The sequence below is a fragment of the Rutidosis leptorrhynchoides genome, chromosome 9, assembly GCF_046630445.1.
Source record: "Rutidosis leptorrhynchoides isolate AG116_Rl617_1_P2 chromosome 9, CSIRO_AGI_Rlap_v1, whole genome shotgun sequence".
Lineage (NCBI taxonomy): Eukaryota > Viridiplantae > Streptophyta > Magnoliopsida > Asterales > Asteraceae > Rutidosis > Rutidosis leptorrhynchoides.
In genome coordinates, this window is record NC_092341.1 from 277,372,770 (window position 1) to 277,444,858 (window position 72,089).

Here is a 72,089-nt window from a genome sequence, read left to right on the forward strand (position 1 = left end):
CACTTGATTTAAGTATGGTATAATATTGTTGCTATTAATGATTGAATCGCCTAAAGCTATTTTTTTTATTCCATCGAACTAATCACTTTTTGCCTTTACTTGATTTAAGTATGGTATAATATTGTTGCTATTAATGATTGAATCGCCTAAAGCTAATTTTTTTTTTTCCATCGAACTAATCACTTTTGCCTACCATATGCTAAAGGGCAGTGACTTATATTATTGTTGGGTCAATTGGGCTGCTACAAAAAACTGGCCTTGGGCCTCCAAGATCTTCTAACACACAGTCCACCATCGCCTAAATCTTTGTGTTTATTCTTCGAGTTACATGCATACCACGAGGGCCAGTCCCGAGTTTTTCGGTGCCCCGAGCGATGCATAAAAAAAAAAAGGCCTCTATCATAAATTGTTTTCACGTATCCATATATAAGCTAATGGTTGAATTGTATATAAAAAAAAAAAAAAAAAAAAATTATCAAAAATCGTTGATGGGTTCGATAAGAAATATAAAAGTGATGATTTATAATCACACATAGATAGTTTTAACTTATATTAAAAGAGAATACATCGTTAGTTTTAACTAATTTCTTTTTGTAATCCCACATCGATTATAAAATATGTATTCTATAAATTGTAAATTCATGATCTACAATCAGTAAGAATTAAAGCCTGCATTTATCCTCTTAGGTTTGATGTGTCTTGGGCTAAGTTAACTTTTGTGTATTAATAAAATAAAATATATTGAGCCACTTAAATTATTGGGCCCTGTGCAAATGAACATGTTGCACTACCTTCGAGCCCGGGCTGGCGCATTATTTCCTTCGAGTCCGGGCTGGCGCATTATTTTCTTAGCCTATTCTTTTTGGAGGTTCGTGAATCCGAGGCCAACCTTGCATTGTTCAGTTCCGTCGTATGCATATTTTTACTACAAAATATCGTATGGTGAGTTCATTTGATTCCCTTTTACTCTTTACATTTTTTTGGGGCTGAGAATACAACATCAATTAAATGGTAAAGAGCTATGTATTGCAGATAGTAGTAACATACACATTATGATCAAATCTAAGAAATATTTCATTGATTTGAAATCATCTGAAAGAATTATAAATACTATATTAGGTCCTGCAAAAAGGAAATGGAAAGATAAAATTCATATTACCAAATGGTACGAATTTTCTTATAAACAATGTCTTGTTTTCTCTCAAATCAAAGAGAAATTTGTTAAGTTTCTCTGATATATATCATAATGGATATGATTATCAGTCAATGATAATCGGAAATGAGAAATATCTATGTAGCACTGAAAAGCGCATATTAATGAAAAAACACATATGATGATTAATGAAAAAGCACATATGGTGATTAATGAAAAACACATATGGTGATTAATGAAAAGCACATATGGTGATTAATGAAAAGCACATATGGTGATTAATGAAAAGAATAGGTTATATATATGGACCAATTCATCCATCAAGTGGACCATTTTGATATTTCATGGTTCTAATAGACGCATCTAGCGGATGGTCTCATGTTTGTGTGTTATTAAGCCGTGATATGGCATTTGCAAAGTTTCTTGCACAAATTATTAAATTGAGAACACATTATTCTGATTACACCATTAAAGGGTGCAAATTGATAATGCTGATGAGTTAACATCTCAAGCATTTAATGATTATTATATTTCTATAGGGATTGTTGTTGAACATCCTATTGCTCATGTACATACAAAATTGATTTAGCTGAATATTTATTGCTTGCAGCTAATATCTAGACAATTGGTAATGAGTACAAAACTCTCAATATTTATATGGGGACATGTAAATTTACATGATGCGACATTGATTCACATTAAACCAAGTGCAAATCATAAATATTCTCCCCTACCAACTTAATTTTCGTCGAGAGCCAAAATAGAACATTTGGTTGTGCAGTGTATTTTTAAATTGCACCACCACAACGCACTAAAATGATTCCTCAAAGAAGGATGAGAATATATGTTGGATATGAAACATCTTCAATCATAAGATATATTGAGCCCATGACGGGTGATGTTTTTACAGCACGTTTTGATGATTGTCATTTTAATGAAACATTGTTCCCTAGATTAGGGGGAGAAATGAAAAATAAAGAAAATGATGTTTCATAGTATGAACATCAATTAAGGTATGTTGATTCTCGCACAAAAGAATGCGAAAAGAAAGTTAAAAAATAATGCATATGCAAGAATTTGCAAATTAATTACTTTATGTATTTAAAGATACAAAAGAGTGACTAAATCATATATAATAGCAGGAAATGCTCCAGCTCGAATTGAAATTCCAAAAGCTGGCAATAATGTCACTCATGAGTCTTTGCCACATCTGAAACGTGGAAGACAAATTGGTTCCAAAGATAAAAATCCTAGAAAAGGAAAATCAGCTGATAATGAGATAAAAGAAAGTGTTCAAGAAGAACCATAAATCAATATTCCTTCTGCAGAGGATATTGATAAATGTAAATACATAAATTGCGATAAATTATGCAATATTATGGAACCGAAATGAAATGAAAAAAAAAAAAAATCTTGATGAGATATTTTCATATAATATTACAATGACATCATGAATAAAGATGATGATCTAGAACCAAAATCTGTCATTGAATATCAAAATAGACATGATTGAGCTCAATGAAAAGGAGAAATACGAGCTGAATTAGAATCGCTCAATAAAAGAAAAGTTTTCGGATTAATCGTTATCACTTTGAAAAATGTGAAACGTATGGGATACAAATGAATTTTTATCCGAAAAAAGAAATGTGCAAATGAAGTTACAAGGCAAAACTAGACTTGTAACTCAAGATTTCCCACAAAGACCGGAAATGAATTATGAGGAAAACTTATCCTCCTGTAATGGATACAATTACTTATTAGATACTTAATCAACCTGATAGTTACTTAAATGCATCTCATGAATGTTGTAACTACTTATCTGTATGGATCACTTGATAGTGATATACATGAATATACCTGAAGGGTTTAAGGTATCATAAGCATCTAATGCAAAACCCAAGGGAATGTATTCTATTAAATCACAAAGATTTTTATATGGGTCTATACAATTAGGACGTATGTTGTATAACTGATTAAGTGATTACTTGATAAGAAAAGTGTATACACATAAACTTATTTGCCATGTTATTTTATTATGAAAAACAATGATCTTAACATCATATGAACAAATAAAGAGATCTATGAAACCATTCAACTTCTAAAGAATTATTTTGAAATGAAAGATCTTGAAAATACCAAGTATTACCTTAGATTGCAAATTGAGCATATGCCTAATGGTTAACTTGTACATCAAACAACTTATACCGAAAAGATTTTAAAACATCTTTTAAAGACAAACTCATTGTTGTTAGATCACTCAATATTGACACTGATCTATTTCATCCCTGCGAAGATCATGAAAATCTTAACAGATCGGAAGTTCCATATTTTAGTGCAATTGAGGTTCTTATGTATCTTATAAATTGTACAAGACCTGACATTTCTCTTGCAGTTAATTTGTTGGCAAGATTCAGCTCAACTTCTACCAAATGACAATGGAACAGGATCAAACACATATTTTGATACCCTTGAGGAACTGCCGATTTAAAATTATTTTATTCTAACGCTTCAAAACAAGATTTGGTTGATTATGTATATGCAGGTCATTCATCAAATCCTCATAAAGATAAATCTCAAACTCGATATGTATTCCTAAATGGAGGTACCACAAAATCATGGCGTTCTAAAAAACAAACACTTGTTGCAACATCATCAAATTATGCCGAAGTGATTGCATTACATGAAGCCACTCGGGAATGTTTTTGGTTAAGATCAATGACACAACTCATTATTGATTCTTGTGGACTAGAACGCGATAAAAGTTCAACAACTATCTATGAAGATAATCCAGCTCGCATAGCACAGATGAAAGAAGGATATATCAAAAGTGACTGAACAAAACACATACCCCCTAGATTCTTCTCAGATACTCAAGATCTTATAAAAGCCAACCAGATTGAAATGAGATACGTTCAATCAACAACTCTGCTGATCTTTATACCAAAGCACTGTCAACTGCTATTTCCAGAACACACGTTCACAATATTGGCATGAGTCAAGTTCAAAAGATGTGACGACTCAATGATGTCTACTTGAGGGGGAGTCAACCTTATACTGCACTCTTTTTCCCTTAGCTAAAGTTTTTATCCCACTGGGTTTTTCTTTAGCAAGGTTTTTAACGAGGCAGTACAAGTTGTTCGCTACTAAAATTGTCATCCAAGGGGGAGTGTTATAATACATCAATTATTGAAGTAGAAGTCAAGAAATGGTGGCTAACAATTTTATATAATTCACAAAAGTCAAATATGTAACACTCTTTGTAGTATAAATATGCATCAATATGTACAAGATAAAAACACCATTCTAATATACTTACATCAAGTATTATACTTCTTTCTCTCCATTATCATCTTTGTTCTTACACTTCATTATTAGTATTCTTAATCAAGAATCAAACCACTAAAGGTAGTTAGAAGCCTACTGAATTATAACAGAAGACAAATAGAAGTCGTTCGACTTCCAGCTTATAACCAAGTTATTATTTAAATTTTCACTTTAGTCCCTATACTTTTAAGCTATTTCAAAACAGCCCCTCCCACTATAATATCTATATTATTAGTTATAATTATAATTATTTATTTTATAGTATAATCTATTACCTTAAAGATATGGGCTGTTACAAATCTCCTCCCGTTATTCTGTTCGTGTCCTCACGAACCACTCTTGGTAAACTGCAGGACAATAAATCATCATCCATTCTTCGGGCTCCCAGGTAAATTCGTCTCCCTTTCTATGTCGTCACTGGACTTTGAGTAGAGATATGGTCTTACGTCTCAGTTGCTTCATTTGTTGGTCTATTATCTTTATTGGCTCTTCCACATATCGCAACTTATCATCAACTTCAATCTCGGGCAATGGAACATAAGTTGCTTCATCAACAAGACACTTTCTTAGTTGGGATACGTGAAATGTGTTGTGTATTGTATTAAGTTCCTCAGGTAAAGATAATTTATAAGCTACTCTGCCAACACATGCCATAATCTCAAATGGTCCAATATATCTTGGACTTAACTTTCCTCGTTTGCGGAAGCGTATAATTCCTTTCCATGGTGATACTTTTAACATCACCTTATCTCCAACTTGAAACTCAATAAGTCTTTTTCTTTTGTCAGCGTATGATTTTTGTCTATCTTGTGCCATTTTCAATCTTTCTCGAATCTGATCAATCTTTTCTGTTGTCAATTGTACAATATCAGTACTGCCCATTTCTCTCTGACCAACTTCACCCCAACAAATAGGAGTTCTACATTTTCTACCATATAACATCTCATACGGTGGCATGCCAATCGATGAATGATAGCTATTATTATATGAAAATTCTGCAAGTGGGAGGTGAGTATCCCAGCTACCTCCGAAGTCTATAGCACATGCTCTCAACATATCTTCCAAAGTCTGAATTGTGCGTTCACTATGGCCATCAGTCTGAGGATGAAAAGCAGTGCTAATATGCAATTGTGTACCCAACTCTTCTTGAAAATTTCTCCAGAAGCGAGAAGTGAAACGGGTATCTCTATCAGAAACAATGGAAATCGGAACTCCATGTCTAGCAACCACTTCTCGAAGATAGATTTTTGACAAAACTTCAGAAGACGATGACTTTTTAATCGGTAAGAATAATCCACTTTTTGTTAATCTATCAACAATCACCCAAATTGCATCATATTGTCGAGAAGTTTTTGGCAATTTCGTGATCAAATCCATGGTGATTTGTTCCCACTTCCATACTGGTATTTCTAAAGGTTGGAGTTTTCCGTATGGCTGTTGATGTTCTGCTTTAACCTGTAAACATGTAACACAATTTTGAACGTACTTCACTATATCTCGTTTCATACCAGGCCACCAGTAATCACGCTTCAGATCTTTGTACATCTTTGTTGCTCCGGGATGAATAGAATATTTTGATTTATGAGCACCTTCCAATAACATTTGCTTGACTCCTCCCGTTTTAGGAATCCAGATTCTTCCATATCGAGTTCTTAAGCCTCGAGTGTCTTCAACTAACTCTTCAACCTGTCCTTTAATTCGTTCAGCCTTAACATTCTGAGGTTCTAATGGCCTTATTTGTGCATTTCGAATCTCATCAATAATTGTAGAAGTAAATACCATGGCTAAACAATTAACTTTCAAAGAAGTATGACTCGTCTTCCTACTAAGATCATCAGCGACAACATTAGCTTTTCCTGGGTGGTATAAGATATCGCAATCATAATCTTTAACCAAATCTAACCATCTTCTTTGTCGGTTATTAAGATCATGCTGGTCAAAGAAATATTTTAAATTACTATGATCAGTGTAGATATCAAATTTAACACCATAAAGATAATGCCGCCATATCTTCAAAGCAAAAACCACGACAGCTAGCTCTAGATCATGTGTTGGATAGTTCTTTTCATACGGTTTCAATTGTCAGGAAGCATATGCAATGACTTTTCCTCTTTGCATAAGAACACATCCTAACCCTCGCTTGGAGGCATCACAATATACTACCATGTCTTCATTGCCCTCTGGTAGTACCAATATAGGAGCTTGAACTAACTTTTCTTTTAATAGTTGAAAACCCGCTTCTTGTTTATCTTCCCATTTCCACTGCACATTCTTTCTTGTCAATTTGGTTAAAGGAGTTGCAATTTTTGAGAAGTCTTGAATAAATCGACGGTAATAACCCACCAAACCCAAGAAACTCCTTACCTCTGTAGGACTTGATGGTGAGTCCCACTTAAGTACAGCTTCAACTTTCGAGGGATCCACTTGAATGCCATCGACATTAATAACGTGACCAAGAAATTGCACCTCTCGAAGCCAAAACTCGCATTTAGACAATTTGGCATAATGTTTCTCTCGTCTCAATGTTTCTAACATTTGCTTTAAATGCCTCGCGTGATCCTCTTTGCTTCTTGAATAAATAAGGATGTCATCAATAAATACAATCACTCATTTATCAAGCATCAGATGACAGACTTTGTTCATCATATCCATGAAAGCTGCAGGTGCATTGGTTAACCCAAACGGCATAACTACGAATTCATAGTGACCATACCTCGTACGAAAGGTTGTCTTCGGTATGTCTTCTTCTCTTACCTTTAACTGATGATACCCTGATCTTAAATCAATCTTAGAAAAGAAATTAGCTCCCTGCAATTGGTCGAACAAATCATCAATCCTAGGTAAAGGATACCTATTCTTGATGGTTACTTTGTTCAACTCTCGATAGTCTATACACATCCTCATTGTACCATACTTTTTATTCCCAAATAGTACAGGAGCTCCCCACGGTGAACTACTTGGGCGAATAAAGCCCTTATCAAGCAGCTCTTGCAATTGATTCATCATTTCTTGCATTTCAGTTGGGGCTAATCTATATGGATTTTTAGCAACAGGAGCTGACCCGGGCATTAAGTAAATTCGAAACTCCACTTGCCTGTCAGGCGGAATACCTGGTAGTTCTTACGAAAATACATCCGAAAATTCATTAACAACTGGTATATCTCTCAAGTCTTTTACAACCTTTGTATTGTCTATCACGTGTGCAAGAAAGGCCTTGCAACCGTGTGACAAATACCGTTTAGCTTTAGCATAAGTACACACCGAAATGACGCACCTTGCCTGCTCTCCATAAACATTGATAATCTTCCCACTTGGTGATTGTACTCGTACCATCTTCTTATAACATAAAATTTCCCCTTTGTTCTTCCCTAACCAATCCATTCCAACAATAACATGAAATTCTCCTATGTGCATAGGAATTAAGTCAATTTTAAACATTTCATCATCAATCTCAAAATTGCATCCTTCATATACATCACTCACAATAACCAATTTATCATCAGCAATCTCTACCTCTAAAGGATTCTCTAATTTAGTAAGAGGAATGTCAAACAACTTGCAAAAACTCAATGATACAAATGATCTAGTAGCTCCGGAGTCAAATAGGACATGTGCAGGTATAGAGTTGACAGGGAAGGTACCTGTGACCACGTCATAAGACTCCTTCGCCTCTTCTGTCGTAATTTGATAAGCTCGGGTCTTCGGTTTTTTCCCACTAGAACCAACCTTCTTTCCTGCAGACTTTCTTTGTTCATTCCTTTTCTGATCCTCCAACCATTTAGGGCAATTAGCCTGTATGTGATCATCCTTGTAGCAATAATAACACAATCTATAAGAGCTCTGACAGTTAGCTGCATAATGCCCGGTCTTCCCACAACGATAGCAAACATTACTACCAAACCTACACTCTCCCAAATGTTTCCTACCACACTTACCACATTGTGGAAATTCTTTCTCATCTCTTCTACTAGTTGGTTGATAAGACGGGCAGTGAAACACTTGCAATCCTGCTCCAAGTTTGGACTTCTTTGATTGAGTTGATTGGGGAGTCGAAAATGCATGTTCAACTTTACGTTTTCCTTCCGCCTCAGTTGCCTTTTTCTGTAACTCTTGTTCTCGTTTCAAGGCCCGATTCATTATTTTAGGAAGGGTATCATGTACTTCTGGGTCTATAAACTCCCGGATTTCCAAATTCAGACATTGAAGGTAGTGATCTTTCAACAATTTAGGATCTCCTGTATACTCTTGAAAGAAACGGGACTTATCGTTGAACACTCCTGTTAATTCAGTAACAGACATTATCCCCTGTTGAAGATCAAGAAACTCTCTCCATAACTTATCAGTCTCAGCTTTAGGCGCGAACTTCTCGGTAAACATCTCCCTGAACGTCTTCCAAGGGAACTTCAACGCTACCTCAAACCCATAAGTTTTCACCTGTATATCCTACCATTCATGTGCTCGTCCCTTCATTTGATGGGCCGCAAACATTACTTTCAATCTTTCTGGACATTCGCAAATCATAAACGTCTCTTCAATTTCGTCAATCCATCTCATACTAGTGAGAGGATTCACTTCTCCATGAAATTCGGGTGGTTTGCAATTAGAAAAGTTTTTATAATCGAACCGCTCCTTTTCTCTATCAAAAGCACGACCGGCTTCTTGTAATTCAGCTCCTCCCAAGGGAGCCTTTAGGATAGGATACCTTTCTTCCAAGGCTTCAAACTTTGCATCAATTAATTTCTCCATTTGTGACAAAAGTGTAGGACCGAACTTTTCAAGAGCCCGCCCTATTTGTCCACCTACAGAATCTTTATCATATTGTCCTGTTTCCTCATTAATATTCTCCTGATGAGGAGGAGAGTGCTCGAGCGATTCTTCTACTGGTTTCTTGCTCGGATCTCCATCTCCCTCTTTAGAAGTTGCAGATTCCATTACTGAAAATTATAGCATATTAGACTTCTATTTTTTTTTTTTTAAATATATCATATCATCTACAACTAACTATTAAGGATAAACCCCACCTTTTCCTTCCTATACTTGATAATCCCGAACCGTCAATATGACTTATTACAATATAATCACGTTGGCCAGGCGTCACTATATTATACCAAGTCCATATGTCTTGTCCGACAATACCAAATACATTCGGGTCTAGGTATGATCTACAACTTAATATCGCATAATCAACAATTAAATTCTACCAAAATACTTAAAATATTTTATCACGTAACATTCATAAAGATTGCCTAAACTTTCATATATGTGTATAAACAACTTCACATATAAAGTCTATTCTAAGCATGCCATGTATAAGGTTTAAGCCTAGATAATCCTATAGTGGATTACCCAAGTCTCTTAAACCACCGATCTGATACCAACTTGAAACGCCCTTAAAACGCCATTTTTTTTTTGAAACTACATACACACTTTAATAACAACCATTAACTAACTTGCTTTCACTTTACATATCAAGTTCAAAATATTATTATCGTATCACTTTTACATTTTCAACACCATACCTAAATATATATATCTTCAAAAGATTACTTCTACATACCCGAAAATATCAGTCGACACTTTCAAAAATCAAACCAAACATAACTTCAAAACATGGGCATCCTTTCAAGCTAGGAATAAGACGGTAATTCAAAAGAGAAACATTGGGTAGCACTTACAATATGCAATCCACTCTAATCTCTAGCTCGTTCTTTTCCTTCTCTATGACCACTTCTTACTTCTTTATCTTTTGTACCTATAAAACATGTCACAACTAACGGATAAGCAAAAGAGCTTAGTGAGTAGTATTAGGAAATCAAATAGGCAACAATTATCATAATCCACATATCATTATAGGCAATCATAGGAATCATAATCCACATATTGATAACATTGGCCAATGTATCCATAATCCATAACATAATCCAAATGATGTCATAAGACATCCATAATTCATACCATAATCCAAATGATCTCATAAGACATCCATAATCCATTTACATATTCCATATGATGCCAAACATAACATAACAACATATCATCATATCAATATGGTTAGTACATGAAAGTAGCTAAACCATCTCGCAATTAGGTGAATATATAAATAATCACCTAACTACGGATCCTATTTAATTCCGCATACAAACTCACCTTCGTTAAACCACTATGGTAGCAATTTGGATATCAACAATAATAAGCATTCAAGTTGAGTTTCTTCCTTCCTTTTTACCTACAATTGCAACATATAGCAACATTTAACATACAAACATAGCCTACACAACATCAAATATAAAAATCAAACATCTATAGTTTAACCTTCTCTACAATTAATTAGCTAGTTACAAACTTCCCAAGCTCTCTTTTACCATTTATCCATATCCTTAATTTAAACAACTAAAGTTATGAATTAGGTTCATATGAAGAACCACAAACTATCCATTACATTACTTATTATTTTCGTCACTAGTTATCATATAAACATACTTAGGTCATTACTACACCTATCTTATTTGTTTTCTCTCAACTTACTCAAATTAGGGTTCATATCAAGAACCCTAACTTGTCGTCAATTTAATAATTTAGGATTCATAAAAACCCTAGCTATTATCTCGATATTTATTTATTTCTTTACTACATGTCATATTTCATATATGTATCATTTTATAGTTACTTTATTCATTTTCCCCAAATTCTTACAATTAGGGTTCATATCAAGAACCCAAATTTGTTTCATTTGCGATAACCATAAATATAGATACATAATTATCTACATACTGATACATATACATACACATATACTTTCATGACCCGTCCTAATCCATCTGGATGAATACATTACATTTGGTTACATCGCGAGGTACTTGACCTCTATATGATACATTTTACAAACATTGCATTCGTTTTTAAAAGACAAACTTTCATTACATCGACAGTTGACGGCATGCATACCATTTCATAATATATCCAACTATAATTGACTTAGTAATAATCTTGATGAACTCGACGACTCGAATGCAACGTCTTTTGAAATATGTCATGAATGACTCCAAGTAATATCTCTAATATGAGCAAATGCACAGCGGAAGATTTCTTTAATACCTGAGAATAAACATGCTTTCAAGTGTCAACCAAAAGGCTGGTGAGTTCATTAGTTTTTCATAATCAATCATTTTCAATAATATAATAGACCACAAGATACTCATAATTAGAACATAATCTGTGCAGGTCTATTCCTGCTGTAAAATCATTCATATGAAGAACACCGGAACCTTTCAAACAACTCACCAACGGTAGCTAATGCGTAGTGCAATGACAAAATCATCTCACCGTGGTAGTTACTACAATATAATTCTTACAACGGGGGCTAATGCGTACGCAATGCAAAATCATCCCTCCGAGGATAGCTGAAACGGGGGCTAATGCGTACGCAATGCAAAATCATCCCTCCGTTACCAACTACAAAGTCGACTATAATACAATACAATACATCGGGGGCTAGTGCGTGCAATGCAAAATCATCCCGCCGATGGTAGTTAAAACGGGAGTTAATGCGTACGCAATACAAAATCATCTCTCCGTTAACTACTAAATCGAACCTCTGAATCCAAATAGTTCTATCATAGAATGTAGTTTTGAATATTTGTGTCTATTTCGTCAATCATTTATAAAGCAGTTCATGTATTCTCAGTTCAAAAATATATCTCAAAAGCATTTAGGAAACAGTTATAAAAACAGCGCATGTATTCTCAGTCCCAAAAATGTAAAAAGTAAAAGGGAATCAAATGAACTCACTATACTGTATTTTGTAGTAAAAATACATATGACGACATTGAACAACTGAACAATGCAGGGTTGGCCTCGGATTCACGAACCTATATCATTTGTATATTTATTAATATACGTAATTGTAATCGAACAAATATATTATTATTAGTAATATAAGTTTTTATATCAATAACTTATATATTTCCTTATATATTCATTTTATATATTTTAATAAATAAGATTTTTACATAGTTAGGTTATGTGTATTAAATATTTATTTATACATAATCTTTATTTTTATGCTTATAACTTTAATAATGCTTTTAAAACTGTTATTTTCATAATCATATTTATTAATAATAATGATATAGATAATACTAACAATAATAATAATGATAATCTTAGTGATAACAAAATAATAATTTTAGTAAAAATGATAATAATGATTATAATTTTTAATAATAACAATGCTAATAGTGATAATCATGATAATATTATTAATAGTATTTATGATAATAATAATAATAATAATTCTAATATATAAAAAAATGATATTAGTACTAATATTTATGAAGATAACAATAAATTGTTTTATTTCCTAATAATAATAATATTAATACTAAAATGGTAAAAGTAATAATAGCAATAATATTAGTAATAACGATAATATTAATAATAATCCTACTTGTAATTATAATTATGATATTATACTTATACACTAAACCTCCTCCCATTTTTGGTCGTTTCAGTTTTAACGAATTATCTTGAGTTTGCGTTCACACTACAAATGGTCCTCCAACTTTCGCACAAATTACACAACAACCCCTCAACTTTACACTTTTTCAGGGGTAAAAAACGCAAATTTATAATTTAATTAAAATAAAAAACCTTACTCCACCCGAATTTATAACGGGCCCTATCTTCTCGCTCGGTGCGAGTTAAATTTTTCTGAGGCCACCGTTCAACTCAAAAAAATCTCACGAACCCAACGGGACTAACTATATGCAAAACGGACATCGTTAAAAAAACACTAAATAACGGGCCCTATATTCACGCTCGGTGCGAGTTAAATTTTCCCGAGACCACCGTTCAACTCGAAATAATTTTACGAACACAACGCGACTAACTATACGCGAAACGGACATCGTTAAAAAAAATAAATATTTCGGGCTATATTACATACATATATATACATATACAACACGACTAACTATACGCGAAACGGACATCGTATATCCAAATTGGACCGCGCGTCGAATACAACCGCAGCAACGCGCGGTCGGATTTTTTCTAGTTAATAATAAAAGGGTAACTACTACTTTTATTAGTAAAAATATTGATACTAATAAGTAATATACTAGTAATAATAACAATCACTAATAATAATAATAATAATAATAATAATAATAATAATAATAATAATAATAATAATAATAATAATAATAATAATGAAAATGGACTACCTCATAGAGTTAAAAAAAAAAATTAACAGCCCTTGCAGAAGCTCGAACCCGCGACCTTCTATTAATCCGACACCCTCAATAACCACTCGACCATTAGTGTTTTACTGAATTAAACCGTATCTTAATATTAATAAGCCATTTACTTTTCTGGTTCCTATCCTTCATCTTCTTCATCAATTACATCGACCAAATATCAAATCAAAATAACAATGAGTTATTTATTAAATTTTAGAACTTAAAATCAATACAAAACAATTTGAGATTGAGTAATTCGATTTAAAACAGATAAAAAAATAAAAGAACTGAAATCAGACCTTAATGAAGCGTAAGAACTCAATTTCAATCTCGAATTTTTAGTACGTTTCAGACAATAACTATAACATGAAAAAGGTTTTAACTCATTCATATAAACTTTTTCGATCGTCAGTTTAACTTAAAACAACAACAGGAGATCGAATTTTATAAAGAATTGAATGTTTGACTTTTTAGAAATATACTTTGACTCGAAAATTCATACTTGTTTGAAAGAATTGAAGGCTGGGTTTTTGCAGGTAGATTGAGGGAATGATTCCAAACAAGACTGCAATAAAGGATTTTGTAATTGAACTCAAATTCAAAGTGTTTGATTTAAGGTCATACGAACAGAGCAGTTTACTGGGTTTCTTCAATGCTTTTGTTTTAATTTGACAATTAAGGGTGGTTTAAAGTAATTGTGATTGTGGATTGATGATGCAGGTCGACTCATATCATTTAACACTGAATTTAGCCAATCCTTCTATCAATTATAGTTGACAGGATTTTTCTTAGTAGGTACAGAAATATTAAAAAAAATTAAAGATGGAAAACGATTGCAAACGGATTTTGTTGGGTTCCTGGGATTGTATTCGATTTGTAAGTTAAATTAGAGACAATGGACAAATTACTAACAGTAAGACAGCTACAAGGAACTTTTTTGATTCCCTTTTTGTAAATTACGTATATAATTAATATTATTAAATAAATAAGTGTAATAATAATAATAATTATTATTATATTATTAATAACAATAATAATACTAATGATCCTAATAATAATATTAGTTAAGATATTAAATTGTGTTATTACATTTTTTTTATAACTTAAATATTGATAATGATAATAATTTATAATAATAATTCTAATTAATAATTATATTAATAATACTGATTAATAATGATATAAATATTAATAATAATAATCAAAATACATATACATATAATAATAATAATATGACGATATAATAATGATAATTTCAATGAATTTAATAAAAATAATGATAATAATAATTTTATCAATAATACTAGTTATAATGATATTAATATTATTAATGATAATAATAATATTAATAATGATACAACAATTTTTATATATCCAATTTCATATAATTAAGTATGTAATATTTAATAACATCTAATATATACATATTGATTATTTAATTATTTATATATTTTATATATAATGCAACATACCTATAATATTAATTAGGTTTAGAACCATATATATATTTTAATAGCAACTTAATTATTTTATATATTATTTCACATTTTTATTTAAATGATCAGATTGTATTTTATTAATTCAAAGTATTATATATATATATATATATATATATATATATATATATATATATATATATATATATATATATTACATACTTATTTACACACAATTGTTCGTGAATCGTCGGGAACATTTAAGGTCAAATGCATACATGAACAATAGTTCCAACATTTTGAGACTCAGTTTAATAGACTTTGCTTATCGTGTCGAAATCATATAAAGATTAAGTTTAAATTTGGTCAGAAATTTCCGGGTCGTCACATATACTCTACTTTTTCAATTTATGAGCTAGGGTTCATAAACTCTAAACTCAAACTATATATTACACAATAAGCAAATACATACCTTTAACTTGAGACTTAACTAATTCCACTTTTAGAGCCAAATATGTTAGATTAAAGCTTCCTCTCCTTAATTCATCATCGTCATCGTTATCTCCCTCTTTTCTCTTATTATTATTTATTTATAAAATAGAAATATGGAAGACAAATAGAAGTCGCTGGACTTCGGGCTTATAACCAAGTTATTATCTAAATTTTTACTTTAGTCCTTATACTTTTAAGCTATTTCAAAACAGCCCCTCCCACTATAATATCTATATTATTAGTTATAATTATTTATTATATAGTATAATACATAAATATAATCTATTACCTTAAATATATGGGCTGTTACATCCAGTGGCTGCTAGCTCAGTGGAAATAATTTGCGATTGTGTTGTTTCGAATCGGCATTTAGGTGGTGTTTAAGCTGTTTAGCCCCTTATGTGAAAGATGGCGATCCTAGCGTTGTATTTGGAAACATGGATAAAGTGGGTGAAAACTCTTCAAATCATACTGTGAGTAAGTTCTAGTCAAAGAACGGCATCTAAAATAAAAAGTAGTCGGTGGTAGAGGACGGGGTGTTGCGTTGTGGGAGCAAGATGAAGAGTATGAAATAAAGATAAATGAACAACGTTTACTTTTGAAGTTTGGTGTCACGTCGATTCTTACCTCCATTGACAATGCGTCTTGTTGGAAATGAGTCGTCCAATGTGATGTCCTGTCCTTCATCTCTTATTAAGAAAATGCGATAACTGTTGATAAGGTTAATGGTGAAAATGTCAAAACCGATTAAAAACGTCGGAAAGCTTCCTCTACAATCGAAAAGATCGGTATTTTCTGATCTTTGTTGGCATATTGTTTGTATTTTTAGTTCATGTTTAGTGATTTAGTTTCATTATGTTTTTTGTAGTACTTTTGGCATATTTGTTAGATTCCGCTTAACCAAGGTTGGTGTCGGCTTTTGAGCTTGTTTTAGGTGGTTGGTTAGGTACTTTGTTCGTTTTCTTTTGTTGCGTCTGGGGTTGTTTTGTAACTCCGGTTATGCGCGAGCTTAGTTAGCGGTAGTGCGTCGAGTTTTGTTTATGTAGGTTTCTTTCTCAAGCCTTCCCATTGTGGTCCGTTTGTACGGTTTAGTGTTTTTCATCTTTTGATGAAAAAGTCTTGTTATATATTTTCATTAATTTTACCAAAAAAAAAAATCATTATACAACAAATACCAATTAATTAATTCAGATCACTATAATAAACAAATTCAATTTTCGCATTTTTCAAATCCTCTACTAATTAATTTGTAAACCCGAATAAAGTTCCAATTTTATAAAAAAAAATCAATTCTAGTTGCAATGTTTCTTTAAAAAATTTAACATGCAACAAACGTTTTCTTTTAATGAAACACAAACAAACTTCACCTTTATTTTACACAACAACAACAACATAACCCAATACCACATGTATAGACGATGTTTCTATGGATCTTAGGTCACTTGCAAATCGATCTAGTGGTGGAAATCACTAGAACTATGTTAAACCGCAAATTGAGTCGTATCGGGGTCGAATTGGTCGAACCTAGGGTTGATTCTAGATTAGAACGACTCCTAAACGTAGTAATTCGGTGGTATAAGGTATTAGGGGTCGACTGAGACGAAAACCGGACTATTAGGGTTAATGGGATGTGTAACCTCACAAAGGAGGTTTCAACCCGTATATATGCTGTACAACAAACACAGGCGGTCGACTGTGTTAGACAGTCGGTCGACCGAGTCACATAGTCGGTCGAGGGTGTGGACACACTCGGTCGACTGTGTATGCAGTTTAACATATTGATTTAATGAATATTAAAGAGCACACACACACACATATATAATCAATAGTCACCAAGTAAACGTTATTACATGACCGAATGTATTAAATGACTAATTAAACTAGAACTAGGGATTACATGCACCAACAACATGTGTGGTGTATGGGGAGGTGAGATGTAGACAATCTTTCACCTTTATTTTACAATTGATCGAATATATTGCTAATGACATACAAATAAATACCCATTGAACCGGTAATTACTATACTATCTATTAGACAAAAATGATGAATAGTACCAGGGGCGTTTTTGTCTTTTCACTTTTTCCCCTTTCTTTTAACTAACACCACAAACGCCCCCACACTTTGTTCAAAAATTAAATTCGTCCCCCAAAACAGGGGGTTAAAGTGTCAAATCAAAATTTTTATAAAAAATTTCTTAAATAAACTCCACTCAAATATTCAACGGGTTATATCTTCTCGCTCGCAACGAGTTAGATTTTTCCGGCACCATCGTTAAACTCGAAATAATTTTACGAACACAATGTCACATAACTATACGCAAATTGGACACTTTTTAAAAAAACGCTAAATATTTAGGATACTTTTCATATACGTTGATTTTTCACTCGCAGGCTCTGTAACTAAACACAATAAAATACATTAAAAACCGAACCCCCAGCGCGAAGCGAGGGTTCAAAAACTAGTTAGTACTATAAAACGGAGTACTATTTATGGTAGCTAAAAGGGTAGCAGCCATCCATTATCCTATATACTAAAACACACCCCTCAAGTTTACATTTTTTCAAGGGTTGAAAGTGTAAATATATAATTTTATTAAAATAAAAGAAATTAATTCCACCGAAATTTTTAACGGGCCTATCTTCTCGCTCGGTGCGAGTTAAATTTTTCCGAGACCACCGTTCAACACGAAATAATTTTACGAACACAGCGCGACTAACTATACGCGAAACGGACATCGTTAAAAAAAACTAAATATTTTGAGTTATATTTCATACATATACATACACGTACAACAAACAACCCAATATATTAGATATATTGAGTACCAAACAACGTATATTCAAATTCGACCGCGCGTTGAATGTAACCGCACAACGCGCGGTCGAATTTTTTTCTAGTTAAAACTAAGAGATACTAATATCAATTAATTAAATCTAGAAATATATCTCCTCTGACTTATTAAGATAAGAACGGTCATCAACTATCACTACAAGTTGCATAATTGAACAATAAAGGTTTTTCGAACTAGCATTGTGCATGTCATTATCATTAATTAAAGATTACTTAATTATTAATAGTATTAGTCTGACACCATACAAGATCTTTGATTAATTGTTTTCTAAATCTTGTATCACCGCCATGAACCTTCCCATGATCTTTAACTTTTTATATTCGTTTAATTAGTAGTACAATATATTCAAGTTTGATTTTAATACCACCATTTGCTTGACTTTTAAAAGTCTCAAGAGGCTAGTCACGTTTTAGCATACGAAATTTTATATTGTTTACTAGCTAATCTAGTGTTGGTACGTAGTGAGTTGGAAGATGCAATGGCTAGTAAATGGATTAAATAACTTAGTTTTTAAATAAGAATCTAATCTAACACCCTGTTTTCAAGTTTAATTTTGAACAGAAAAGAAAGTAAATGGAAAGAAAGTAAAAATGAACGGTGTTTTCGAGTTTTATTTTGAAGATAAAAGAAAGAAAGTGGAGAGAAAATTTAGTTAATTTTTCTCCCAATTTTTACTTCGAAATTGAAAGGATATCATTTCCTTCCCGAGTTTTATTGAGCTAGAGTTTCTATTAAGAGATTCAATTACCCATTAAGTTATATGCTATAGTTTTGACTAACTAACTTTTACCGTAGGTTAAACTCACAAATTGGCTATATACCTTTTTAAATGTCTCGATGTTGCCCATATACCCATTTGCGTCCCACTGTCGTCTACAAACTTTCAAAAAATGTACTGATGTCGCCCACTTTACTTTTTTTACCTGTAACGAAAACAATTAATGAGGTAGCTTCTAAGTAGTCATGTCACGTCGGTGATACATCGGAACAGAAACTGAAAGTATATGGGCGACATCGGAACACAACTGAAAGTATATGAGCGACATCGGGACATATAAAAAAAAAGTCAAATAATTAACTTTACCGGTACAACAGGTAAAACCGGTAATGAAATGTTGATATTGGTACATTTTTTGAAAGTTTGTAGACGGTGGTGGAACGCAAATGGGTATATAGGCGACATCGGAACATTTGAGAAAGTATATAGCCAATTTGTGGCTTTAACCCTTTACCATAACAGCAGAAGTTAAATCTTTCCAATTATAAAACAAAACTCATCTATCATATACGGAGTATAAGAATTAATTAATTTGATTATTAATAATATCTTTGGTGGAAGGCTACATTAACCCTATATACTAATAGCCAGTGTAAAAAATTCGATTACTCGCCGATTAATCCCCGATTAATCATTTTTAAGAGCAATCCGTTCCGATTTCCAAAAATCCGTTTAATAAAGCGGTCAACGTCAATTGATGGATCAAAATCAAATTTAGTTATCAAAGTCGGTCAAAGTAAAAAATGGTTAACATTTTATAACGAATTTAAACTAGAATTTTATAGTTTTGAAGTAAAATGAACAATCTTAGACAATCATGTTAAAAATTATCTTTATATTTATGTTTTTTTCTATAGTTACACATATAATTATTAAAATTTAAATGTATACTGTACAATTCGATTAATCTCCGATTAATCCCCGAATTGCCGATTAATCCTTCCAAAGTCCCGACCGATTAATCCCCGAATAGCGAATTTTGCAACCTTGCTAATAGCCATCTAAATTTTGATCGTTTACTTCACAAAAACCTCAAAAACGACATCTCCTTCCTTAATTTAAATACCAAACAATTGGTCCCACTTTCTTCCACCCTCACAACACCAGAGGCTTCTGGCGACTTCTAGCGACACCATCGCCACCAACCATCGTCGTCTTCACCGCCAATCATCGTCGCCGTCGCCACCAACCATCTTCCCCATCACCACCGATGTGTCACCACCGGTGTACTGTTACCAGCCGTCGTATTGTCGGACTAAAAAGGTTAGTGTTTTCTCCGCCGTCACCATCTCCGTGAAACCATCCCTGTCACAACCACCATTATTGTCTCCACCGTCGTGATGCTTTTTTTGTTAAGGTTAGCGAATAATTGTAAAAAATAGAGTTTCCAGATTTCCCGATGACAACAACCGACGAATTAGTTGTTATTTCTGCTTCAAAATGAAAACCCTAGAGGTAAAAATCATACTTATGTTTTCTATTTATGGATTCTTTGTGGATGCGCATATTTTTTATTATTTTTTTTTATCTTTTTTTATGTTAATGCTGGAAAGTAACATAAACAACATCAAAATGAAATTTAACCCTATATGTATAGGTCAAGTTATAACTTTTTTTAAATGTTAATATTGATTAGATTATTGTTAAACACTGAATGGAGATCAATATGCAGTTGCTAGGTTGCTTCTTTTCTGCTCAAGGATATTGAGGTACAATTCACTGATTAAAATACCATTAACAGGCGTTATTTTAATTTATTTTGTTTATCAGTCAGGTGTTTTTTTAGGTGGAATTAGAGGTCATTTTATATTAGATGAATATTTATTTAATGATTTTAGGGCATCCAATGATGAGGCCGGTAAAATGAGATAAACTTTTATTTGAGTTAATCCCTAACTGCATCTACATTTACTTATGGTAGCCAAAACCTAAAAACAATTTCATTTTCGGTTTTACCTTCATTCCTAATCTTAGATATTGATTATTTGTAAACTAATTTCAAAACCTGTATAGTATTTGTCATGCATCATCACTATCTTTGAATTTTATATCGGTTTTGTGTTGATATTTTATATCTTTATCACTTTATGGGCATAAGTATTAAAATTTAGTTATGGTGTAACTTCTAGGTTTGGAAGTTTTTGAAATTGTTAGAAATTCTAAGTGCAATTGTATAAAACAAGTTATCTACATCGTTTTTTTTTTAAAATTTGTATTAGCAAGATTTTGTGCCTAGAATCTTGATGCTGAATCTTATCAATTGAAAGCTAATTATTTCCATCTTAAATTACTTTTATTACTACTGAATTATACATACGACTATTGTTTCAATTTCAATTCTCAGGATGACATAGGTGATGACGCAGCTGATGACTTCCTGATCTGAAGCTGAAAGAGAGGTTGATTTGTATCTATTGATCGATAGGAAAGATCATGTAAGACTAAATAGTATAACTTATCGCTTTTGTATACTTCAATATGTTTCTTTTTATAACTTCAATTGCAGTATAGAGGTTATAATCACATGCATTATTTTAACAAACTAAAAAAAAAAAAAAAAAACTATACGATGAGTTTAGCTACCTCTGTATCAAATTTTTAAGATTTTAATGGTGAAATTTGTATGTTGCAGGTATTAAATATGGTTTTTATGTAATCGTTTACCGGATTGCGCTTTATGTTTGAATTAACAAAGTAGATCAAAATTGGAAAATCTAATGATGTATTGTGATATGAAAACAGAAGCTGCCTATAGTCAAATCACATTCAATTACGGAGATCGAATATATCGGTTGACAAAGTGGATATCAAATCAGGTGGGGTCAGTAATAGAACCGAAAAAGAATGAAGCGAGACAAGAAATAAAAACATAACAGAGAAAAAGGACGAAATTACAAAAGATAAGAAATAATCACCTTCGTTTCTTTACTTCATATTCATATATATAATTATAATTATATAACTTAATTGTTAGTCTATGAATCAATAAAGTTTTTTCAAACAAACTTTTTTTTTCAATATGGTAAAATCGGTCGAACTCAAAGCAGGTGATGATGAGCATATAGTTATGTTGTATTATTTTACATCATGAGAAACTCAAAGCAGGTTCATTTTTTTTATTTCTTTTTTCAGTTGTGTCACATAGTAATAATCCCGCAACATGATTCTCTTCTTCGAATGTGACTCGACTGCATTTTCTACCATAGACTTCCTGCCATGCGAAGATGAGCCATTAGCAGCAGGTAGTTTTCGCTTTGCTTTTTTGTTAAGTTCAATGGTGTTACTTAAAATAGATTTTTGTATGCAATAAGTTGGCTTCATACTTAATGTTCATAACTTTTTTTACAAAACATAATATATCGTATAAAGCCAGCATGTATGTAAAGAAAAACAAGGAATGAAAAGATCCAATATTCAAAAAAAAAAGAAAAAAAAAAGAAAAATGAAACAGTTATTTTTTGTGTTGTTAGTTTCTACTTCCGACCATTCATAGTTTATTCTGATGTTTGTTTAACACTTCAGTGATGTTCGCAATTATGGTGTGTAGTTTCTAAAGTTAATGAAATGGCTGCTATATCTATCGTGCAACAATTCATCAATGTTTGCAACTTCTAATTGTGTAGGTAAGTTTACAATTTTTGTTTTATAACTACACTTTAATTTTGTCATTTAATTTTGATATTGAAGAAGTTCGTTTTGTTGCGTTATCCGGTGTTTCAGATGCTGGGATGATACATTTCGATTCCAATTCTTTACATCATTAATTGTCGCTAGATAATGTTTTTTTATATATTTTTCTTCAATAGTAATATTTTATCTTATATTGTCCGTTTGTTCATATATGTTCTACACTTTAGGTTGCAGCAAACGCTGCTGCATTAGCAGGTATATAACTTAAATTCTTTGTGGATTCAAACGATTGACGTCGACTGAATCATTTTTCTTTTTCGGTTTAATTCTAGGTTTTTTAATCTGTATGGGTTACGCCAGCATCATTTGAAAAATGCTTTGTTCTATTTAGTGTCCTAGAATATGATATAACGATTAAAGATAGTTTTCCCATAACTTCAATGTTTGGACATGTTTTGAGCGGGTTATTGAGGTAGTTTGGGCTGTTTAAATTGCTGATTTACTGCAGATCAGCACCTGCAGTAACAGCAGAGATCTCATGTGCAGCTCTGGAAAGCTTAATGAGTCGGCTTTAACTAGAATTTTATTTCAAGACTTAATTCGGAATTTAAGTATGTCAAATAGATTAAACCGTTCAGACTTTCAAAGCTGAAAGCTTAAGTGTAGGTCGTAATTGGTATCTACGTTGTTTTCTGCAAAATAGATGGGTTGGAACAATTGGTTAGATGGTTTAGAAAGGCATTTTTTTAATCTATTCATTTTAACTTAACTTTGTAAATTTTGTTATACATTTGGCATCGATCACCTAAGGATTCACTCACGGTTTTTACATTCAAATGCTACCAGTCACAAGTGTGTTTTGGGAAGTAAGTGTTAATTGTCACTAATATTTGTTGTCAAGTTTGGTTGACTTAGACCTTTTTTATAAGGTTTCAAATGCCAAAACCATTTTTGGAATACTAATGTTTCTTTCCTATGTGTGGAATGACAAATCATGAATACGGAAAATGATAGAAATCACTCAATCGTCAAAAAGCCACTTCATTAGGCTTCCGGAATCCGGATACTACATCTTCACCAATGCAGGTATATGGAAAGGAATCAAAGAACAAAAAAGCCTAGCCAACATCCGGATAGTAAATAGTTATGTAATTAACTTAGCTATGTAGCAAGTATGTACTAAGTATGCAAAGGCTATGTCTATATGCTTACCTATTTTGTACATCTATTCAGATTATATAACAAACATATTCATTTTGTGTAAAACACGAGTATCGCATAACGCACATCCAACGGCAACCGCCGCAACGCGCGATCTGACATTTTACTAGTTTATATTAAAACCAGCATGCTAAGAGAAAATAATACTAATGATTCGAACCCTGATCAAGCAAGAAACAAAGGAGTCAAGTAATCAAATGTGTTGCCAACTACTCAATTTGATTACTAATAACGGAATACGAATTTTTTTTTTTGAAAAACAATACATTATTGAAACTCGAGAAGGGCCAAGCATTAACAAATAGCTCGGCCCAAAATATTACTCACATACAGTAGACTCGATGCTGATACAGAGTTAGCAACAAATAGCTATGGTTGCAGAGGCAGCAACTACATCACGAAAGACAACATGAATACAAAAAATGCACTATGGAAAATAAGAAACTTAAAGCTATAGGCCTATTGCACGTAAACAAGTGGGTGGTGAGCCATTCGCCCCATTGGATCTTCACACTTTTCACCCGAGCAGATATCCATTCGAATGAATGAAAACGGGACCCAAGCCCCACCATTTAAAACAAGTGGGTTGGTGAGCCATTCGGTCCATTCGTTTACACTTAAGTTCGTTACCAGACCCAAGCCTCACCATTTAAAAATTCTATCACAAATTTCAAATGAATGCCGACAAAGAAACAATGACTAGTCGATAGATTCCACGTCGTCATCACACATGGGACATCTTACGGATCCAAGTCAATACCTCACTTATTAAGTTCGAACCTTGTTGGACTTCGCCAATTTAAAACTCTCCAGATAAAAACTTCGATTTTTCGGGTACCAAATTGTTTGTTAGTGTTTCGGGTCTTGTTTTGTTATCCAAGATGGTTCCGTCATCAATAAGCCTCGATAATTTCTTAGTCGTAAATATGGCGTTCGTTGCTAACTTCCAATACCAACCATCAAACTTCGTGTCCTGTTTAACATACGAGTTTAGAAGGTTAGTCGATGATTGCAATTCATCGCGAGCTCGTCCAGTTAGTTCACGATTTATACATTTAAGAAAAAATAAGTTTAGTTAAATGATTCTTAAGATATACTCACACACTAAAACTTTTGTATAACTGGCTAGTACCCCTTTTTTAATAATAAAACTTATTAATACTCTATATAAATATCGGTATCCAATTTAAACTTTGTTATTACTCTTTATCTTCTTCCCTAATTCTTATAATTATAAAAATAAGTAGTAATGATATCAAATTTTTTGTATCACCGCCTTTTTCAATTAAGTAGACAAACAAGTTAGGGTGTGTTTGCTTACCTCTTAACTGAATAGTTCAACGTTGAATGTTAAACCATTCAACATTCAACGTGTTTTTTCTGACCTCTGAATGGCATATGATTCTGAATGGCTCAACATTCAGTGCTGAACCATTCAGAGTTGAAACACTCTCTTAACATTAAACACATAAATTTTCCAGGAATATCCTCCCGAAATCATATCCAGAACAAATAACAAACAATTATGTTGAATTTTTTATGTGTGGTAACACGTTAATAAGATAATTTTACCCATTTCAATTTTTCATTCAAAAAGATTATCAAACCGCTTATTTTTATTCAGAACCAAGTTTATTCAGACACTCTGAACCATTCAGCGCTAAATCATTCTGTTTTATCAAACACAGCCTTAGAGAAATTAAACCCTAACGAATTTAGGGCGTGTCCAGTATTAATAATATAAATCCAAGTCCACACATATTATGTTTTCTAGAACCAACATTTGTAATTCGATTCTCAGTTAACCAGCCGTTAACTCCATATATGCTTTTTAAGTACGCGTACCCAAAGAATTTAAGGTTCATTATGAAAACGGCACCACCAATTTAAGTCTCAAGATTTTCAACTCGAAAGTCGTTTGGTGAACTTCTCAGTTACCGGTTTCCAGTTTAGTTGGTTTTTCATTTTGGCTCCGATTGGAAGCCCGAGATAGAAGAATGTGAAGAAACCATACAGCCGAACCAAGATGCAACTGAATTTAGATTTTGTTCATTTATATCAATCCCAGATACACAACTTTTACTTAAGTTTACCTTGAGTCCCGATAAATTCTAAAAACATTTTAGGATTCCTCACCTCCATCTTGTTCCATTTCCCGAATATTATTGTGTCGTTAGCATAATGAAGGTACGATACTTTTACACTATCAGTAAAAATGAAAATCCCATTTATGATACCTCTTTTAATTGCCAAGTTTAATAGATAGTTTAGTCGGGGCTTCGCTCGAAATAATGAAAAGGGAAAGTGATGGTGATAGTGGATCACCTTGACGTACACCTTTTTTCGGGTTGAATTGCAAGGTAGGGGAACCATTTACGAGCACTGAGATTGATGTTGGTGTTAGGCAAGATTTTATTCATCTGATCTATCTGTTTCTGAACCCCATTAGTTGCATAATTTCGATAAGAAAATTTCACTTTATGCAATCAAAAGCTTTTTCAAAGTCTGCTCTGAAAATAAAAGTTATAGCGTGATTCGATTTGAGCTCTTCAACTGTTTCGGTAGCAATTAGGACCCCTCATGAATGTATCTTCCTTGGATAAATGCGCTTTGTTCTTCGCTGATTAACCATCGGATAACATTTTTAACTCTGTATGCAAGTAGCTTGGAGACTATTAGCTTTCGATTAAGCTAATAGTTCTGAAATTACCAAAATTTAGCGAGTCTTTAACTTTCAGAATTAAAGCTATGAATGATGAGTTACATCCTTTTAAAATTCCCCCAAATCTCAGAACCGGTTGATAGCATTAATAGCTCTGTTTTGATGATAGACAATACATTTTTTTTTTTTTTTTTGGCAAAAAAAAGAAAACTATATAGATGAGATCTTCATCGAAAGATGAAGATCCTAACCGAAAACGTACAATGATAAGAGAAGAAACCGGATGGATCGAAACTAGTAAACGTCACAAGTCGACGTTAACTCCAACCGAGTCATACCTTGCAGAGTTACTTTTAATATCTATAGATTCTATTATATTCCTAAAATGATGACATCATAAATAAGTTTTTTCCTTTATAAAAGAAAAATCAAAAAATAAAAAGAAAAAATTTTAGACCATGTTGATGATGTCATAAATAATATTATTTTAAAGCTAATTACCTTTTCATTTTCATAATGATGATGTCATAATTATATATTAATTTAATTAAAAAAATAATACGAAATCTTTTATAAAAGAAAATACCAATCTCTCATAATTTGTAACTTTAATTTTTAAAAAAATTTAAAAGACATTTATTATTACTAATGTTTATTATTATTATTATTAAAATATAAATACTCAACTTTGAGCGAACTTTATTATTATTATTTACCTTTAATATAATAATTATAATTATAACTATTATATTATTAATATTCAAATATGGATTCTTTTTACGAAATTAATTACGTTATATATGTATGCGAAAATAAATGTCTCTATATATTTGTGAAAACAACGACAAGTTTCTTAGTCAAACGGGTCATTAAAACAAATGACTTTAACATTTACATTCACTTAATACCTAAAATATATTATTAAATTATTTCATTTAAATAAACCCGTAATTTCACAGGTCATTTCACTAGTTTATTTTGGAAATCGAAGTAGAGTTGTCTGAAAAGTTTTTTAAAGTGTCAGAATATTTTTTGTCCATTACAATTGCAGAGTTACTTTTAATAAAATTTAACTTACGATAGGTAGGTTGTACAAGATACAACAACATATTTCATTTTTAAATTACTTTAGAAAATATTTGATCATCAATCATACTCGGATAAGGTCAAATAACTAAAGCACAATCAAAGATGACTATAAGATCAAAACGCATTAGTAGTTTAAAAAAGGTCTTGATTTCATAACTTTTGAGGTGCAAAACACCACCGACGTTTATTAATAGAAAGCTATTCAAGCACACAAAGGGCAAGTTATAAAGGTAGTTTCGTAACACACTCGAGTTTAATTCCATACAAAAATCTCTACAGTAACTGAGCACGTCAACTGCATTTTCAACATTTGTGTACGCTATTCCCGCAGACAAATTTCCATCAAATAAATATCCCTTAATTTTCACGTGCCTAATTTTTCCAATTGAAAATCTTAATCTTTTTTTCCTTTTCATACTTGCACTATTATACTTGATAAAACTTACTACGTATACTACTATGAAAAACTATATAATATAATAATAATATAATTCCAGTTCCAAGTTGCATTTCAATCTCCACACGCCTATATAAATACAAACAAATATCATATCTCCACAACAATCATCTTCTTCTAATCCTCTGTTCTCTCAACATTAAAATTAGCAACAAAAACTCAAAAAAATAGTACTGTAACATTTTGTGACATACAAAAAAAGCTGGATGGAGTGGGTTAGAGGTAAAACAATCGGTCACGGAAGCTTTGCAGCTGTGAGTTTAGCAAAACCCATAAATCAAAATTCAGAATTTCCATCACTAATTGCGGTTAAAACTTGTGGCGTGTCGCATTCTGATTCGTTATCAAACGAGTGTCAAGTTTTGCAGCACCTTAAAGATTGCCCAGAAATCATCAACTGTTATGGAGATTCGCTGACGATTGAAAACAACGAAAAATTGTATAACTTAGCGTTAGAGTATGCTTCAGGGGGGGCTTTATCCGACAAAGTGAAGAGTTTGAGGTTGTTGGAAATTGAAGTTAGAAAGTACACGTGTTCAATATTGAAAGGTGTTGATTCTATTCATAGAAGTGGGTTTGTTCATCGTGACCTTAAACTTGATAACGTTTTATTAGTAAATGAAGATGGTAAGGAGATTGCGAAAATTGCGGATTTTGGGTTGGCAAAAAGAGCTAATTTGAGTAGTACGATGTATGAAGTACGAGGTACGCCGATGTATATGGCGCCGGAAACGGTTAGGGGCGGCGAACAAGAAGCTGCTTCCGATATTTGGGCAGTTGGGTGTTTGGTAACCGAAATGATTACCGGAACCCCAGTTTGGAACTGTTCAGATTTTAGCGCGTTAGTGATGAAAATTGGTGTTGGGACGGAAATCCCCAAAATTCCCTCCAAATTGTCGGAAGACGGAAAGGATTTTTTAGGAAAATGTTTTGAGAAAAATCCGCGAGAGAGATGGACGGCTGAGATGCTTTTAGATCATCCGTTTGTTAAAAACATAACGTTTGACAAAGAGGTAGGGAATCAGATTTCGCCGAGAGATGTATTTGACTTCCCTGATTGGGAAACGGAGGATTCGTCGTGTTTGACGGTGCCGGAATTTGAATTTCCGACGATTGCGCCGGAGATGAGATTGGGGCAGCTGCTGACAGATCAGAAACCCAATTGGTGTAGTGTATCAAACAGTTGGGTGGAAGTAAGATGATGTCAGAAACAAAAAGCAGATTCAAAGAATGGAGATTTAATTCTTTTTTTATTAATTTTTTGACACTGATTCTTTTATTTAGTTATAAAAAAATAGATAGATAGGTATCGTTGGAAAAAGTGGGAATCGATGCATATTTTTTGCCATCGAGTTGTAAATACAGAATGGAAGATGCATATATACGGAGATGATATTGCCAACATTAAATTTACTTCTTCCACTAAAATTATCTAAACTACCCTTAATGAATGTCTTACACAAAACTTGTAAAACTTTTTATAATAATTTATTAAGGAGTATTCTGGGAAATAAACATCAAAATATGGTAGAAAAAGTAAATGTGATGTTGGCAATATCATCTGCCATGTATATACATGACTTTTTTATTACTCCATATGATTGCTTCCAATTTCATATATGTTTCTATGTATATTATACATTATTGCCAACAGCTTTGCGAGTTACAGTTGTTTATATCGTGATTCAAGTAGATTATAAACCAATATCTGAAAGATCTGGTTCAGAAAAATTATTATAGAATAAAACTGGGAAGTTTTTTTTTTTGAAAAGCAAGATAATATTATTATTATATAAAAATCAATAGCGATACAACAGTTAGGCCAACCGTACAAGGCCAAACCAATACAACGAATGAAACTGGGCAGTTATTTGGATTCTTGGGGTCTTTTTTTTCAAATTCATTTAAAAAAGGTATTTTGGTTGGTTCTTTTAGGATGAGTGTTGGTTATGAATGGTAAGCTAATGGACAGGTACAAGAGGTTATTTAGGCTTGAAATAAAGAAGGCAGCTCTAATATGCAACAGAAGATTCGTTTGAAGAGCTAGAAAAATGAAGATTCTGGTTGCCGGGTATGTGCCGAGACTAGAAGTATTGATCATATTTTACATTTTTACTGCGGCTAGCAAATAGCAATAGGTTATCATTTTTAGTCAAGTTATAGGTGAATTTTTTATGTAAATAATACTCCGTTAATAGGCCATGTAAAATATTTGACAACTCATAACCAACAAATCATACAAAGAAAACCCAATCATTTTGGATAAACGAATATCAATTGTAATTAGAAAAGAAATAGCTTGATTATGCGGTAATTGGTTTTTTAATGATTAATTGAAAAGTTGGAGATGTAACTTGCAAGGATCATGTTAGGGTTTGAAAAGCAAAAAAGCAAAGAAAAGATCTTTTTGCCACAAATTGCTGTCTTTTTTGTTATAATGCATATATAATGTAATGTAATGAATGCGTTCATAGATCTTCTCACAAGATACCTTTGGTTTTTTTTGTTTTTTTATTTATTTTTTTTATAAGCAAAAAACAGAATACATATAAAAGAGAACGTGGCCAGCCAAAAAAATGGTGCAAGGCCGAAGTACAAAAACAAGACACCCATATGACCTTTATAATCGTTAGATCCATGGGCCATAACAAAAAAAGCACCCACGCTTTCTTTCTTTTTCTGAACCGCAAGCTTGCATCAGTCCGGACCGAAGCCTAGTCATCATTTACACACATACACGCGTTCGGGCAGGAAACCCGAACCACACTCAGGGGAACCGACCCTTAAACCATCCCATACGGGGCAGGTGGGCCGGACCTTAGTCCCGGAGCGGGTCGGTAAAACCTTCCCTTTGGGCCACCCTTAAGGAATTTCTTTCAAATAATATCCTTTGTAGGTGACGAGGCTCGAACCGGAGACCTCTAGCCCGGCGGGGGTGCTAGGCACCACCACATGTCCACTGAGCCAAAGCTGCGGAGACAGTACCAACGCTTTCTAATTCACGTACGAACATAATTTGGTGTGCACCGCAGCCGCAACAACAAAAACCTAAGGATCAACTATACAAGTTGCAAAAACCAAGGGATCGAAATCCGATAAGTAAAATTTGTGCGGAAAACATAAATAATTGCTCCTCTATCCCAATGGAAAGATTTAATCTTTATCATTTTCAGAACGGACATCCAAGACGAATTCCATTCTTGCGAAGCTATTGAAAGTTGGAACAATCGCACTCGATGGGAAACCGACAAAACACCATCGTTTGAGGGGATCCATTTAACCGAATCGCGTTGGCTCTCTGTTAACACCACAAATCGTAAATCATACATAAGCATGTCAACTTTCCCTTGAATCAAAATCAGGAAGTAGCAAAGCAATATGTAGTATGCTTAATTGTGGCTCCAAAATGGATCCATGTACAACTGTTGTGGCCCATTTTGTTTCTCTAGATTACTAGCGATTAGGTTACAAGTCATTTCACCATTACCAAATGTTCCCGGATTACTGTTGCCTTTTGTTTGCTGCTGGACCAGCATAAACCGCTAACGAAAATCTACTTTCTTGATCATTGACTGCTATTGACTCTTCTATAAATACCACTAAACGAAATTGTGGTTCAAAAAGCCTTTATTATGACACTCAATATGTTCCAGAACTGCATTCGAAATCACACATACATAAATCAATTTTAAATCACATAATCATTATATCAGTACCATACAAAAATTGTTTGAATTTATTATAGTTAGCAACCTTAACCGTATAATGTAAAAAAATTGAGGTAATTGATATCAAAACGAAATTAATATTAATATTCAAATAATAAGACCACATGCAGCCCCTTTATCAATTCTCCTATCCCACCTTGGTGATGGTTGTCGTGTTCATCCATGGAGCAATTACAGGTTGAGCACGAACAGAGCGTGGCCCGTGCTCGGTTGTCTTCATCAAAAAAGCAACAAGTTTTTCCATTGTTGCAATTTTCTTCACTTTGTTGCAAGAAAAAGATTGAAAGACAAATATTAGAGTAGTCCCAACTAGGGATGAGATAATGAGTTTATATATGAAGAGATCAATGGGTTAAGCTTTATCCATAACAGGTCAAATGATAACATAAACATATAGAGTTAAAACAGGAATGGATCAAATGGAGCCACGTAAGCCAACAGGTCATTTGTCAACCAAATTGTATTGGATGATGCGTACAACTTCTTTGTTTTTTTTTTTTTTTTTTTTTTTTTTTTTTTTTTTTTTTTTTTATAACTAAAACTAGAATAAACAAATGCAGCAATATAGTATGGATGCTTTTTCGAGCCATCTCTCTTCCATTCATAGAATCTAAAAGTGGTAAACGAGGGTTACATGAAGAAACATATAAGTATCTATATAGCTAACTGTTGAATTATGTTATTTTTTATATACAATCTTATCTTTTTTATCTAACTTAGTTTGTTTATTTGTTTTTATTTTTAGTTTAGGTTTATGTTGAGGGGTTGATGTGTTATTTCTTCATAGTTGCTGGAGAGTTTAGAAGTGCAGGGGCTTGCTGGTATTTTGCTGATAGTTGCTGCCTATATAAAGAAGGCTATTGTACAGATTAGGGTTAATCAAGCTGCTTCATTCTACTCACAAACCCTATTTTTCGTTCATCTCAATCTGTTCTTGATTCAGTGTTTCTGTTTTTGTTTTTAGTATTTGTTCATCATTCTGGTGAACAATTTTGGTTGTATTTGGTCTTATAATTACAATCATATTGATTGTAATTTCTGTATTGATTCTGTAATTAGATTTCTGGATCTATTTGTGTATTCTGGAGATTGTTTTATATTCGATTGATATTTTCTACATGGTATCAGAGCTGTAAGGCTGGATTTGTGTTGGTTATTTACGTATTGTTCGGTTGGTGAAAAAGAAATTTAGGGTTTCTTCAATTCGTCTGATTCTTCTGGTTCTTGGTGGTTTTATCTACTTGTTTCTATCTGTTTGGGTTCGGTTGTGATCAGTGTGGGTGATTATTCGTTGGATCTACTGGTTGTTAATGAAAACCCTAATTCCTCTCAAATTAGGGTTTGGTGTTCTTCTATTTTTCATCTGACTTCCGCTGCATCATCAATCACTTGTGATTGATTGGTTACTTCTTTCCCTTCTTTATATAATATTTTGTGTTCTAATATTTTTCTTGTTTTCTGGTAGAAGAGAGAAATTCAAGTAAGACCTGGGTTGAGTTTCCTTTGAAAACTCATCCATCTGGATCACTGCTTGTCTTTCTTTAGGATCTGTGTTTTATTTCTGTTATTGCATTAATTTGTGTTTTTACCTGTTATTCTGTGATTTGTGTTTTGTATCTGTTATTGCTTTATTTGTGTTTATATCTGTTTGTTTGTCTGTGATTTGTTAATATGGCTAGTGATGGTGATTCTGGTCTATCCAAGACTACTCAAGTGAGTAGCCTTGATTTTGGTGATCCTCTGTACCTTCATGCTAGTAAAACGAGCACTACAGCTCTTATTTCACTCAAGCTAAAAGGTACAGAGAACTATAGTGTGTGGAGTAGATCTATGATTCTTGCTTTACAAACTAAAAATAAAGTAGGATTTATAGATGGTACTTATATTAAACATGATTCTGATTCTGTGCTTATGAAACAGTGGGATAGATGTAATTCTGTTGTTTTATCTTGGATTCTTAACTCTATATCCGATGATCTGTTTTCTGGACAAGTCTTTAGTAGTTCTGCTCTATTAGAGTTAAAAGAAACTTATGATAAAATAGATGGATCTATAACATTTAATCTGCATAAAAAATTGAATTCACTTAGTCAAAATGGTTCATCTATTTCTGATTATTATCATAAGTTGAATGCTCTCTGGAAACAATTTGATGCTCTTGTTAAGCTTCCTGCTTGTACTTGCCATGCTAGTAAGGATTTTAAGTCTCACAGTGATCTAATTAAACTTATGCAATTTTTGATGGGATTAGATGATTCTTATTCTGCTATTAGAAGTAATATACTCTTGTCTGAACCTCTTCCAAGTGTTAAAAGTGCTTTTGCAACTATTTCAAGAGAAGAATCTCATAGAGGTTCTTCATTTTCTGCTACTACATCTAAAACACCAAACACTGCTTTCTTAGTTTCAAAAACTTTTGATAATAAAAAGGTTATTGGAAGAGGTCCTAACCCTAATCTGAAATGCACTAAATGTGGTAAATTAGGTCTTACTGTTGATAGATGTTATGATATAGTTGGGTATCCACCTGAGTGGGTTAAAAGGAATAATAATACTTATAATAATATTTCTGGTAATAAGGTTGTGAGCAATTATTCTTTGCCTGATGCTAATATTAATAATAGTGTTAGTAGTATGCCTTTTTCAAATGAACAGATTTCTAAATTGATGAGTTTAATCAATGATAAAAGTGTTGGAACAAGTGCTCATATTAACATGGAAGGTAATTTTCTTAACAACAATGAGTTTTTTAATGCACATATAAACAAATTTTTTCATCCAAACTCATCTAAGATTACTGAAAATGTAAACCTGGGTTGGATTATTGATTCTGGAGCAACACAACATATGACTGTTTCAACAAAAAATTTGTTTAATGTTGTTAATGTTACTAATCTTGGTTTAACTGTTAGTCACCCTAATGGTACTTTTGCTAAAGTTACTGCTATTGGAAATCTTAAATTAACTAATAAAATTGTTCTATATGATATTCTTGTTATTCCTGAGTATTGTGTAAGTTTGTTGTCTGTCTTTAAAATGTCTAAGGATAATAAATTGTCTGTTATTTTTTATGAGAATTTGTGCTATGTTCAGGATTTCATTCCTGTGAAGAGTTAAAGGATTGGTAGACAATTTGGTGGTTTGTATATGTTTGATGATAAATCTGTGATTAATGGTAATTGTTTGAATAATTCTGTGTATATGTCTAATAGTTTATGGCATTGTAGACTAGGTCATCCTGCTGACCCTGTGCTTAAGATCATTAAGCAAAGAGTTGGTAGTGATGATTCTGTTGATGTTGGTATATGTGATATTAAGCATAGGGCCAAACAATCAAGGGAACCATTTCCCTTGAGTGATCATAAATCAAAAGAATTAGGTGATCTAATTCATTTGGATTTATGGGGTAGTTATAAGGTTACTCTTAGGGAAGGTTTTAAATCTTTTCTTACTATTGTTGATGATTACAGCAGGGCTGTATGGGTTTATCTTTTAAAAATCAAAGAAGTCGTCTTTTCTAATATTGAATTGTTTGTTAATCTGATTAAAAATCAATTTCAAAAAACAATTAAAGTCATTAGAACTGATAATGGTACTGAGTTTATCAATAATAGGTTACATGTTTTTTGTAGTCAAAATGGTATTATTCATCAAACTACTTGTGTTTATACTCCTCAACAAAATGGTATAGTTGAAAGAAAACATAGACATTTGTTAAATGTTGCTAGGTCTTTAATGTTTCAAAGTGGTATTCCTCTTAATATGTGGTCTGATTGTATCTTAACTTCTACTTATCTTATCAACAGGTTACCTTCATCAGTGTTATCTGACAGTTCTCCTTTTAAAATGGTTTTTGGTTTTGAACCAAATCTTTCTCACCTAAGGGTGTTTGTATGCATGTGTTTTTCCACTATCTTGAATGAGTCTGATAAGTTTAAAAGTAGGTCTGAAAAGTGTGTTTTTATTGGTTATTCTTATGTAAAAAAGGGTTATAAACTATTTAGTCTTGATAGAAAAGTTATTTTATTTTCAAGAGATGTCAAATTTTATGAAAATGTTTTTCCCTTTAAAACTTCTGTTTCTGATAGTCAAAATGTTAAAAATTCTTTTAATCATTTTGATTTCTTTGAGTCTAGTCTTGAAACTTGCATCCATTCATCAAGTCCCAATGATGAAGGTGGGGAACATGGTAATGATAGTGAGAATGATGGCAGTGGCATTGGTTCTGTAGACATCAGTGATGATTCTTCATCATCTGGGACTCAGGATACCACTGCAACTTTTCATGATCATGAACAACCACCTGAGGGCAATAATATTTTTGAAAATTCTAGTAATATTGAAAATAACACTGATGTTGAAGGCAACCTTGATCCTATTGTTGAACATAATAATAGAAGGTCTAATAGACCTAGGGTTTTTTCTAGCAAGTATGTTGATTATCAAATTGATAGTAAAGTTAGATATCCTCTTAGTAATTTTGTGTGTTATTCTAGTTTATCTGAACAGAATAGATGTTTTGTAACTCAACTTGATAAATCTGTTGATAAATCTATTGAACCTAAAGATTTTAAAGAAGCTTTACTTGATAATAACTGGATTGATGCTTTGAATAGTGAGATAGAAGCTTAAAATAGAAATAACACATGGGATATTGTAGAGTTACCTGAAAGTAGGAAAGCTATAGGATCAAAATGAGTTTATACAATAAAATACAAATCATCAGGGGAAATTGGAAGATATAAAGCTAGGTTAGTAGCAAAAGGGTATAGTCAAAGAGAAGGTATTGATTTTGATGAAACCTTTAGTCAAGTAGCTAAAATGGTAACTGTTAGATGTTTGTTAAATATTGATGTGCAAAATGATTGGTGTTTATTTCAGTTAGACATTAATAATGCATTTTTGTATGGTGAGTTAACAGAAGATGTCTATATGAAATTACCTGAAGGTTTTTTTGATGAAAATGATCAAAGAGTTTGTAAGTTAAAAAGTCTTTATATGGTTTGAAACAAGCTCCTAGGAAATGGAATGAAAAGCTTACTTGTGCTCTTAAAGAATTTGGTTTTGTTTAAAGCGTAAATGACTATTCCTTGTATATGTATTCTGCTGATTCTGTTTCTATTTTTCTTCTTGTGTATGTAGATGATATAATTGTACCTGGTAATAACTTTGATGAAATTGCTAAAGTTAAAGATTTTCTTAAATCCAAATTCATGATTAAAGACCTAGGAGAGTTAATATATTTTTTATGTATTGAAATTGTGAAAAATGATAAAGGTATTTGTATGTGTCAAAGAAAGTATTGTTTAGATTTGTTAAGTGATTTTGGTATGCTTGGTTGTAAACCAATTCAAACTCCTCTTGAGTCAAATTCTTACATTTCTGATTGTGAAACTGAAAATGATAAATTCATTAATAACATTTCTGAATATCAAAAATTAGTTGGAAAATTGATTTATCTTACATTAACTAGACCAGATATATCTTTTTCTGTTCAGTGTCTTAGTCAATATATGCATGCTCCTTTAGATTCACATGTTAAGCTTGCTTTTAGAGTTTTAAGATATTTGAAGTGTTCTCCAGGAAGAGGTATTCAGATCTGCAAAGGTAACACTCATTCTGTAATTGCTTATTCAGATGCAGATTGGGGTAAGTGTTTAGGTTCTAGAAAATCTATAACTGGGTATTGTATTTTCTTAAATGGGTCTCTTATTTCATGGAAAAGTAAAAAACAAGCTACTGTTTCTAGATCTTCTATTGAATCTGAGTATAAAGCTCTTGCAACCACAACTTGTGAAATAATTTGGATTGTAAAGTTGTTAAAAGATTTTAAAATTAATAATATTTTACCTGTTGAATTAATGTGTGATAATAGTTCTGCTCTTCTCTTAACTGCTAATCCTGTTTTTCATGAGAGATCGAAGCATTTTGAAAGTGATGTTCATGTTGTAAGGGAAAAAGTTCAATCTGGTTTAATTAAAGCTATATATGTTCAATCTGCTAATCAAATTGCAGATATTTTTACTAAGGGTTTAAGTAAATTTCAACACAATTTTTTGTGTGAAAAATTGGGAATGATTAACTTGTTCAAAGATAAGATTGAGGGAGGGTGTTGAATTATGTTATTTTTTATATACAATCTTATCTTTTTTTTATCTAACTTAGTTTATTTATTTGTTTTTATTTTTAGTTTAGGTTTATGTTGAGGGTGTGACGACCCGAAAATTTCCTACCAAATTTAAACTTTAATCTTTATATATTCCCGACACGATAAGCAAAGTTTGTAAGTTGAATCTCAAGAATTTTAAACTGTGTTCATACACTCATTTAACCTCGACCAAATTCCAATGATTCACGAACCATTATATGAACGAATATGATTATATATGTATATGTGTATATATTATAACTTGAAAACATTAACAAAGTATTAGACGTATAATACTTTACATAAACGTATTTGTTTCTTAATATATTCAAATAGTTATCGATGGAATTAAAAGATATATCAAATGATTGATTCATCAGATACATTAAATTATGATTACGAGTCTCTGTTAAGAGGTCCACTTTGATTTAGAAAACCTTTCCTTTTTAACGGCATTCGGAATATTTGGTAAAAGTGATTTACAAAAATGTCATTTACGAGAGTTAGTCAAAAGTTAGTAATCATTTCTGTATAAATTTCAAAAGTGTATTTACTTTGATTAACTTGTGTCCCTCGATAAACCGACTATTTAGTTTTCATATTAAAAACGTTATTGGTAAAATAACTACTTTTATATAAAACGAGTGAAATTATATAAAACGAACTTTGAAATATATTTGGTTTTGAAAGACTAAATATTATATCATTAGTTAAAATAATTCAAATATATTTATGTACAAATTTACGATTCTAAATAAAAATATATATATTTTAACTTAGTCATAAAACGTCCCAATTTAAAATAATACATTTTGGTAAACAACGAGTCATTGATTTATAGAAGCAAATGACCACGACGCTCAAATTTTATAAGATACATTTTCATAAAGTAAATTTTTGATAAATAAGTCAAATTATTATTAAAGGTACACGTCGCGTAACGTAAAAGGCTAGTTTTCTAAACGTACGAAAGTGCGCTCGAAAAACCGAAAGTGGTACATGAGTCGAGTGACAACGTACGAGTCATTTGAACAAAAATTACATTTTTACTACGCACGTAAATATAATATAATATTTAATAATTCTAAAGATTAAATATAATATATATTAAATAATATATAATCTACGTATCATGTGTAATATAAGGAAAAGGGGTGTCGGCAGCCTTTTAGTCATGCAAATGAGCTAGAAAACTAGGCCATGCGATCGCATGGCCATTCTCCTTTCAAACCATGCGATCGCATGGTGATGGTTAGGTGGCTCAGTTCCTTTAAAAGTCGAGCGATGCAGTTTGTGTATTCATAACTTCTTCTATCTATCTCTCTGCAACATATATACATAAATATATATTATAATTAATATTATTATTATTATTATTAAAATTAATATTATAATTATTAATCATATTTAGTAGTAGTATTATTATTAGTAATATACATAAAATACTACGACGAGGTTATGGGCAAATTATTTTCAAACGTGTTTTGGGAGCGGGATAGGGCTAAGGAAATTATGGGTTATAGCTATGGAAGTGATCGGTATGGTTCATGGGTATGCTCGTGAGGTCAATTTAGTGTTTATCATCTCCGTTGCGTCTACATACCTTTCCTGTAATATTGAATCTCAATATTGATACGTGAGTACTCATAATTTAATTTTTACATATAAATAGTGTATCCTTGACTAGTGCTCGAGTATATAGGATTATGCATGCTTGTACTTTTGATATTGCCATTAGATAGGATATGTTGAATTTTGAATTAGTTACAGATGCGGTTGAGATAAGGTATAAGATATGCATGTCGTTGGAAAGCTAGCGAAAAATTTAGAACTTTTCATTTAGATATCGAATGGTTTCGATGAACAGATTTGAAGTTATAGTCAATTGAAATTTGGTATTATAATTAAAAATGATTATTATTGTCGTTATAATTTTTATCTAATTATTATTATTATTATTATTATTATTATTATTATTATTATTATTATTATTATTATTATTATTATTATTATTATTATTATTATTATCATTATCAATAAAAGGTATTATCATTAAAAATTGTTATTTTTATTATTATTACTATCGTATTTATCGTTAAAATTATAATTAGTATTATTATTATTATTATTAAAATAGTTATTAAGTATTATCATTAAGATTATCATAATATTTATTATCATTAATATTATTAAAACTAATATTAGTAACACTTAATTTTTATGATTACTATTATTATCATTAAAATGAACGTGATATAAAAGACAATTAAAAGTTATTAAGCGAATCAATTAGGAAATAATGAGTATGAGTATCATGATGAAATTAAAATATTGTAAGATGTTGATTTAGACAAAATTATCGTTCTTATTATTTTTATCATTACTATTATTAAAAGTATCGTTAGTATTAAAACTATCATTTTAACAAAAATTAACATTTTTAAATGAAATGTTATAGTTATTACAAAATATCATTATTATTATCATTTAAAATAAAATTATTATTTTAAGGTTAATATTAAAAAGTATCGTAAATATTAAAGTTATCATAATTAGAATTATCATTTTATCATAACACCATTTTTTTTCAAATATAAATATTGTTATTATTATTAGTAGAATAATAATTATTATTATTACAAAATAAAATAACTTTTACTTACCATTATTATTATCGATATTATTTTAATCAAATAAATATGTAATACAAAGATATTGTACTACGTGAAACATAATTACATTAATACTACCTATCATATTATTTTTATGATATTAAATGAACTTTATAAATTTTATTACTTAAAATATATAAAAAGTATATTCTTATTATATAAATTTTATAATAAATGAATTATATTACTTACTCTATTGAAATTTTTTAAAAATACTTAAAAAAATATAAAAAGACTATATTTAAACTATATAATAATCATGTATGAATTTTGGAAATCATTTTGAGTCAAATAGACTTTTGTTGACTTTTGCATATTAGTCTCGAGCATTAGGATTGTGGTACACTATGACTTGACCTAATTTGTTAAGACAAATATATTGACCAACATATAAATATATATACTTAATTTAGGTTCGTGAATCCGAGGTCAACCTTGCACTTGTTCAATGATGTTATATGTATTTTTACTACGAAATACAGTATGGTGAGTTTCATTTGCTCCCTTTTTAAATGCTTTTGCAATATATATTTTTGGGCTGAGAATACATGCACTGTTTTTATAAATGTTTGATGAAATAGACACAAGTACTTGAAACTACATTGTATGGTTGGATTACTATACCGAATATTGCCCCTTCAAGTCTGGTAACCTAAGAATTAGGGAAATGACCCCTAATTGACGCAAATCCTAAAAATAGATCTATTGGGCCTAACGAACCCCATCCATGGTTGCGGATGCTTTAGTACTTCGATGTTGTTTTATCATGTCCGAAGGATTTCTCGGAATGATAGGGGATATTCTTATATGCATCTTGTTAATGTCGGTTACCAGGTGTTCACCATATGAATGATTTTTGTCTCTATGCATGGGACGTATATTTATGAGAATTGGAAATGAAATTCTTGTGGTCTATTAAAATAACGGAAATGAATGATTATTAATGAACTCACCAACCTTTTGGTTGACACTTTAAAGCATGTTTATTCTCAGATGTTAAAGAAATCTTCCGCTGTGCATTTGCTCATTTTAGAGATATTACTTGGAGTCATTCATGGCATATTTTGAAAGACGTTGCATTCGAGTCGTTGAAATTCATCAAGATTATTATTAAGTCAATTATAGTTGGATGTATTATGAAATGGTATGCATGCCGTCAACTTTCGTTGTAAAGAAAGTTTGTCTTTTAGAAACGAATGAAATGTTTGTAAAATGTATCATATAGAGGTCAAGTACCTCTCGATGTAATCAACTATTGTGAATCATTTATAATGTATATGAACGGGTCCTTTCAGTTGGTATCAGAGAGTTGGTCTTAGCGAACCAGGTCTGCATTAGTGTGTCTAACTGATAAGTCGTTAGGATGCATTAGTGCGTCTGGACTTCAACCGTGTCTACATGTCAAAAGTTTTGCTTATCGTGTCTAGCCGAAAATCATCTGCTTATCACCCTTAGAAAATTTCCTGCTTAGTCTAGACACGTCTTGCTGCATTGATTGCATGAATAGTGTATAGACAAAAATTCATATCTTAGCGTATCTACTAAATCATATCTTATCGTATATATTACTGTAAACGTTGCCTGATATATTCCGTAAATTCCTCCGTAATTTACGAAATCTTTTGTTCTCTCTATATATATATATATATATATATATATATATATATATATATATATATATATATATATATATATATATATATATATATATATATATATATATATATATATATATATATATATGTAATTAGAATACCATCCGATAGCCGGAAGATCATTTCATATCGAAAAATTCTTTATTCAATCGTACGAAATGGAATTCGCCATTAGTTCAAGTTCTTCGGATTCTGAAATGGAATCCCAATCAAGCTCTGAAAGCAGTGTGACTGGAATGGATCAACCAAATCAGTCATCATCTATTCTAAATGAATTGGGGATGGGTTCGTAGCCTCCTCAATCATTGGAGACAAGAAGAAGGCGATCCTTTCCATCCACCACATTGCCCTCTTGACGAAGAACCTGAAGCACTTACCGGCGAACCTGTTCGAAACACCATTTTCTCTCTCATTTCCAGAGTATCTCGTCACGATTATATACTACATTAAATTCTAGATTTTATTTATCCACTCGTCCGAACAGATAATCACCCCGGTGTAATAGAAGAAGTCAACGAGCTTCGCGCTCGGGTAGTGGCTTTGGAGAATATGGTGCAAAGATTACAAACACCAGCAGCAGCACCAGCAGCATAACCAGTACCATCATCATCAACGCCAACAGTACCATTACCACCTCCAACCACAACCTTGTCGTAAACCTTAACTTCACAATCTATCCCACGAGCATCAACGTCATACGCACCACATATACCAAGGAGTACCAACAACAATAATTGACGAAGTATTAATTCATAACTTCATTAGAGAAACATTACGCGGCGATTATGTAATCTCTAAAGTCTTAGAGATTATCTAATCTAGCCCGAACCATAAATCAGTTAAGCGAACCAAAATGATAGAAGGAAGAGTAGAAACCCTGACAAAAATGGTTTGTGGTTAATAAGCTAAACTTGTTTTACCAACAGCATCAACAGTACCGTCAGCGTCACCAGCATCGTCAGTGCAGTCAGCATCAGAATCAACAACACCTATAACATCACAAACTCCGTCAGTTCAAGAATCACTGTGGACATCATTACGAATCAATAACGCGTATATTGTATCAACGAGTTATGAAGTATTAACTCATTCCCTCCAAAGAAATTATATGTATATTTTATATATATATATATATATATATATATATATATATATATATATATATATATATATATATATATATATATATATATATATATATATATATTTGAAATAAAAATAAATCTTTCCGTGCAAAGCTATTGTGTGTGAATCTTAACTACTCGGTTAATTCATATTACAAATATGCAATAATGTACGTCCTTCGCCCGCAACTTAACCATCGTTAACTACAATCTCTGTCTCAATTCAACAAATTCCAATTACAATTCATAATAAATCAAGTATATAATTGATTTTACACTTTCATCATCAATGTACCCGAAACTTTTCAGATAACATCATTCGTACTCTGCGAAATTCACAAGAATGTAACGAAAACTAACATCACGCCTCAACAAATAACGAAGTATTGATTCATAATTTCAATATTATTGAAGAAATACTTATGTAATCTCTAAAGCCTTCAAGGGATTATTCAATTCTAGTTCCAACCGTAAATCGAATGAGTTTAATTTAGTATTAACTCATTAAAATCTATGTTACATCTGAGGAGAATATATACATATATATTTTCATAAAGACTGTAATAAAATTCTTATGTACAAAATATTAATTGTGAAATTTTTTAACGGGTAGGTAATACCCGAGATATATATATATATATATATATATATATATATATATATATATATATATATATATATATATATATATATATATATATATATATTTACAATTAATATGTTACATTCTTCGAATCAGATTAAGTAAATTATCAACTATACTTCCTACTTTCACAATATTATACATTCCTTTATAGAAATCAAAACAACCATACTCATTCAAACTCAATTACATATTCTGATTTTGAAACCTCAGAATTCAATTCAAGATATAACCGGTACCATCACTTTTAGACTCCTACATCTTTCAAAGATATACTTTAACTTCAAAACTGTGTTAGAACATCAAATGTATATTAACGATTACAATCTGTGTTCAAACCCTTCGAAAATTTCTGAAGACACTTCAAATAATGAGCAATCGAGATGATGATTCAACCACATATTACCTACAGTTATGTACTTAAAAAGCTCTCGAAACCAAAGTCATAATTCAACACATATCTGTGTCAGATACTTTGACATTTATTAGCAAAAATAACTTTGCAATTCCTTTTCAAAGTAGCAAATTCTATCACAGCTCCAACAAGACAATTTCGATTTTTCATTCGGAGTAGCCTTTTCATAATCTTGATATATATGTTTCCCTTTCGCCATTGTTACCGGGGAACCTTTCATATCTCGCCACATTAGCAGTAAACTTATCAGCAACCGTAATGATTTGAGATTTTCCGAAAAGTCATTATATTTATTAAAACCCCATCATTTACTCATCTGCCTCTTGTAACGAGAATTACCATACGAATCATTGGGAATTAGCAATCAGTATTTTGAAATCTCGCAGCATGTTGACGCCAATAGTTATACATATAACGTCTATCTCCAAGGCTTACATACTTCGAATGTGAAGTTTCTGAAAAACACCCTGAACTGCGGAATAGTTCTCGAAATGTTGATGAAGCAGCAAAAACTATAAAACGACCTTAACAGTAAAAAGTTTGATGATAATGAATAGTGTGCTGGCAAAGCGCAGAAAAAGAGAAGTTTTGGAACTGGAAAACGGATTGAGCAAAGTATGAAGGAGGCTGTGGACAAATCACAAAGACTGAACCTGTCTTCAAAGAATCCAAATGATTCAGTATCTGCTGAAGTCATTAACAAATACCTTGCTCCTGACTCTAAACTCCTGCGGACAATATCCTTCATCATCCTCTGATATTAGAAATCCTAATATATCATCATATCTTTCATTATAAATATCCTCCATATTTCTGAAGATATTTTCATAATTATTCTTATCTGAAATCATTTATCTCTCCGCGCTATCTGTATTACATCGTAAAAGAAACTATTTTAGTTTCTAAATTCTGAAACATTCGAGTTTAAAATAGGAACATTTTTGAAGTAGTGTTGGGAGCTGAAACATGAGTTAGTATAATATAATGACACTTGATCAACGTGATTATATTACAGTAAGTCATGCTGAGTTTCTAAATGGAACGTGATGATTCACAAATCATAACATCATCATGTGCCACGTTATACGACTCTTGTATTCTATTTAACCTCTAAAATATCAAGAAAATATTTCTTGATGATTAGGCTTTTTTCGAGGTATTCTGGTAATTTGACAAGTCAAGATCGTGCCATTACAATTTCCTTCCTAGAACATTAACAATGTTCATTTCGAAATTTATATCTGCGAATTCTGTTCCATTACAAGCGGTGCTTAATCACAAGAAGAAGAAACGAAAGGACAAAGTTCCGAAACAAAAATTGGGGTATAAATCGCAGCAAATAAAATAAAGCATTAACTGGAGATGACAATAATTATGGAAGACAGAAGCAGGGACATCGAAATATAAGGGAAGATATAAAACCCAACAACCACCCAGAAATTATAAACCGTATATGTCGATGCATATAGCAATATAAAGACACGGGAGAACTAGAAACACTATAAACCCAAGAGTATAGTAGAAGTACATAGATTCTTCCGGCGGTAGATGAAAAAGAAGAATGACCGATATGAAAGTTAGAAGTATATCGAGAATCAGAAATGGATGGAGCATATTGATGAATACTTTAAAATATGAGTTGAGGGGGAAAGAATAGAAGGTGTGAGTTGTAAAGAAACAAAGGAGGTGGATTTATAGGAAAATCTCCAACAGAGCAAATCAAAATGGACGATCGCATTTAAAGCGGATCCAAATTCCCTTGGTTACCGGAGAATCAAATCTTATTACGAAGATTTTCTCCAAATCTCTTGAACTTGAAAATCAATCCTATCTACATCAAAAGATATAACGAATCTATACCTACTTAATTCACTCTTTTGGTGATAGCTTCACTCGTACTCTTCACAAAATCAAGTTGTTTTATTCATATTACTCAATAAAGATAAAACTCTATTTATCGACCCATATTCGTCATGAAAACATTTTTATGGTTAGTCATGACGACCACGATCAAATTTTGGGACGAAATTTCTTTAACGGGTAGGTACTGTGATGACCCGAAAATTTCCGACCAAATTTAAACTTTAATCTTTATATATTCCCGACACGATAAGCAAAGTTTGCAAGTTGAATCTCAAGAATTTTAAACTGTGTTCATACACTCATTTAACCTCGACCAAATTCCAATGATTCACGAACCATTATATGAACGAATATGATTATATATGTATATGTATATATATTATAACTTGAAAACATTAACAAAGTATTAGACGTATAATACTTTACATAAACGTATTTGTTTCTTAATATATTCAAATAGTTATCGATGGAATTAAAAGATATATCAAATGATTGATTCATCAGATACATTGAATTATGATTACGAGTCTGTTAAGAGGTCCACTTTGATTTAGAAAACCTTTCCTTTTTAACGGCATTCGGAATATTTGGTAAAAGTGATTTACAAAAATGTCATTTACGAGAGTTAGTCAAAAGTTAGTAATCATTTCTGTATAAATTTTAAAAGTGTACTTACTTTGATTAACTTGTGTCCCTCGATAAATCGACTGTTTAGTTTTCATATTAAAAACATTATTGGTAAAATAACTACTTTTATATAAAACGAGTGAAATTATATAAAACGAACTTTGAAATATATTTGGTTTTGAAAGACTAAATATTATATCATTAGTTAAAATAATTCAAATATATTTATGTACAAATTTACGATTCTAAATAAAAATATATATATTTTAAGTTAGTCATAAAACGTCTCAATTTAAAATAATATATTTTGGTAAACAACGAGTCATTGATTTATAGAAGTAAATGACCACGACGCTCAAATTTTATAAGATACATTTTCATAAAGTAAATTTTTGATAAATAATTCAAATTATTATTAAAGGTACACGTCGCGTAACGTAAAAGGCTAGTTTTCTAAACGTACGAAAGTGCGCTCGAAAAACCGAAAGTGGTACATGAGTCGAGTGACAACGTACGAGTCATTTGAACAAAAATTACATTTTTACTACGCACATAAATATAATATAATATTTAATTAATTCTAAAGATTAAATATAATATATATTAAATAATATATAATCTACGTATCATGTGTAATATAAGGAAAAGGGGTGTCGGCAGCCTTTTAGTCATGCAAATGAGCTGGAAAACTAGGCCATGCGATCGCATGGCCATTCACCTTTCAAACCATGCGATTGCATGGTGATGGTTCGGTGGCTCAGTTCCTTTAAAAGTCGAGCGATGCAGTTTATGTATTCATAACTTCTTCTATCTATCTCTCTGCAACATATATACATAAATAAATATTATAATTAATATTATTATGATTATTATTATTAAGATTAATATTATTATTATTAATCATATTTAGTAGTAGTATTATTATTAGTAATATACATAAAATACTACGACGAGGTTATGGGCAAATTATTTTCAAACGTGTTTTGGGAGCGGGATAGGGCTAAGGAAATTATGGGTTATAGCTATGGAAGTGATGGGTATGGTTCATGGGTATGCTCGTGAGGTCAATTTAGTGTTTATCATCTCCGTTGCGTCTACGTACTTTTCCTGCAATATTGAATCTCAATATTGATACGTGAGTACTCATAATTTAATTTTTACATATAAATAGTGTATCCTTGACTAGTGCTCGAGTATATATGATTATGCATGCTTGTACTTTTGATATTGCCATTAGATAGGATATGTTGAATTTTGAATTAGTTACATATGCGGTTGAGATAAGGTATAAGATATGTATGTCGTTGGAAAGCTAGCAAAAAATTTAGAACTTTTCATTTAGATATCGAATGGTTTCGATGAACAGATTTGAAGTTATAGTCAATTGAAATTTGGTATTATAATTAAAAATGATTATTATTATCGTCGTTATTATTTTTATCTAATTATTATTATTATTATTATTATTATTATTATTATTATTATTATTATTATTATTATTATTATTATTATTATTATGATTATTATTATTATCATTATCAATAAAAGGTATTATCATTAAAAATTGTTATTTTTATTATTATTACTATCGTATTTATCGTTAAAATTATAATTAGTATTATTATTATTATCATTAAAATAGTTATTAAGTATTATCATTAAGATTTTCATAATATTTATTATCATTAATATTATTAAAACTAATATTAGTAACACTTGCTTTTAAAAAAAAAAAAAAAATTAGGAACACTTAATTTTTATGATTACTATTATTATCATTAAAATGAAAGTGATATAAAAGACAATTAAAAGTTATTAAGCGAATCGATTAGGAAATAATGAGTATGAGTATCACGATGAAATTAAAATATTGTAAGATGTTGATTTAGACAAAATTATCGTTCTTATTATTTTTATCATTACTATTATTAAAAGTATCGTTAGTATTAAAACTATCATTTTAACAAAAATTAACATTTTTAAATGAAATGTTATAGTTATTACAAAATATCATTATTATTATCATTTAAAATAAAATTATTATTTTAAGGTTAATATTAAAAAGTATCGTAAATATTAAAGTTATCATAATTAGAATTATCATTTTATCATAACACCATTTTTTTCAAATATAAATATTGTTATTATTATTAGTAGAATAATAATTATTATTATTACAAAATAAAATAACTTTTACTTACCATTATTATTATCGATATTATTTTAATCAAATAAATATGTAATACAAAGATATTGTACTACGTGAAACATAATTACATTAATACTACCTATCATATTATTTTTATGATATTAAATGAACTTTATAAATTTTATTACTTAAAATATATAAAAAGTATATTCTTATTATATAAATTTTATAATAAATGAATTATATTACTTACTCTATTGAAATTTTTTAAAAATACTTAAAAAATATAAAACGACTATATTTAAACTATATAATTGTAGTGACCCGAACTTTTCCATGTTTATATATATTAATTGAGATTGATATTTACATGACTAAATGTTTCCAACGTGTTAAGCAATCAAACTTGTTAAGACTTGATTAAATGAAATAAGTTTCATATAGACAATTGATCACCCAAGTTGACTGGCGACTCACGAACGTTACAAATTTGTAAAAAACTACATGTTGTGGTATATATAGACATATATATATGGTTGACATGAGATTATGATGAGTAAGTATCTCACTAAGTATATTAACAATGTGTGATATACATATGAAATGAGATTACTAAGTTAAGAAACTCGAAATGATATATATAACGATTATCGTTATGATAACGTCTACTAAATACATATGTATCATATTAAGATATTGATACACTATATTTAACATGATAAAATGATATTTAAATATATCATTAAGTGTGTTAACAATGAACTACATATGTAAAAACAAGACTACTAACTCAAGAATTACGAAACGAGACTTATATGTAACGATTATCGTTGTAACGATATTTTAATGTATATATCATATTAAGAGATATTCATACATCATAATATCATGATAATATAATAATTTAACATCTCATTTGATATAATAAACATTGGGCTAACAACATTAATTGGGATCGTTAACTTAAAGGTTTCAAAACAACACTTACATGTAACGACTAACGAAGACTTAATGACTCCATTAGAATGTATATACATGTTGTGTTTTGATATGTATTCTTACACTTTTGAAAGACTTCAAGACACATATCAAAGTACTTCTACTTAATAAAAATGCTTACAATTACATCCTCGTTCAGTTTCATCAACAATTCTACTCGTATGCACCTGTATTCGTACTCGTATAATACACAGCTTTTAGATGTATGTACTATTGGTATATTGATGCGAAGCGAGGTGTATATAAAATAGTTATTATTTTACTAGGAAAATACTATTAAATACGATACAATTTTACACAAGATATTTATTTATTTATAGAATGGATATACTTAAACCTTGCTACAACACTTATAGGCAGTGTACCTAATCGTACAGTAGTGTAGTTTTTAGTAAGTCCGGTTCGTTCCACAGGGAAATCTTTAAACAAAGCTCAACGCTATATTAGTTTACTTTTATAAAAATACAAATATATATATAAGTAATATTATTATTATAAAGGGGGTTTTTACCGTTTAATGACCGGTTTGTCGATTTTAAAACTTTAGTCGCAGTTAAAACCTAATGTAAAATATAAAATAAATACAAGACTTAAATTAAAGCGTAAAGTAAATAACGATAATGAAATTGCGAATAATAAAAGTACGATAAAATAAAATAACAATAAATAAAAGTGCGATAATTAGAAGTGCAATTAAATATAAAATAAAGGAAATTAAATATGAAATAAAAGAATTATGCTTATTTAAACTTCCGTAATCATGATGTTTGACGTGTTGATTTTAGTTTTATGCCCATGGGTTAATTGTCCTTTGTCCTGGATTATTCAATATGTCCGTCTGGTTTTTGTCCATAACAGTCCATCAGTCATAAATATAAATTGCAAGTGTCCTTGACAAATTATTATTATACCCGAAGTTAAATATTCCAACTAATTGGGGATTCGAATTGTAACAAGGTTTTAATACTTTGTTTAATGAATACACCAGGTTATCGACTGCGTGTAAACCAAGGTTTTACTACTTTGTTAACAATTACACCAATTACCCTTGAATGTAATTTCACCCCTGTTTTAATTATTCTAGTTGTAAAGACCCGTCCTTATCCATCCGGACGATATCTTCAACATTTGGTCCCATTGCGATGGTCGACTCCAAGTAATGTCCTTAAATTGAGCAAATGCACAGCGGAAAACTTAATTCGTACCTGAGAATAACATGTTTTAAAACGTCAACATAAAGTTGGTGAGATATATAGGTTTGTTGCTATCAGCGTTATAACTATGGACCACCAGATTTCATATGTAAACATTTTAATAAAAATATTCTAAGTGGTTGAGCACTTGGTAACCATACTTAACAATTAATCACGTCGCATATTCCCTTTAATATGAAATCTTACTACACTGTACCAAGTGTAGTCACGAAACGAAGTACTGTGCAACCGTTGAATACTGGTCGTCCAGTCCGGTTGGGGTTGTCAGGCCCGATAGATCTATCAACAGGATTCGCGTTTACAATACCGCTGTAAATATTAGTTACCAAGCTACAGGGAAGTATGCCAGTGGTACAACTCAACGTAGAATATATTTTTCAGTTACTTGTGTCCATAACGTAAAACATAAAATACATGTATTCTCATCCCGAAATATTTAGAGTTTAAAAATGGGACTATATACTCACCATACTGTATTTTGTAGTAAAAATACATATAACATCATTGATCAAGTATAAGGTTGGCCTCGGATTCACGAACCTATATCATTTATATATATATTAACACATCTAATGGTAATCAAACAAATTTATATATGTACATATACTTAGTGATATAATTTCCAAACTCGTATGTTTCATTAAAATATTAATATAGTTATATCATATGTATTAGGTTTATTTTTTTGTATAATCTTATTTGTTTTTAAATAATAATTAAATAATACTTATATATTGATAATAATAATAATAATAATGTTAATAAAAATATTGTTAAGATTAATAATAATAATAATACTGGTAATAATAATAATAATTCCGAAAATGATAATTTTCATAAGAATGATAAATTTTTAATAAAATACTTTTGTTAATAATAATAATTTTGAAAAAATAATTTAATGGTAATACTTAGTAATAATATTAATTATAATAATAGTAACAATAATGATTATGATATTATTAATAATCATAGTAATTATAATACTAGTACTAATATTAATTATTAATTATAATCCTTATAATCATAACAATAATAGTAATAATCATAATAAGAATAATAAAAGTAAAAGAAAGTGTGTATACCCTTGAAAACTTCAAGTAAAAAGAAATGCAGCAAGCGGGACTCGAACCCCAGACCTCTTGTAAACCCAACACACCCTCAGACCACTCCTCTACCTTCTGTTTTACTGAATTATTTCCTACATAAATCTATATAAATCCGTTTACGTTTTTCTTATATCATCCTCATATTCACAAAACCAGGCCACCAGGTTACATTTAATATTTCGGCCCAAAATAAGGAACACGGCCCAACAGCAGAAATTCAAATATCTCGGCCCAAGGAAATATACTTATGTCTGGCCCAAGCTAAAACCCGATAAGGATTATTATAACCCGATATTAAACAACCCTAGGGTCCATGGTGTTTAATTGATCCCGAACAGAAACGGATAAACAAGAAAAAAAAAAATATACATCTCGTGCCTTTTAGCTTTCCTTGTCCCCCACCCCATTATCAAAAACAAAAAAAATACGCAGGCTTTTTGGAATTCGATGGAGGTAAAAAAATATACTTTACAGCTCACTTTTCAATTTACACACTTTATATAGTAACCGATGCACATAATCAATTCATCTTCTTTTTAATCATCATCTTCTTAACATCATCATTATTGTATTGGATGAACAGGAGCAAGGGCAGCAGGTTTGTTCTATGTTGGGGTGTTTAGGGTTTTACGAAGAAGAGAGGAAGAGAGACAAGAAAGGAGGGATGTGGTAGGTGGCATCCCAATTTGATGGCGAGTTCATGGTGGTTTTGGGTTGTTCTTCAACGAAGCAGTAGCAACAGTTAGGTGATTCAAGAAGAAAGGAGGAGGGAGAGAGAGAGGAAAAAGGATTGGAGTGGCGTGAAGGTGGTTTGTAGGTGATGAATGGTGGTTTTTAGATGGCGGTTGGTTTGTAGTGGTTCAAGGGGTGACGAGGCTGCAAGACAGAAACAAGCAAAAGGTTGATAGTTTTGATGATATGGGATAGTTTCAAGGTGACGGCGGGTATGGATTTGGTTGTTCTTGATTGATGGTATCGTGATTGTCTACGATGATGATGGTTGATTTTAATCGAATGGAAACAGGAAGGTGATAGTAGGGTGGTTATTGTAGAAGTTGTAGGGTGATAATTGTGAATCGATGGAAAGCAAAAAAAAGAGATAATGGATTGTGGTGATTTGATTTTGGTTTCGAAACAGAAAAGAGAGATGAAGACGAGGGTTGATGAGTTTGGTTGAGTTGAACCAGACAAACTGCAATGATATAGGAGTAGATGAAATATGTATTGCCATTAGATGATTTATATAATCAATTCAATTGATCAGGATTGGTTGTTGGTACACGACAGAAGGTCACGGACGAACAGGAGGATAAAGGAAAAAAAAAAAATGACAGATGCTGACTTTTCTAAAAAAAACACTCGTATAAATATCTGCAAATATATCTATGTATTCCTGCAATTCTATATATCTTTTATATTTTTTTTTTTATATATATATTTTATATTTATATATATATCTATACTATCTATATATTTGCATATCATAATTAATCTTGATACAATAATAATAATAATAATAGTGTTATTATTATAAATAATAATAGTAAAAATTTATAATCATATAATGATAATAATAATAATCAAAACATTGATAATAATGATTTTTCTTACACATAATTGTTCGTGAATCGTCTGGCACGGTCAAACGGGTAACTAGTAATCCAAATATAGATTTTAGACTTTCTAGACTCAACATTGAGGTTTTTGCTTATCGTGTCGGAAACATATAAAGCTCAAGGTTTAAATTTGGTCGGAAATTTCCGGGTCGTTACAGTACCCACCCGTTAAAGAAATTTCGTCCCCGAAATTTGATAGAGGTTGTCATAAATAACAATAGGAATGTTTTCATGACGAATATGAGGTAATAATAGAGTTTTATCATTATGGAGAGATATGGATAAAACGTTTCGATCATGTGAAGCGCACGAGTGAAGCTATCACAAAAGAATGAAATGAGTGAATATGGAATTGTTTTAACCGATGACGTAGTTACTGTTGATTTCCGGGATTTAAGGGATTTAAAGAAAATCTTACGTAATAAGATTTGGTTCTTCGGCAATTTAGAAAATCAAAATCTTCTTTAATTAATGCAATAATCTGTTCCTGATTTCTCTGTCGGATATATTGCTATAAATCCACCCCCTTCGTTTTCCTTATTCTCCACACCTTTTATTCTTTCTTCCTCTACTCATTCTTAATATGTTCCATCCAATCCTGATTCTTATTATACTTCTAACCTTCATATCTTTCATTCTTCTTTTTCATTTGCCGCCAGAAGAATCTATTTACTTTTATGATTTTCTTGGAATTATAATGTTTCTTATTCTCCCGTGTCTTTACGTTGCAATACGTATTGATATACACGGTTTGTAGTTTCTGGGTGATTATTGGGTTTTATATCTTCCCTTATACTTCGATGTCCTTGCTTTTGTTTTCTATAATCATTATCATCCACAGTTAATACTCTCTTCCATTTACTGCGATTTATGCTCCAATTTCTATTTCGGAGCTTCATTCTTTTTCTTTTCCTCCTTTTCAACTAAGCATCTTTTGTAATGGTCCGGAATTCGTAGGTATGAAATTCGAAATGAATATAGTTAATGTCCTAAGAGAGAATTGGTAATGGCACGATTTTTGATTTGTCAAATTACCAGAATATCCAGGAAAATAGAACTATAAAGATGATTTGTTCTTAATACGTTTCGGAATTGGATAGAATGTAAGAGCCGTGTAACATGGCACATGATGACGGTACTGTGAATCATCACATTCCATTAGAAACTTAACATGACTTACTGTAATATAATGAAGTTGATCAAGTTTCATTATATTATACTAATTCATGCATCAGTTCCCAACACTACTTCAAAAACATTCATATTTTAAACTCGGAGCTTTCAGAATTTAAAAACTAACACAGTTTCTTTTATATTGTAACGCAGATATTACGGAGAGATAAATGATTTCTGATATGAATAGTTGTGAAAATATCTCCAGAAATATGGAGAAAAGGTATGAAGATATCTTATAATATCTAAGATAAGATGATGATGAAGAATATCATCCGGGCAAGGTTTAGAGTAAAGAGTAGGGTTCTTACTAATGATTTCAGCAGGCACTGAATCATTTGGATTCTTTGAAAGCAGATTCAGTTCTTGTATTTGTTCTTTGTTTCCTTCACGGTTAGCTCAATCCGTTTTTTTTTTATTACCAAATTTACTATCGAGTGTTTCTTACACTTCCTTCTTTATCATCAACTTTTAACCATTAAGACCATCTACAACATGCTGCTTCGTCAGCATTTTCAAAGTTAACAGATCTGGGTCATCGGTTATCAAACCGAGGTGATTTCAGGAGCATTGTGTTTTTAGATGATTAAACGCTGATGGTAGTATGGTGGATTGTAAAAGGTTCTCTGGTAACAACGTCGAAAGGATAACGTAGATATATATCTTGGTTATAATAAGAGTAGTCCTACTGAGAAGTCGAAGTGGAGCTGTGACAAAATTGGCTACTTTGAAAAGGAATTGTAAGGTTGTTTATGTTAATAACTGGTAAAGGATTCAACACGGGTACGTGTTAATCTAGGAATTTAAGTTCGAGAGTTTTTCAGGTGCATAAATCTTTTCTTCCGTAGATGAAGTACGGCTGGTTCATCTTCTCGATTGAGGTATTTTCAAGAATCCTGATAGGTTTGTACGCGGATTGTAAACGTCGAGATACAAATGAGGTTTAGGATGAAATCAAGTGGCAAACTTGAAGATTAGTTTAGTTTCATATGTTATAATCAATATTTTAATTCATTTTAATTGTCCAAAGTTAGCAGTCCAATAGTCCGATTGTACAATGATCCAATATATTCATATATAAATTAAATATATAATATTTGAATTAACTAATACGTATCGTGACCCGTGTACCAGTCTCAGTGTCGATCACAACTCAAAGTATATATATATTTTGGAATCAACCTCAACCCTGTATAGCCAACTCCAACATTCACATATAGAGTGTCTATGGTTGTTCCGAAATATATATATAGATGGGTCGATATGATAGGTCGAAACCTTGTATACGTGTCCCGTTATTTAAAGTGCGTAAAATAAATAACAGAACTTAAATGACAATAAACTAAATTGCGATAAAATGTAATACGGAATTTACAGTTAGCTGGGAACAGTTAACTAGGAACAGTTAGCGTGGAATCCTTAACAGATTTCAATTAGTTAATTCGTGTGTTTCTAACAATTTTTAATTTGTCCAATGTTTCTTCTTTATGCCACTTGTTGGATTCTGATAGATAAAAATCCAAATTTGAAATTGAAATGGAAATGGTAAATCTGGGGTGAACAGATACGTATATCGGGGATTGTAGGTGAGATAGCAAATAACCATTGAATCAGATTCGAAGAATATACACTGTAACTTATTAATGTGAGATCTAAATATTCCTCGGGTACTACCTACCCTGTTAAAATATTTTCATCATTAACAGTTTGTACGAAAGAATTTTTAATTACAATCTTTATGAAAATATACTTGTATATATATTTTCTTCAGATGTAATCATGGATCTAATGAGTCAATAAGATATTAAATTTTTTTTTTTTTTTTTTTTTTTTTTTTTTTTTTATCGTTAATACTTGATTACATGATCTCTAAAACATTAAAGATTACATAATTACCATGTCGAACGAAGATAAATGAGATAGAACGATAAGTAAAGCGAAGATAATCGATATAGAATGATATGTAAAACGAAGATCATACTCGAAGTACGGATAGTGATATTGAGGTGTGTGATGTTGATATCCGAGGTACAAATTGTGATGTTGAGGTTTACGACGCGGTTGTGGTTGAGGGTGATATGGGTACTGTCGGTGTTGATGATGGTGGTACGGATTATGCTGCTGGTGCTGCTGCTGGTGTTTGTAACCTTCGCTCCATATTCTCCAAAGCCGTCACGCGAGCGCGAAGTTCGTTAACTTCTGCTAGTACACCGGGATGATTGGTGGTTGGAGTGAGCGAATGAACAAGATCTGAAATATGGGATAGTATATAATCGTGACGAGATACTCTAGAAATGAGAGAGAAAATGGTTTTTCGAACAGGTTCGCCGGTAAGTGCTTCAGGTTCATCGCCAAGAGGGCAATTTGGTGGATGGAAGGGATCACCCTCTTCATGTCTCCAGTGACTTAGTATATTACGAACCCACCCCCAATTCATCCAGAATAGATGATGGGAGATTGGTTGATCCATTCCGGCGATGCTGCCTTCGGAGCTTGAATGAAAATCCATATCGGCATAGCCGTCATAATCTGAGGAATTCGAACTAGATGCGGAATCCATCTTGTATAATCGGAAAAATGAATTTTTGGTATGAAATAGATTATAGAAGTTAGATTTGGTACTCTTCTATACATACTTTACATATGTATATATAATACCAAAATCCCGTAAATTACGGAGAATCTTTGAAAAGATGTCAACTAAAGTCCAAAGTAACAGATATGCTAAGATATGAATTTTGTCTATACACTATCGATGCACTAAATGCAGTAAGACGTGTCTAGACTTATGAATGATAAGCAGGCAATTCCCTAAGGATAATAAGCAAATAATTTACGACTAGAAATGATAAGCAAAACTTTTGACATGCAGGCACGGTCAAAGTCCAGACTCACTAATGCATCCTAACAACTACCAGTTAGACACACTAATGCAAGGCCTGGTTCGCTAAGACCAACGCTCTGATACCACCTGTAAAGACCCGTCCTTATCCATCCGGACGATATCTTCAACATTTGGTCCCATTGCGATGGTCGACTCCAAGTAATGTCCTTAAATTGAGCAAATGCACAGCGGAAAACTTAATTCGTACCTGAGAATAACATGTTTTAAAACGTCAACATAAAGTTGGTGAGATATATAGGTTTGTTGCTATCAGCGTTATAACTATGGACCACCAGATTTCATATGTAAACATTTTAATAAAAATATTCTAAGTGGTTGAGCACTTGGTAACCATACTTAACAATTAATCACGTCGCATATTCCCTTTAATATGAAATCTTACTACACTGTACCAAGTGTAGTCACGAAACGAAGTACTGTGCAACCGTTGAATACTGGTCGTCCAGTCCGGTTGGGGTTGTCAGGCCCGATAGATCTATCAACAGGATTCGCGTTTACAATACCGCTGTAAATATTAGTTACCAAGCTACAGGGAAGTATGCCAGTGGTACAACTCAACGTAGAATATATTTTTCAGTTACTTGTGTCCATAACGTAAAACATAAAATACATGTATTCTCATCCCGAAATATTTAGAGTTTAAAAATGGGACTATATACTCACCATACTGTATTTTGTAGTAAAAATACATATAACATCATTGATCAAGTATAAGGTTGGCCTCGGATTCACGAACCTATATCATTTATATATATATTAACACATCTAATGGTAATCAAACAAATTTATATATGTACATATACTTAGTGATATAATTTCCAAACTCGTATGTTTCATTAAAATATTAATATAGTTATATCATATGTATTAGGTTTATTTTTTTGTATAATCTTATTTGTTTTTAAATAATAATTAAATAATACTTATATATTGATAATAATAATAATAATAATGTTAATAAAAATATTGTTAAGATTAATAATAATAATAATACTGGTAATAATAATAATAATTCCGAAAATGATAATTTTCATAAGAATGATAAATTTTTAATAAAATACTTTTGTTAATAATAATAATTTTGAAAAAATAATTTAATGGTAATACTTAGTAATAATATTAATTATAATAATAGTAACAATAATGATTATGATATTATTAATAATCATAGTAATTATAATACTAGTACTAATATTAATTATTAATTATAATCCTTATAATCATAACAATAATAGTAATAATCATAATAAGAATAATAAAAGTAAAAGAAAGTGTGTATACCCTTGAAAACTTCAAGTAAAAAGAAATGCAGCAAGCGGGACTCGAACCCCAGACCTCTTGTAAACCCAACACACCCTCAGACCACTCCTCTACCTTCTGTTTTACTGAATTATTTCCTACATAAATCTATATAAATCCGTTTACGTTTTTCTTATATCATCCTCATATTCACAAAACCAGGCCACCAGGTTACATTTAATATTTCGGCCCAAAATAAGGAACACGGCCCAACAGCAGAAATTCAAATATCTCGGCCCAAGGAAATATACTTATGTCTGGCCCAAGCTAAAACCCGATAAGGATTATTATAACCCGATATTAAACAACCCTAGGGTCCATGGTGTTTAATTGATCCCGAACAGAAACGGATAAACAAGAAAAAAAAAAAAATATACATCTCGTGCCTTTTAGCTTTCCTTGTCCCCCACCCCATTATCAAAAACAAAAAAAATACGCAGGCTTTTTGGAATTCGATGGAGGTAAAAAAATATACTTTACAGCTCACTTTTCAATTTACACACTTTATATAGTAACCGATGCACATAATCAATTCATCTTCTTTTTAATCATCATCTTCTTAACATCATCATTATTGTATTGGATGAACAGGAGCAAGGGCAGTAGGTTTGTTCTATGTTGGGGTGTTTAGGGTTTTACGAAGAAGAGAGGAAGAGAGACAAGAAAGGAGGGATGTGGTAGGTGGCATCCCAATTTGATGGCGAGTTCATGGTGGTTTTGGGTTGTTCTTCAACGAAGCAGTAGCAACAGTTAGGTGATTCAAGAAGAAAGGAGGAGGGAGAGAGAGAGGAAAAAGGATTGGAGTGGCGTGAAGGTGGTTTGTAGGTGATGAATGGTGGTTTTTAGATGGCGGTTGGTTTGTAGTGGTTCAAGGGGTGACGAGGCTGCAAGACAGAAACAAGCAAAAGGTTGATAGTTTTGATGATATGGGATAGTTTCAAGGTGACGGCGGGTATGGATTTGGTTGTTCTTGATTGATGGTATCGTGATTGTCTACGATGATGATGGTTGATTTTAATCGAATGGAAACAGGAAGGTGATAGTAGGGTGGTTATTGTAGAAGTTGTAGGGTGATAATTGTGAATCGATGGAAAGCAAAAAAAAGAGATAATGGATTGTGGTGATTTGATTTTGGTTTCGAAACAGAAAAGAGAGATGAAGACGAGGGTTGATGAGTTTGGTTGAGTTGAACCAGACAAACTGCAATGATATAGGAGTAGATGAAATATGTATTGCCATTAGATGATTTATATAATCAATTCAATTGATCAGGATTGGTTGTTGGTACACGACAGAAGGTCACGGACGAACAGGAGGATAAAGGAAAAAAAAAAAATGACAGATGCTGACTTTTCTAAAAAAAACACTCGTATAAATATCTGCAAATATATCTATGTATTCCTGCAATTCTATATATCTTTTATATTTTTTTTTTTATATATATATTTTATATTTATATATATATCTATACTATCTATATATTTGCATATCATAATTAATCTTGATACAATAATAATAATAATAATAGTGTTATTATTATAAATAATAATAGTAAAAATTTATAATCATATAATGATAATAATAATAATCAAAACATTGATAATAATGATTTTTCTTACACATAATTGTTCGTGAATCGTCTGGCACGATCAAACGGGTAACTAGTAATCCAAATATAGATTTTAGACTTTCTAGACTCAACATTGAGGTTTTTGCTTATCGTGTCGGAAACATATAAAGCTCAAGGTTTAAATTTGGTCGGAAATTTCCGGGTCGTTACACTAGTGGCTATTAATTCATTCCCGTGTCCGGTTAAATGAACGATTATTCGTACATATAAATACCCCACCCATCGTGTCCGATCGAGTGTATATGGTAATTTATAGGGACGCCCAATTGTAAATCTTTATATTAACATTAACAAACTTTCATTTAGTTAAACAAATATAAAGCCCATTAATAGCCCATAGCCTAGTTTCCACAAGTGTCGTTCTTTTGTCCAAACCCCAATTATGGTACAAAGCCCAATTACCCAATTTTAGTAATTAGCCCAACATCATGATTACTTCGTTTTAAATAAGCATAATAATAACTTAGCTACGAGACATTAATATAAAAAGGTTGAACATAACTTACAATGATTAAAAATAGCGTAGCGTTACACGGATAGAATTTCGACTTACACCCTTACAACATTCGCTAACATACCCTTATTATTAGAATTATAATTAAAATTAAAATATAAATTATAAATATAAATATATTTACGTATGAAGAGGAAGAAAAAAGATGTGTTAAATTTGATCAGAATTCGGTTGGCTTTATAGCCAGACTTGATTTTTGGGGCTCCGCGACTCGCGGCAAAATGCCCTTAAAACTCCGCGAGTCGCGGAGAGGTATTTACAGCTCACACCCTTGGAGTTTCTTGCTGCCGACGGTTTTTATTATATATATATAATATATATATAATTAATATAATTAATTATATAATATATTATATTTATATACATAGTTAACTTGTAATTTTTAGTCCGTTGCGTCGAGCGTTAAGAGTTGACTCTAGTCCCGGTTCCGGATTTTCGAACGTCCTCGCGTACAATTTAATATCTTGTACTTTGCGTTTTGAATCTTGTACTCTTGTGATTTCGAGACGTTTCTTATCAATAATTGGAACCTTTTTGATTGTCTTTTGTACTTTTGAGCTTTTTGGTCGTTTGCGTCTTCAATTCGTCGAATCTGTCTTTTGTCTTCACCTTTTATTATTTAAACGAATATCTCTTGTAAATAGAACAATTGCAACTAAAAGCTTGTCTTTCTTGAGGAATAATGCTATGAAATATATGTTCGTTTTTAGCATTATCAAATATTCCCACACTTGAGCGTTGCTTGTCCTCAAGCAATATCGTCTTGAAATACTAGAATCACTTCTTTATTCTTCACACTTTGTACATCAGTGATTTCTATACGGCGGTATAAACAATGGTAGTAACGATATGGTTTACAGTCCCACATGACTATAAAAATTTAGATCCATTAAGGAAATTGGATCTTTATGAAAACATTTGATCTTTTTGAAAATTAAATCTAGTTTTTACCCTAGATAAGTTTTCCGGAATAACCCTTTACCGGTGTTTGCAAAATATTTTTTTGTGGGTTTGGTGGATTTCAGATTTGAAAATTTTAGCTCAAAACTTGCGGTTTTGTGTCACCCACTTGCTAACCTTGTATTTGGAAAGCAACACGTCCAGTTTACTTGTTCCGTATATTACCTTTCGGCAAACTACCGTCCGGTTGTAAAGGAAAGCGTTGAACAAGCAACTGTTAAGGCAATGTCTCGTGACATGCTTTTGATTATGGTTTATAACGTGTCGGACGCAATTACTATCCTTGGTAGGAGCAATAGTAAAGCTCACCCTTATAATTTGTCGGTTTGGCACAAAGTCCTGTCTTTGACCATGCTATGCAACCACCGTTCTTACGGTTGACACCCAATTTAGTTCAGGTGACCTAATGAATTCTAGGTGAATTCCTAGGATTTTACGTTCAATGGTAATGAACGCATTGAAAATAGGGTTTTTAGAAAACAAATCGGTTTGTAATTTTGATCAAAATATTTTCTCGTTTAAGCTCGAGTTTAGATATCATTGAATTCCATGAGTTTGAATTCTCAATCTTTAAGGTCAATCTCTAGGATTGAGTAATATCAGTCTTAAAAGCTGATTTTTAATCTTTAAGGAGATTATCCTTTCTGGGGATCTGATTCATTAGTCTTATCCAGCTAATTTGCATGGTGCCCCCCCATTGTACGAGATAAATCCTTCTCATGGTTAGGATAAATCTGACCACTTGGCGACCCTGTTTAATGCTGAGGTCCGTGGATTTCCTGCTGATTTTAGTGATGACTTTTCTAGATTTTTCGTCAACCTACAGCTGGTCTGGACGACAACTTCATGACCTAAATCAAGAAGCGCGTGTCTTTTTCGGAAGACTTTACTTCCTTTTAATGATGGAATTGATTCATCGTGTAGATCCATCTCTTCTTTTCTTTCATCGGGTAAAACAGTTTAGTTTAGTCCAAAGCAAAAGTATTTTCAGTTATTTGTTACAGATATATGTGACATATGTTTAAAATAACTTGGTAAATTTTCCCACACTTGGCTTTTATTTTCCTTTTTATCGTCCTCTATTCCATTTTAAATGAATTTTAACATTTTAGTTTGTTTCTCAATTTATGTCTTTTCCGAGGTAACAATAATTTCGGTGTTAAAACCTAGTTTTATCGTTCATAAATATGTATAAACATGATTTTAATTCATTTAATTGAAAATTTTGAAAAATTTTACTAGAATTGGGTAGTCAGTATATAAGACTAGGGCTGTTCTTTTTTATCAGAGAGCACTAGATTCTAATACAACTACTGCTTTACTAGTATTTTTAATGGTAACCAAGTGTTTAATATAAAAATTTTAAAATCCGAAAGAATTTAATCCCTTCCCACACTTAAGATCTTGCAATGCCCTCATTTGCAAGAAATCAGTAATAAATTATATTATTGAGGGTGATTTGTGTGAAAATGATTAAATTTTTACCAAAGTTTCCAAATATATTGGCGTTTGTTTGCTGAATGATAAATGGTGCACATCATTTGTTCATTCCGTCTTGTTGTTATTTCACATGTATTTTGCATCTTGTCGTCAAAATTAGTTGCTTTTGCTGAACTTAATGCCAGTCTTTGAAAATGCGTTGTTTTACCCTGTTGTGTACATAAGATAAACTGCAAACATATATACATATTTTTGAAGTTTGGTTTATTACCCCACATTCAAAAATTATTAAAATCTAAGAATAAAAGTTAGATAATTATAAAAATGATTACAATATTAACAAAAATATTAAATGTATCAATAATTACAAATTACAAAATAATAAAAAATAATAAGTAAACTAAGGATGATATTGGTACCAATAGGGGTTCCACGCATAACCATAAGTGCTATAGAATGCTTCGGCAGGGTCATACGTAGGATATGGTGGCTGCATCTCTATCGACCAAGGAGGGAAGACGGGTTTCGGTGTAGGAATATAGTTTCTACCTATATGTTGGCAATGCGCTATGATCTGGTTCTGATGAACTTGCCAATCTTCAAATGCTCTCTGTCTAGCATTTTCGTATTCCTGAGAAGCTATAAACCTATGCATTTCTTGCATCTCATTCCCCCCTCCTACATTACCTTGTTCCTGGTTTCTCTCTACCTGTGGATGTCTACCATTGTATCGTACTGCGGCGTTATTTCGCCGCTTCAAAACTTTTGCACCATGGTATACATTTAAACCTATAGTGTCGCGGGGTTCCGGCTCTTCTACTAATAATCCCCCCCGACTTATATCCACACCGAGATATTCACCAATCAAAGTAATAAAAATACCACCTCCTATTATGCTATGTGGACGCATCCCCCGAACCATAGCTGATAAATAATAACCCACACAATATGGTATACTTACAGCGCTGTGTGGGTCTCGAATACACATATGGTAAAACAAATCTTGTTCATTTACCTTTTCTTTGTTTTTACCCCTTTGTGTAATCGAATTAGCTAAAAACCTATGTATTACTCTTAATTCGGCTCTATCTATATCCAAATAAGAGTAGTTTCCCCCCTTAAAACGGTGATGGCTTGTCATTTGACTCCACACACCGTGTGTATCAAAATTCTCATCTATCTTTCTACCGTTTAGTATCAATCCTCTACAATCGGCAGACGCTAACTCCTCAGGCGTATATATACGTAAAGCCTGAGCCATGTCTAGTAAAGACATGTGGCGCATCGAACCGCCTAACAAAAATCTAATAAAAGAACGATCGGTTAAACTAGCTACCCGATCATTCAACTCTATACTACATAACAACTCTTCACACCATACTTTATATACAGGTCTGCGTATGGTGAATAAACATATCCAGTCATTAAAAGAAGAATTACCATACCTCTGTACCAGTAATTCCCTAATTGGCCCGGCCAATTCTACAGCTTCCAAGGGTCCCCATTCTATGACCCTCGGTACCTCAACAACCTTGGAATGAAGAGTATGCAAACCCCGTTGATATTTTGGATAATCTATCCAAAGTCTGTCAAATCGCAGGTTCGGGTGCAACTGTTCCAAGTGCATATCTGAAAAGGTCATGACTGGATGAGGTACATCCTGCTTGTAGTAGTTATCTACCTCCTGTTGTTCCAAGTTCTCAGCAGGAGCATGGCGGGCTTGGGATGAAGATTCACCCCTTTCATTCTGCAAAACACATCAAACACAAATTTTGTGCATCCAAATATGCATTAGTGTCAGCAAAATCATCAATCAAAATAATTACAATGACATTATCAATTTATATCAAACTTAAGCTTATTTTCACCTTTTTATCAAATCTACACTTTTTTAAATAAGCATATACGAAAATTTTCGCCAAGTTCATAAGCATTCAACTTAAATAACATGTCAAAATAATCATTACTAGCAAATAAACAAGTCTCAAATGGCATTATCTTTCAAAAATCAAGTTCATGAATTTTGGATTTGAAAAAGTCCACTTTAATTCTCAAAATCATGTTTAGGCTCAAAGTTTGGATCATTTAACTACCTAGACATGTTACACTACTTAATTTAGCAACAATTCCTGACAAAAATCGGCCATAACCTGTTTATATCAAAAAGCCCCAAATTGCTCAAGAACACAAACCCTAGATTATTCAAAATTTGAAGTTTAAGGCTTCTAATCATGTTAAACAGCATCAATCTAGGTTATACAAGCATAATACATAAACAATTTAAGTCTAATTACACTAGAAAGCATCAAAATCAAATTGGGGAAAAATAGCTCAAGAACACTAAAATTCGAATTAAATGGTGTTTAGGTGTAGAAATTTACCGTTTTTCTTGAGTAGTTCTTAGATATCATCCTTCTCAACATGATTTTAGCAAAAAATTTGGTGATTAACGGTTAAAAATTGAGATTTTTGGAGGTGATTTTCGTGGGTTTTCGCAGTATTTTTCGGGTGTTTATGCAGTGTGTTTGTGTGTGGGAGCTGATCAGTTCGTGTGCAGCTCTTATTTTTTTTTCTGTAATCCGGTCTCTCCGCGACTCGCGGAGATTTACCCTCCAAACTCCGCGAGTCGCGGAGTTTGGTTATTTTTTTTTTTTTTTTTTTTTTATTATCATTAACTTATTAAAACAATTAAGTAATTAATTTTAAAATTTTGTTTCCCATATTATTTAGGACGAGGTCGTTTCGGATCGATGTCCTAGTCCGTCCTTCGACAAAATTTTAAAATTTGTCTTTTTGTAGCGATTGTTTTAAAAGCTAAGATTTTTGGGTTTTTTCAATGTTTTTGGCATACTTTAAATCAATAAGATTAAAAATAATGATAATAAAAGTTCTCGTCCCTCCCTCGGGTAAAGCAATTTCGGTTCAAAGACCTAGTCTTCAACTTACGACGAATTTTAAAAATCATATTCTTAACTTAATGAGATAAAGTAAATTTTTGTTTTTAAATTCACACAACATAAATATAAAATTCAAAATTAATATTAAAAATTAAAAATTCACACCAAACTTAAAATTTAAATTGCATAAAATTAAAAATTAATATTTTAAAAATTCACACCAAACTTAATTTAAAAATTTATAAATTCATACCACACTTATATTAATTTTTCTAATATTTACAATTTTAAATATATTGTTTTTACAAAGTTTACAATATTAATTTAAGATTTAAATATTAATTTTAAAAACATGGTAAAAAATAAATTAAAAATCTTTTTGTCTTTTTATCCCACTTTAATCAATCAAATATTATCAAAAATATGCGCCCCTCTTTTCGGTAAAGTAATTTCGGTTCCAAGACCTAATTTAACTCATGACGAATTTTTGAAATATTTTGGGTTGATTGTTTAAAGATATTTATACCTTAAGAATAAACGTTAAATTTCGCAGTGATGTAATAAATTTTTGAATGATATCAATAATTTCGGTCGCCAAACCTAATTTTATTCAATACCAATTTAATACTTTTTAGCGAACAAATTAGCGTTTATTATCAAAAGGTTAAAAATAAAAATAAAAATAAAAACTGTACAGACATACCTGTGAAATAGATTTCTTAGTTATATGATCTATTATATTCATAAGATAGTCGGTTTAATTGGTTTTCCATGGCTGCATAGGCGTAACCTCGAGCATTCATTGTCTTTTCTTCTAAACATATGAACGGTCCGTCTCTGCATAAAGTAACAAATTCGGTATTTGAATAGGTTTGATTATTTGAACATTTACCTCCATGTGACCATTTTCCGCATTTGTGACATCGTTCTAGGTGTCGTGCTCTTCTTTTTGCTGCGGATTTTGATTTTCCTTTACCAAATTGTAACTTATTATCTTCGCATCTGGATCCTTTTCTAACTCCGTCCATTCTTTCTCTGATTACTGATACTATTTCACTCGGTAGTATGTCATTATTTCTTTTAGTGATCAAAGCGTGTAGCATTAGACCATGGTTTAATTCACAGGCAGTCTTCATTTCGTAAAAACCTAAAAAAAATAAAAATTCAGAATGGGGGGAGAAGACTAGTTCTTTAGGGTCTGCTAGGGAAAGACCATACGTGTTCCATTTTCGAGAACTACACGAAAACAGACAATCTAACTCTAACAGAAATACATATTATCCTTTAAAGATTTGATTCTCCCCACACTTAGTTAGCTGTGGTGTCGAAATTGTGATTAACTTCGTTGTCGACTTCCATCGGACTATGTATGTAATGTTTAACTCTGTGACCATTAACTTTAAATTCAATCCCATTTGAATTTATCAATTCTATCGTTCCGTATGGGAAAACTCTTTTGACTATGAATGGTCCAGACCATCTTGATTTCAATTTTCCAGGAAATAGCTTGAATCGTGAATTGAAAAGAAGAACTCTGTCTCCTTCTTTAAATTCTTTTGAACTTCTGATTCTTTTATCATGCCATTTCTTCGTTCTTTCTTTATAGATTAACGAATTTTCGTATGCTTCATGTCTTAATTCTTCTAATTCGTTTAGTTGACTTAATCGTAGACGTCCGGCTTCATGTAAATCAAGATTACATGTCTTCAAAGCCCAAAATGCTTTGTGTTCAATTTCTACTGGAAGATGACATGCTTTTCCATAAACAAGTCTAAAAGGTGTGGTTCCAATTGGAGTTTTGTAGGCTGTTCTAAAAGCCCAGAGTGCATCCTCCAATTTAATGGACCATTCCTTCGGATTTGATCCTACGGTTTTCTCTAGAATACGTTTTAAAGCTCGGTTGGTATTTTCAACTTGTCCACTTGTTTGTGGATGATATGCGGTGGAGATTTTATGAGTTACTCCATATCTTTTAAGAACTTTCTCAAGTTGATTATTACAGAAATGAGTACCCCGATCACTTATTAAAGCTTTCGGTGTTCCAAACCTTGCAAAAAGACGTTTTAAAAAGTTGACTACAACTCGTGCATCGTTAGTTGGGAGAGCTTGTGCTTCCGCCCATTTAGATACATAATCAATGGCTACGAGTATATATAGATTATTATGAGATTTTGGAAATGGACCCATAAAGTCAATACCCCAAATGTCAAATATTTCACATACTTGGATGACATTTTGTGGCATTTCATCACGTTGACTTATTCTTCCGGCCCTTTGACATGCATCACAGGATTTGCAAAGAAGGTGTGCGTCTTTGTAAATTGTAGGCCAATAGAATCCAGCTTCATAAACTTTTCTTGCTGTTAGTTGAGGCCCATAATGCCCTCCTGTTGGTCCTGTGTGACAATGGTTTAAAATTTTACTAGCTTCATCTCCAAATACACATCGGCGTATTATTCCATCGGGACAACTTTTAAACAGATGTGGATCTTCCCAGAAATAGTGTTTTATATCACTGAAGAATTTCTTTCGTCTTTGGTACGATAATCCTTTTTCAAGGAATCCACAAACTAAGTAGTTTGCATAGTCTGCAAACCATGGGATTTCTTTATAATCTATCTTCAATAGATATTCATCAGGAAAGTTGTCTTGTATGGCCGATTCATTTAGAACTTCTAATTCGGGATTTTCAAGACGAGAAAGATGATCAGCGGCGAGATTTTCTGCTCCTTTTTTATCTCGGATTTCAATATCAAACTCTTGTAAGAGTAAGATCCAACGGATTAATCTTGGTTTAGCATCTTGTTTTGAAAATAGGTATCTAAGAGCAGAATGGTCGGTATAGACCACCGTTTTTGCTAGAACGAGATATGATCGAAATTTGTCAAAAGCAAAGACAATAGCAAGGAGTTCTTTTTCAGTAGTTGTATAGTTCGTTTGTGCTCCTTGTAATGTCTTACTAGCATAATATATAGGTTGAAATCGTTTTTCAATCCTTTGTCCCAAAACGGCTCCCATTGCAAAATCACTTGCATCGCACATTAGTTCAAATGGTAGATTCCAATTTGGTGTTATCATGATCGGCGCATTAGTGAGTTTTTCTTTAAGAATATTAAAAGATTTGATACATTCATCTGAAAAGATGAATGGCGCATCCTTTTCTAGGAGTTTATTCATAGGAGTGGCAATTTTAGAAAAATCTTTTATGAAACGTCGGTAAAAACCGGCATGCCCTAGAAAACTCCTAACTCCTCTAACATTGGTGGGATGTGGAAGTTTAGCAATTACATCTACTTTAGCTCTATCCACTTCAATTCCTTCTTTTGAAATTTTATGTCCAAGAACGATGCCTTCTTTAACCATGAAATGGCATTTCTCCCAATTAAGTACTAGATTTGATTTTTCGCATCTAATTAGCATTCGTTCCAGATTAACTAGACATGATTTAAATGTATCACCGAAGACTGAAAAGTCATCCATGAATACTTCCATGCATTCTTCTATCATGTCATGAAAAATCGCCATCATACACCTTTGAAAGGTTGCAGGGGCGTTACAAAGTCCAAATGGCATGCGTTTGTAAGCAAAAGTACCATAAGGGCACGTGAATGTGGTTTTCTCTTGATCTTCGGGTGCTATTGGAATTTGAAAATATCCGGAAAATCCATCTAGGAAACAATAGTAACTATTTCCGGCTAATCTTTCCAACATTTGATCTATGAAAGGTAAGGGAAAGTGATCTTTTCTGGTGGCGTCATTTAATTTTCTATAATCAATACATACACGCCATCCTGTTACAGTCCTAGTAGGAATAAGCTCATTTTTCTCATTTGTAATGACAGTCATGCCACCCTTCTTAGGCACGCATTGAACTGGGCTTACCCATGGACTATCAGAGATTGGATATATCAAACCTGCATCTAGCAGTTTAATAATCTCTTTCTTAACTACATCTTGCATATTAGGATTTAGTCTTCGTTGGCGTTGCACATACGTTTTATGACCTTCTTCCATAAGGATTTTATGTGTGCAATACGAAGGACTTATTCCTTTAATATCATGAATCTTCCATGCAATGGCTGGTTTATGAGCTTTCAACACAGAAATGAGTTGTGATTTCTCATTTTCAGTAAGAGAAGACGATATTATTACAGGTAATTCAGATTCACCATGTAAATAAGCGTATTCCAAATGGTTTGGAAGTGGCTTTAACTCTAATTTCGGAGGTTCTTCTATCGATGATTTATATCGATATCTGTCTTCTTCTTTTAGCATTTTAATTTCTTCTGTTGTTGGTTCATATCCATTAGCTATAAGTGTAGCTAACATTTCAGCTTCATCAATTGGTTCATTACCTTCTCCTAAAGAACATTCTCCTGTTCCTTGTAATTCTGGAAATTCTTCTAATAATTCTGCATGTGCATCTATAGTTTGAATATAATAACATGTATCATCTGCAGATTGTGGTTGTTGCATTGCTCTATCAACTGAAAAGGTAACACTCTCATCCTCTATACTTAGGGTCAGTTTCTTACCGAACACGTCTATCATTGCTTTAGCCGTGTTTAAGAATGGTCTTCCTAATATTAGAGGAACTTGAGAATCTTCTTCCATGTCCAAAACAACAAAATCTACTGGAAATACTAAAGTACCAACTTTAACTAGCATGTTCTCCATTATCCCTCTAGGATATTTTATTGATCTATCGGCTAGTTGTATGCTTATTCTGGTTGGTTTCAATTCTCCAAGGTCTAGTTTAGCGTATAGTGAATACGGCATTAGATTTATACTAGCACCTAAGTCTGCCAATGCTTCTATTGAACTAAGACTACCCAGAAAACATGGAATTGTGAAACTTCCTGGATCAGATAGTTTTTCTGGTATCTTATTCAACAGCACTGCTGAACAATTTGCATTCATAGTAACAGCCGAGAGTTCTTCCATTTTCTTTCTATTCGTGATTAGATCTTTCAA

At 31.8% G+C, this 72,089-nt stretch overlaps 3 protein-coding genes across 3 annotated transcripts; 2 read left to right on the forward strand and 1 right to left on the reverse strand.

Annotated features, from left to right (window-relative positions):
* Positions 1 to 7,597: 7,597 nt before the first annotated feature.
* On the reverse strand, positions 7,598 to 8,854 carry LOC139868791 (uncharacterized). The gene has a single exon (XM_071857133.1). It carries the CDS (start codon positions 8,852 to 8,854, stop codon positions 7,598 to 7,600), a length of 1,257 nt encoding a protein of 418 aa, XP_071713234.1.
* Positions 8,855 to 28,451: 19,597 nt separating this feature from the next.
* LOC139867003 (mitogen-activated protein kinase kinase kinase 20-like) lies at positions 28,452 to 29,895 on the forward strand. The gene has a single exon (XM_071855312.1). The coding sequence runs from the start codon at positions 28,542 to 28,544 to the stop codon at positions 29,535 to 29,537; it is 996 nt and encodes a 331-aa protein (XP_071711413.1). The 5' UTR covers positions 28,452 to 28,541; the 3' UTR covers positions 29,538 to 29,895.
* Positions 29,896 to 33,734: 3,839 nt separating this feature from the next.
* Positions 33,735 to 35,180, forward strand: LOC139868792 (uncharacterized). The gene is made up of 2 exons (XM_071857135.1): positions 33,735 to 35,075; positions 35,157 to 35,180. The coding sequence occupies exons 1-2, from the start codon at positions 33,735 to 33,737 to the stop codon at positions 35,178 to 35,180; spliced, it is 1,365 nt and encodes a 454-aa protein (XP_071713236.1).
* The last annotated feature ends 36,909 nt before the right edge of the window (positions 35,181 to 72,089 follow it).

Coding starts and splice junctions, on each gene's coding strand:
- LOC139868791 (XM_071857133.1), bottom strand. CDS start 8,854: ATGTTTACCGAGAAGTTCGCGCCTAAAGCTGAGACTGATAAGTTATGG.
- LOC139867003 (XM_071855312.1), top strand. CDS start 28,542: ATGGAGTGGGTTAGAGGTAAAACAATCGGTCACGGAAGCTTTGCAGCT.
- LOC139868792 (XM_071857135.1), top strand. CDS start 33,735: ATGGCTAGTGATGGTGATTCTGGTCTATCCAAGACTACTCAAGTGAGT. Junction 35,076..35,156: donor TTGTTATTCCTGAGTATTGT/GTAAGTTTGTTG, acceptor TGCTATGTTCAG/GATTTCATTCCTGTGAAGAG.